The sequence below is a fragment of the Mercenaria mercenaria genome, chromosome 8 (assembly GCF_021730395.1).
Source record: "Mercenaria mercenaria strain notata chromosome 8, MADL_Memer_1, whole genome shotgun sequence".
Classification (NCBI taxonomy): domain Eukaryota; kingdom Metazoa; phylum Mollusca; class Bivalvia; order Venerida; family Veneridae; genus Mercenaria; species Mercenaria mercenaria.
In genome coordinates this window covers 21,769,296-21,833,228 of record NC_069368.1, presented here as the reverse complement: position 1 = coordinate 21,833,228, position 63,933 = coordinate 21,769,296, and the positions used below count along the sequence as shown (strand labels likewise).

The 63,933-nt window shown below is 35.0% G+C and overlaps 1 pseudogene; it reads left to right on the top strand.

Moving 5' to 3' along the window:
- Positions 1–35,117: 35,117 nt before the first annotated feature.
- On the top strand, positions 35,118–46,475 carry LOC123565469 (long-chain fatty acid transport protein 2-like; annotated as a pseudogene).
- The last annotated feature ends 17,458 nt before the right edge of the window (positions 46,476–63,933 follow it).

Sequence of the window (63,933 nt, the reverse complement as noted above, 5' to 3'; positions counted from 1 at the left end):
TATAAAAAATAACATAAAAGGCTGCATTTCACGGAAGAGCATTATCGCCACTTATGTGTTTTGTTATGAAGTATGTTACTCATAATTTCGAGTAAATTCCAAGTTACATAGCTAGCTAACTCTATATTTCGAACAGTTTGAGATACCTTACTCGGACGTTTGTGTTACTAATTCGAGATTTCGAATTAAGTAACTCAAAAATTATTGAATTTTCTAATAATAATGCTCAAACTTTCGGCTAAGTATCTGGAATTTCATCTACACTGTTCTATGATTAAGCTGAATTGCGACAATGGACGTTGCAAGTTTGATCTCTGGCTACCGCAAAGAGAACGCTAAATGTCAATTATTAAGTCGCCATATGGTGACTTTCCGGTATTTTGATAATCTTTTTCTTTTTCGGAAGTCATATGGTTGATCGACCGACAGTGAAAAATATCTCTTTTGAGTTTATTATCAAGACAGATTGTTTTCAATATGGCGCGTTTTTATCAGTGTACTCGATTATAATCTAACACAATTTTATCTTTCAGGTCAGTAAAGTCGTTGCTTATATAGTCCTGCCTATCCCTCATATTACGATAAAATGTCGGGGTTTTTCTCAAATGCATTATAGTATACATATGAAACCAAGATACAGGGCTGTAGCAAGCGGGTATTTATTTGAGGGGACATTGTTTTCGAAAACATGTCAGATAATATTTAATTGAAAAAAAAGCATTAATGAACTTCTTTTAATCGTAAGAGATAAACTCATGTTTACTGTTTTAGAGTGCTTCAACACATATTAATATGCTTTTAGTTTGGTGCTGCTTTACAATAATTGTGCGCATACATTGCGTCCCAATTTTTTCATATTATTGCCTTTAAAGATTTATATATTTATAAATCAAAATCAATTCCTTTTGATTTAAACATAATGTATGTGCAACTCTTCCACCTGACAGTGAATAGGCTCTTAAAATAATTCACATTTTCAGATAAGTTTTTTGACAGCTTCTGGTTTCAGAAGTAAGTTTAATTCTATCTATCATAGCTGCGCAATCAGAATAAACCAAACAGAGGTAATAAAAAGTAAAACTAGTTCTATCATTTCTTCTCTAAATTATTTATAATATTTTTGAAATTTTTGAAATTGGTGATCCTATTCCAAATTTCGAGAAACGTTAGACTTGCTGAACTGAATTTTCGACTATTCAGTATCTCGAAATTTATTTGTTGATAAAAATATCAATTAATTACTTAAAAATTCCACTTGCGCATAATCGAATTTTGCCTTACTATCTCCAAATGTTGACTTATTAAGCTTTTACTTACTAAGAAAGAACTATATGGAAATAAAACTTACCGAAATACGGTGACTGATTTGTGCCATTTCGTTATTTCATTCTGTCGCGGCAACACAACAACAAACGTTGTTATGGCGCCCCGCTGAACTTCATTCCATAAAATGTCACTCAGCCGAACGTCATTATGGTGCCTCGATAAACGTCGCCTCGCCAAATCACGGTGCACAATCACGTGACTTGTGACGTTTCAACTGGGGTATCACGCCAAGCAGAATTCGTAAACAAAACGTTGTTTTTGAGGGTAAAGTTTTTAAAGATATAACTTTGTGAAATGACACCTAGCTGGTGCAAGTCCTTATATCAATGCGTACCTCCGGTGATATAACATATGTCCGTGTCTGCTTTAGTTTTGCTGGTAACCTGGACAAACCACAATGCTTCCACAGCAAGCGTATTTTCAAATGGTTTGAAAACCAAACCCAAGCGACTGTTTCTTGATAAACGACCAACTAGTTGTCACCGCTGCGTTCTCTTTGATATCTAAGATCATTTTGATAGAATTTTCGCTCAGAAAATGGTGTATTTCTGGATAGATCGCCGAACTCGAAAAATGTCCGTTCTAAAGTCCAAAAGCTCTCACAGAAAGCACTATTTTAAATCGCGATTTTCTGGTTCCTCTCGTTGAATGCAATGCCGCAATTAACGCAGGTAACGTTTTTCCCTACCAATGCAATACCTTGTAAGGTTTACTGCACGTGGATAGTGATATTTTCAAGAAAATGTGGGTAACTCAAAAACATGCTCCCACAGCCAGTTACTTTAGATCAATGCTGTCACATTAAGCATAAATCTTAAGCTGACAGTTTAACCACTTCCTACTGTTAATTTTGCCAAGAAGATAAAGCAAAATTATTCTTATGGAATCGTGCCACCGATTATTTACTGTATCTCGCACTTGTATAAGCTGTCGATAAAATCCGTGGAGACCGATTGATTCTTCCATTTTCCCGCCATGTATCCAACTTGCACGTGGCGTTTATAATGCATTGATCAAGAACTCATGAATATTCCATATGTTTCCGTTATTAATTTTCGGTGTGTGAACCTAAATAACGATGATCATTGAAAAACCAATAAAATGCATTTATTAATTAACATCATAATTAATATCACATGTATTGATCCATCTCGTTGTTATAGGATCGAGTCCTTTGTGTTACCATATCATTTTCTTTTTTATATGTTAACTTAACAGGCACGCTTATCATGATTATCGTTAATTTTCTAGGAAAACTATTCTACTACTCAACATTCGTCTTTATGCATAATAGTTCCGCAAAACCGTTTTACGAAATGTCGATATTTCGGACAATGATTTCATTTACTTCAATGTAATGGTTGTTTCGCATACGCACCAAAACTGAACAGGGAAAAGAAATAGAATGCGATGCAGCTAACGAGAGTTCCAGAAATGAAAACAAAGCTGAAACAAAAACGTGCTTGAATTGAGAACACATTCTCTGTATAAACATCCCTTTTTCCTAAAACTAGTCGATTTTTTCTTTGCTCATACAAATACAATGTAGCAAAACAATTGCACAGAATCTTCGTGATTCGCATGTTTATAAATCACATGTACCCATTTTATTATCCGGCGGCGACGTAGTGCCTTTATATGATTGAATACCATAGCAGTAACATTAATATCATCGCCATCCAAAGACAGTCCTGAATATATATATTTGTGAAAGCACTAGCCTCTTTCGAAACGTTTTTATAAGAAAATATATAAGTCGCTAGGAAACCCGGTATCATAATGATCCCCGACAGTCTTCGTTTATAAAACAGCTAACTTACTGACTGCAGTTTTTACACTCTTTTTCTGTGCAAAGCTGTGACACGAAATTGCTAGCCCAACATGTATTTAAGCTGTTGCGCACGTATTTTGTCTGGGTTTTTTTTCTGTGGTATTGTTTGGTTAGATTGCCAAAATCAATAAGGATTAATAAGGATATTTATCAGTGCAATGTTAAACTCTAAAATTCGAGAATATCATTTTTCTCTCGAATATTTATGTGAAGAAAACATTATATTTCCATGATTGATTGATTTGCGAGGTAAATTTACCTTCTGTTAGTTTCAAATCAAATTTCGTCGCCTGATTTAAGTTAATGATAGGTAGCCCTGCAACTTTTTTTGCTTTAAACTATTATTGACAAAGCCAGCTATTTTACGATGTAGTAAAAAAATTGTGACTTGCGAAATATTTGATATCGTTTCCGAAGCATTATCCATCTTATTAATTTCTGTTATTCGTTAAGTAGTGTGTGGCCAAAATGATCACAGTGTGTAAATTTCGCATTTTAGCCATTTAATAAAAATGTAATAAAACATGCTTATTAAAACATGTACCTCGTGATATCATTATTCTGAAAACTCGTAATTAATTTTTGATAAATCACGTCCAATGAAATGACAAGCCTTGTCGGCGTCGGGACATGATGCATGTATGCTTTAAAATAATGCCGTTGGCTCAACAGGACACTTCCAAAACCGTATTTCTGTAGAAATTGTACTAAATCAATATAGATCTTCTATACATTTTTGTCAACTGACCGGCAGATTTTCCTAATATTTGGTTGAACGTGGGCTTAAGTTGTAAAGAGCCAGCCTAAACGAATGAAAACACGACTTAAATATGCGTAAATATCTTGTACGCCATAAAGGATTTCCAAATGGAACGGGAAGCAGACGATCATTTTGGCGGGAAAACAGCACGTGCCTTCCATGATGCTCCTTTTGTGTTGACCGCATGTTAACAGCAAATTTAGTATTTGCGTTATACCTTTTGATTATTCAAGTGTTGTCTCGATACAACTAAATTCATGTGAAATCCAATTGGGAAAGGACTATATGTCAAATAAGAATCATTTTGCTTTATCTTCTTGGCAAAATTAACAGTAGAAAGTTGTTAAACTGTCAGCTAAGGACTTTTGCTTGATGTGACAGCATTGATCTAAAGTAACTGGCTTTGAGAGCTTGTTTTGAGTTACCCACATTTTCTTGAAATATCACTATCCACGGGCAGTAAACTTTACAAAGTATTGCGTTGGTATAGGGAAAAACGTTACCTGCGTTAATTGTGTCATTGCATTCAACGAAAGGAACCAGAAAATCGCGATTTAAAACAGTGCTTTCTGTGAGAGCTTTTGGACTTTAGAACGGACATTTTTCGAGTTCGGCGATCTATCAAGAAATACACCATTTTCTGAGCGAAAAGTCTATCAAAATGATCTTAGATATCAAAGAGAACGCAGCGGTGACAACTAGTTGGTCGTTTATCAAGGAACAGTCGCTTGAGTTTGGTTTTCAAACCATTTGAAAATACGCTTGCTGTGGAAGCATTGCGGTTTGTCCAGGTTACCAGCAAAACTAAAGCAGACACGGACATATGTTATATCACCGGAGGTACGCATTTATATAAGGACTTGCACCAGCTAGGTGTCATTTTACAAAAATATATCTTTAAAAACTTTACCTTCAAAAACAACGTTTTGTTTACAAATTCTGCTTGGCGTGATACCCCAGTTGAAACGTCACAAGTCACGTGATTGTGCACCGTGCAAATGTTGCCCCGACAAACGTCGGTATGGTGCCCCGCCGAAAGTCTACCCGACAAACGTCGTTCTTTCGCTTTCCGGAATGACATCACAGTATCAATTAAATTGGAGGTAAAAGGTTGTAAAATTTTGATATTGATGGAATATTTGTAAGTCCCTTATGAAGTGTAACAGAGAATATTGATATCCCCCATCGCCCTCCCTACTCTTGGAATATAGATAGTGGGCAATACGCGCTCATCTGTCCATCCGCCTATGTAATCTCTATCCAGATTATAAATGTGTTGAACATTGGAAAAATACCTTATCCTGTCCTCAGTAACACTTTGGTGAGCGGATTGGGCAAAGATCCTGACAGATGTTATCCGTGTAGTAACTTTAACACTCGTAGAGAAACCTATTTTTACTTCCTCAATGATTCGGGTAGTGCTATGCAAAACACAGGCCCTAATGTCAGGCTGGGCGACGTTTAGTATGGCAACGTTTGACAGTTAGACATTTGGGGCACTATAACAACGTTTTCGGGCGACATTCAGCTGGGCACATTTGGCGTGAAAACGTTCGGCAAGGGATGTTTGTTTGGGCGACTTTCGGCGGGGTGACATTTACTAGACGATGTTCTACGGGGTTGACGTTTGGCCGGACGCCTTAACGACGTTGTCGTTATGTCTCTGTGACAAAACAAAATAACGGAATGATAGAAATCAGCTATCATACAAAAAATAGTAGCCGATAATACAGTGATATGTGAAACAGCATTCTACTTTCCTTTTTTTGTAATGAAATTACATTCGATTATATCAAAATGATGTGACGATTACGGAAGTGATATGGTCCATGTGTAACACGAATATTTAACATAGATTGAAGCTCATTATAGTCTTACAAATGTCGGTCTGTCGGTCGGTCATGTGACTTCCGAAAACAAAAAAAAAAACAACAACAACAGACAACCATATGGCTTCCAAAACACCTACGATCAAAATACCGGCAGGTCACCATATGGCTACATAATAACTGACATTTAGCGTTCTCTTTGCGGAAGTAAGAGATCGAACATGCAATGCAAATTACTGCAATCCAATTTTACTTACAGAAGTAGATGAAAGTTCCAGAAACAAAGTCGAAAGTTTGAGTGTTAGATATTAGACAAGAGTTGTCGGAGGACAGCAACGCTCGACTATTCAACAGCCTTGTCGATTGAATGAATACGAAAGTCGAAAAAGGGGCATAATTTATTAAAAAAAGAAAAATAGGGTTATGGAACCTTCATAGTGCTTATCAGCTCATGACAGTGAACAAGTGTGTGAAGTTTCAATCCCTTCCCATAAGTGGGTACTGTGATACCAGCTTACATAATAATTTAACCAAGAACTCCTAAATTGAAAAAGGGGCATAATTTTGTAAAATGCAAAGTTGAGTTATTCGCCCTTTGCACTGCATGTCATATCATGACAGTGAACAAGTGTGTGAAGTTTCAATCCTTTTCCATTAGTGGATACTGAGATACCAGCTTACATACAAAAACTTAACCAAATATTTCTATGTTGAAAAAGGGGCGTAATTTTGTAAAAAAGCAAAATAGAGTTATGGGACCTACTTTGTGCATGTCAGATTATGACAGTGAACAAGTGTGTGAAGTTTCAATCCATTCCCATTAGTGAGTACTGAGATACCAGCTTACATACAAAACCTGAACCAAAAATTTCTAAGTCAAAAAAGGGGCATAATTTTGTAAAAAAGCAAAATAGAGTTATGGAACCTGTGCAATGTAAGTCAGTTTATCACAGTGAATAAGTGTGTGAAGTTTCAATCCATTCCCACAAGTGGTTGCTGAGATACCAGCTTACATACAAAAACTTAACCAAATCAGGACGCGGACGCGGACGCCGACGCATGGGCGAGTTCAATAGCTCTACTATTCTATGAATAGTCGAGCTAAAAATCCAATTTTTGAGTTACTTAATCCGAAATGTTGAACTAGTAATACAAACTTCCGGGTAAGGTATCTCAAAGTGTTCGAAATATAGAGTTACTTAGCTATGTAACTTGAAATTAACTCGAAATTAAAGTTATAATACTGGCCAGCTAAGATTACGTAGCGAAAGTTATAGGAAGGTCATTTTTCTACAGCAACGCATAAAACAACCGTTCACGAAGAAATTGGCTGGATAAATTTACTTGTAAATTGATAGATTCCACCGATGGAGACGGATATAAAAAAATGTTACTTTCGGTTTCAGTGACACAACCGCCATCATTCGGATACGTCCGTGACTACGCTAAAGGAAGTGGTTAATCGTACGGTCCCGTATGAATAGTGAAATAAACCGCAGGTGGTTATTCGTACGGCAGTTTTGTATTACATTGTACTGAAGTCATTCAACTGATATGTTTTCAACCGATTTCTTTAATTTTCAGTCGCACATAAACAGGAAATGATTTCGAATATAGAAAAAGGCTAATTTTATGTCTGCATGCAATATTGTTGTCATCGTATGACACATATGCAGTAAGTGTGAAAAATAAAAATGTCATCTATAGAAGTTCACATCGTCGTTTGAATATCATGTAATATGCTTACTTTTTCTTTCATATTTCGGTTGATAAGACTGGAACTAATTATTGACAAATTTAAGTCTTCTCTCTCTCACTCGCTCTCTCTCCCTCTCTCTCTCGCTCTCTCTCTCTCCCCCTCTCTCTCTCTTTCTCTCTCCCACTGAAAACTAGAGACGCTGCTAAATATCTGAGCGTCACACTAAGTAAATACATGTATCTCATTTGGTCAGAATATGTTGATAACATCACATTAAAAGCAAAGAATTCACTTAGATTCATCAGAAGGGGAATAAACAAAAAACAAATAAAAAACAGCTTACAACACAATGTCCGCCCACACCTTAAACACTGCTCCTCTATTAAATTGGGACTAACATTTACATGTCTTCGCTTGGTACCAGCAGTGTTCCACAAGATTGGAGGACGGCTTTCGTTGTCTCTGTATACATAAAGGGCTCACGAAGCAAAGCCAGCAATCACAAACCTATTCTCTTACTTGCAATTGCTTCCAACTGATGGGGCATGTTTTAGTATCAAATATTATTAATCATCTAGATAATAAAATTTGCTTAATTTCTTCCAACATGGCTTCCGCTCAAAGCACAGTTGTGAATCTCAATTTTTATTAAATTTTAGTCAAGAATTTTTGATTACCTTGAAGCTAGTAAATAGAGAGACCTAATAGTAATGGACTTTATCAAATCGTTTGACAAAGTCGATCACAATCGTCTGGTCTACAAGCTATTTCAATTAGGTATACAAATGTATATAGAAAAACATCCATGTGGGTTAAATATTTCCTTTAAATACAATACGAACACAAAAGGTCTTCAATTAGATATGCCACATTTGGTATCAAGGGTACCGTAAGGGTATGTCCTTAGGCCTTGCCTTTTCTTAACACGTTCATAAATTAGAGCTTTGGAAAAAGACCCGGTCAAAAGAGTTGAATTCCGATAATGCGAAGTGATTAGGGTATATAAAAAGAAATAAAAAAAATACATTGCCTTTCGCTATAAGCTACATAGCCATGACTTTAAAACTATAAAAATGCTTAATATTTAGGCGAACCAGCAGTGTTAGATCACAAAAAAGACAATCAAGACCCTAAAATACATGAAAAGAAATGATCAAACAAATGATAAATGTACAAATTTAAGAAACTCCGTATAAAACATGTTCAACCATAATTGGAATACTGCTCAACTGTTTGGCATTCAACAATCTCTAACATATGGAATTGAAAGAGTACGAAAGGCTGCCGCCAGATATGTTCAAATCAAGTATGTCTGTAGATGAAGCATCACAGAAATGTTAACTGTACTGGCAAACGTTAGAAACAAGGAGAAATTTCACATCCTTACATCCTTGATTCTTTTATATAAAATCCGTCATTCCATTTTTTTTGTAGATCACCAGTACCGGCTAGACTCTCAGGACCTTCACTTTTATATTCCCTCCTCTCGCACCCATTATCACAAGAACTCATTTTCCCCCCAAGAACCATTAGACTCTGAAACAACCTACCACATCATGTTAAATCTAGTGCTACTCTTAATGAGTTCAGGAGTGGCCTAGATTGTTCAAACCTAAAATATCTGCTTTATCATCTTTTAACCTGTAACTTGTAATATAATAGTGCTGATTATAATATGGCACACTAATTTGTGTTTTCACTGAAGGCTTAATCATCAGTGTCGACCAGACAGTCGCCTCCCAGTCACAGTCAGTCATTGACAATGGGGACTATCTAGTTCTGGCTAACATAACTTAACTGACACTTTTTATTTTCTGATGGTCGCATTCATTTAGTTATGGCGAAACCCCATTTGTTTAACTAACCAGTATCAAACCGCAACATCTCGCACAGTCTCTCGTGAGAAACTCATGATGTCATGCAACAGTTCAGAGCACCTGGTTATTCTTGAAAATCAGTATCAAAATTTTACCTATGTATGAATTTAATATAATCACATAAAATCTATAAAACAACATACAATTTCTCAGAAAATGTCAATAAATAACGATTCTCTACAGCCTATTGGGTTTTCAAAATGAAGAGTACCCTGATCAGGTGACAACTGCAATGACGGACAAAATATTGCAGACAGGGGTACCAATTTGAAACTTGTGTTCAAATTATGTTGCATGGATTATTTATGCCAGATCAAAAGGAAAATTGATTAGAAATATTGTATAGTTAAAGGTGAGTCCATTGCATTTGATAAAATTATAGCATGACAGACTTCTGGAACGATTCCTGGTTAGGTGTCAGTACGGGATTTATTTAAGCTCAGAGATCCGTAACAGCATATTATATTAACATCTTTGAGCTGAACTTTTAGCTAGGGACTACTGTGCAGATGTAGACAAATTGATTGTGAAACGTACGGGACCGTAATACGAGCCACGCTAAATGATTGTTTGTACGGGACCGTAATACGAGCCACGCTAATCTATTTTAAGAAACAAAACAACAACATATCTAGCACATTCGTGTCGCATTTTCTGGTAAACTGCCTTTCCTTTTATTTAACAACAGGCTTAATTTTATAACATTAACGCATTGTTTGTAGAAATGGCATCGAAAAGCAAAATATTTGTAAATTTCTGCATTTATCCGCCGTCTTTACACAAAATCCTATCACGGCCGATCAGCCATTGTTGTTTTCGACGTTTTTAAATTTTTGTCACGTGACACTGTCTTTGTTGGTTTACGGAATTTGGCGAAGCCTGGCGAGTGAATTAGTGACCAGCTGGTCATTAAATATTTCATGGTTTTATATCCATTCGTATCTCAACAATATTTGGCCATCCAAGTCTAACTAACGGGCGAATTTGTTCATTAGACTGTCTTCTACAAATCTTCAAAGTTATTTGCTTTATTTTAACGGTTTAACGATTTTTAACAGTATTATAACTTTAATAGTTACATACTTATCAAAATAACACATAACTTGCACTAATGCTCTTCCGTATAATAAACTTTTCTTACATTCTATTGTCAAATTACGCTTATGTATTTTACACTTATGTTTAAAATAATTTTCCCTTTTTTTTTTTAAAATTTTTTAAAAATTTGGGTTCCCAAAAGGGTTTGTATTTAAAACGACACCTTTTGGATATTAACATTACTAAAATTTATTATACGTTTTAAAAACCTAAACCCAAAAACGTTTAAACACTAAGCATGATATATCCTGAAAAAAATTTTTAACCCCCAGTTTGGGTTAAAAAAAAAGAAAAAGGGTGGGGATTCCTTAATTCTTACACCTTGTTTTTTTCCACTTGAAATATTTAAATTTACCCCCGGGGCCCTTTCCCAGGTAAAACCCCTTAAACCCCCCCCCCCCCCCCCCCCCCCCCGGGTATGAAACTGTAATCATCCCCACTCAAGCTGAGGGGGCGTGAACTGGAATGTCTTAAACAAGGGATTTCATTAGCGGGTAAGGGGAAAGGGGAGAAACCCGGAAAAATCCGTATAATTTTAAAGGGACTTGTACAAAAAGGGTTTTCCTGTAATATTTTTAGAAAATTATAACTTGTTTCGCTTTGGTTCCCAAACCCCAAATGGGGAGGGCCCACAAAACTTCACTTGGAGAAGAAAATTTAAGACAAGGGTTTGGGGAAAGGCCGGATTTGGCTTAGGATATTTTTAAAAAAAGGGGGACTGTCCCAATTTTGTGCCGACGCGCCAAAAAACCCCCAAATGACATCTTAAAATAACTTTAAAACATAAAAAAAAATTATTCAACTGGGGACTTTGGGTCTGTGTCTCTGAGAATTTAAAAAAACTGCCCATTTAAAAATTAAGAAAGAACCCAATTTTCCTTTAGATCAATTTAAACGTAACTCGCTTTCGAAGGGGAAAAAAATTGTTTGTCCCCCCCCCAAAAAAAGGGGTTTGGGGGGGGGGGTCATCTATGACAAACTTTTATAACAAACCATGCGCAATACCGCCAGCCCCTTTTTGGGAAAAACCCCCAAATAAAGCAGGGGGAACTGGAGATCCTTGGGTATAGCAAATTTTTCATAAACCCCCCCCGGGGATATGATCAAAGCCCATCGCAGCCGAAATTGACTTTTCAGGACACTGAATGTGATTAAAAAAACCAAAAAAATTTTCATAATCCATTCATTTGAAAATTTTAGTTTTGGACAATGTATTTTCAAAGGTAAAATTGACTGAGTACATTTTCTGCTTTTCCCAAAGGCTTTTTCTTTTTCTTTTTTAACAAAAGACTGGCAAGTGAATTCTGAACGGGTTTTCCCTTGAAACACCAAAGTTTAAAAAAAAAATTTGGTGTGGATACTAGAAACTAAAAAATTTTTTGGGTTTTGTTTTTAATATTTTCCCCTTTTTAAAAAAGGGTCCCTGTCTCCATAACAAATTCTAAAAAAAAAATTCAGTCTTCGGAGTTCTTTTACAAGTTTTAAACCCAAACTACTAAAAAACTTTTTGTCAGGACTTTTTTAATATATTTATTTTAAAAATTTTCCTTAAATACGTAAAAAAAGTTTTCACCCTGTTTTAGATTAGATATTTTTCTAACTTTGGGCGATTCTTTTTAAACTAAAAGTACTGTAATCACTAACATTTTTGATAAATTGGGTAAAGTGTTTCCCTTTGTATCTTTCCTTGTCAGAAATTCTTCTGATTTTTTGTCCGTACTAAAACTCCTGACACAGTTATATAAATAACGCACATAAAACCATCAATCATTTTTTTTAACTTTGGGAAACCCCTTTAAAGTTTCCCCTTTTCGTTTTAAAAAAAATGAAAAAAAAAAAAGGAGGGATCTAAAAATTTAAAAAATTCTTTACAGCGGGACAAGATTGGGTTATTGTTTTGGCTCTCGTTGTTTTTTTTTTGAAAGGGAAAGGTTTTACACTTTTACTCTAGCGCTCGTGAGATCCGTTTTGGGGCAAAATCCTCTGGGGCCGAATATAGAAACCCCAGTTTGGGGCTACTATTTTAAAAAAACCCCTCTTATTTTCTTACCTCAACACGTATAGAAAAAGATTAAAAGGGTATTAAAAATGAGAAACTTATGGACAAAGTTCGTTGATGTTGGGAGAATGAACGGTGTTTTTTTATGCTTTTTGAGATTGTTTGAGGAATAACCCCCATAAGAAATTTAGATATTTCCCTCATTAAACTGTTGTAAATAGCTAACTTTAATTGAAATGTTTTTTTGTTTTAAATTAATTTTTTCCTGATAGTTAAATTTCATTAAATCAATGTTTAAATTAATGAAACGGTGCGAAAAATACAGAAACGAGATTTTCCACTGGGACCACCATGGAATTAGAACAGGCAGATCCCAAATATTTAAATTAATATATGATTGCTGGCTCCCGGGAATGGTGGGAACTGATTAACCGTAAAAAAAAAGGCAGGACGCCTTTAAAAAACTTAAAGGGGTTAGTAAAATGATTTTGAAAAACTGTTTAAATTGTGGGAAAAATCTTTTTGTACTTATATTTAAATAAAAATGTATTTTCAGTAAATCGTTTGGGGATTTAAAAAAATAAAAATTTAATTTGATGAAACAAAAGTTTTTACAAAAAAAATTTTACTAAAATCGATGTGATTTTTGGGGTTTCATTGTAAACCCCAAATTTATAAATGAATTTCGTTGAGGCAAATCTTTGAAAATTTTTGCCAAAAATTATATTCCCGGGGTGGTATATGTATATAACGGGTCTACCTATTTTTTATTAAAAAAGGGGACTTTAAAAATTTAAAATTTTTTTAAACCCAATTTTTTCCCTTATTTAAAAAAATTTGGTTATTAGATTTAGTAACGGCATCAAAAAAAATCATTTTTGCCCCCAATAATTTTGGTTTGCATTGAGAACGTACTAAAAAGGAACTTCTAAACAAATAAATTTTTTTTGGGCACCAAAGGGTTTTAAAATTATTATTTGCCGGGAAAAAAACCAAAAAAATTCTATCCATGTTGGCGAATTTTTATTCTTTTAAATTTTTTAAATAAATTGTCTCCCTTATTTTTTGTGTTTTTTTTAAACCCTAAAGAATGAAGATTTCATCAAAACCCATAAAAATTATGGAAGAGTTCCTTAGGATATCAGAAAAAAAATGGAAATTTACAAAAAATTTAACAAAAGGGTCTATTTCAAGGGGATTTTTTGTGGGACCCTCAAAAAAAAAATTGTTTGCCTTGAATCTCTTATGTCTGAACAACCCGGGAGGTAAATGCTTTTTAAAACCGTTAAAGTTTTACTGTAGCGCGTATGAAGAATTAAAAAGGAAAAATTTTCTCCCACTCATGTCTAAACAAACGAGGTAAATGCTCTGTAACTTTTAACAATTTTTCTGTATCATAAAAGGGAACGATCTAAAAAAGAAAGGGCCCGGGCCACGAAATACTCATGTCTTAACTAACGGGGGTTTCGCTTTGTAACTTTTAATGGTTTCTGTAGAAACAAAAGATCTAAAAGGGAAATTTCTCAAAACCCGAATTTTCCCGTTTCTAAAAACAGATGGGGTAAAAGCTTTGCTTCAGGACGGTTGTTCTGTAGTTTCTTTTAAAAAATATTTGAAAATTGATATAAAAAATTTTTATCTTTCGGGGGGAGGTTGAAAATGAGAATTTTTTTTTCGGACCTTAAAATTTAGTAAAGTCGGCCTTTTTATTTTATATGTAAAAAGGGTTCTGGGCCCTTTTTGGGAAATTCAATTTTTAAATTTTTAAAAATTTTATCATTTCCCCTTTTATAAAAACCTGTTTTTTAAATTATCTTTTAAAACGGTTTCAACAGTTTTTTTTTTGGGGAAAAGAAAGAAAAGACTCAAGTTTGACATTTCTGCCCCAAAAAGAAAAATTCGGGGGACAAAGGTCCAAATTGGGTTAAATTAAAAAATTATGAATGATTTGATTAAAATTTTGGGGTTTTCTGTTTTTTACAACATGTCAGTATTATACTACCCCTGATGGGATAACTAAAGTTAAATAGGGAAATTAACCATTAAAGGGATATTATGTTCCCTTTTTACCCCTTCTTTTCCCACAATTTTCTCCTTTTTTCTCTTTAAAAACGAAAAACAAAATGATTTTTTTCAAAATTATTGTAAAAAAACCCCCGGGAGGTAAAATGAACTTTTGAACTTAGTCTTAAAAATTTAAAAAAAAGAAAAAATTTACAGAATACTTCTTTTTGTAAATTTTACCCCTTTTTTTTCCCCAAAATTGTGAAAAATTTTCAAAATTTTTTGGGGAAAAAATACTTTTTATGGTGTAGTACTATATCATAAAAGGGCCATCTTTAATGTATAGGGCCCTTTACTTTTGGGGGTTTTTTTCCAGATTATTTAAAATTTGAAACAAAAAAAAAAAAAGTAACAATCCCTTTAAAAACCCCCGTTCAAAATTTTGGTTTTTTTTTAAGTTTTCTCCGTCAGGTTTTGAAAACTTGCAATGGGGCTTTTAAAACCCCAAAGGGGTTTGACAAAAAACTTTGGGGTCGATTGTATTTTTTTACATCAAACAGACAATTGAAGTACCCGTTTTTTAAAAATCACTAAATGACTTTCCCGCCCCCTATTTCTGTTCTAAAACATAATTCTTTAAAGAAGGTCAATAAGTGATTTTAAACCCTACATAAAGTTTTAAAAAATTTTAAAACTGTGGGTTAACATTTTGGAAACCCCCAAACTTTTCCAATTTAAATGGATTCCTTAATGGGTATTTTCCCCCAACTGCATGAAAAACCAAAAATTTGAATAAAAAAATAAAAATTATTTTGACTAAATTTCTAGATTTGTCAAAATAAAAGTTTAAATTATCTCCAAAAATTTTTTTTTATAGTTTTAATTTATCATTTTTAGCTTGAACAATTAAAAGAAAAATAAGCTATTGGACTCCCCCTTAGCGTCCCCCCCCCGGGCGTCCCTTTTTGGGGTTAAGGTTTTGTATTGAAAGGCTAATCTCAGAAAAACCAAGGTGGAATGGATAAACTTCACACACTTATTTACTATGATAATTTACCTAATTGCACGGGTTTCAAAACCTATTTGTTTTTTAAAAAATTTTTACCCCTTTTTCGACTGGGAAATTTTTGGGTTAAGGTTTTGGTATGTAACGGGGTATTTTAGAACCCACTTGGGGTTTGGTTTAAAAAACTTCAACACTTTTTCCCACTGGGTTGCCCGGCCCCTCTTTTGCACGGGTTTTTCATAACTTTTTTTTTAAAATTTTTCCCTTTTTTTTTAAAAATTTTTAATTTTTAATTTCCCCCTATTTCCAAAAAAAACCCCTTTTAAAAAAAAAAAATTTTTTTTAAAATTTTATTTTCCCCCCCCAAAATTTAAAAAAAATTTTTAAAATTTTTTTAAAAACTTCAAAAACCATTTTTACGGTCATGATCTACATGCAGGGGTGGGTCCATAACTTTTATTTTGGGCCTTTTTCCCAAAAATTATCCCCCCTTTTTAGTAACAATCATCAGAGGGTTTAAAATTTTCAAAATCACTCTCTTTCCGTGTCCGTCCGCCCTTTTAAAAATTTTTGTTATCGCATCCCCCCAAAACTACTGGGGTTTTAAAACCAAATTTTGCAAAGTGATGTTTTGGGTTCCCCTATTTTAAAAGCCCCCCAAAAATTTCAGTTTTGGTTTTCAAAAATTTTTGATTGATTTAAAGGGCCCTTTGTTTTTTTTTATAATTTACTTTGTTTTTATTTGGGGAAAAATGTGGCCCCCCCCCCGGGGTTTCCAATGGTTTTTGTAATTTTAAAAGGAAAAATTTTTAAAAAAACCTTTCTTCCAAAACCACGGGGCCAGGTTTTTGAATTTTGAATCTAACATCATCAGTGGTCTTCTACTAAAAAAGTTAAAATTTAAATCCCCCTAGGGCCAAATATGGCCCGGAAACTGGGGGTCACATGGTTTATTTAGACTTATATAGGGAAAAAACTTGGAAAAACCCCTTATCCAAATCTACAGGGCCCCTAACCCTTTAAATTTTTTTCCGTATGTGCACCCTTCCTGTGGTTTTTCCTACTAATGTTTTTAAAATTAAAACCCCTGGGGCCCCAAATTTCATATACACTTTATAAAAAAAGGGGGAAAAGTTTCCCTAAATCTTTTTTTCAAAAACCTTAAAAAATTAAATTCCCAAACATGTAAATTTTTTGAGGTAAAGATGAACTTTTACATGAGTCAAACCTTTGTTTTTGACCAAGTGACCTTCTTTCACATTTCTGGTAGCTACAGCCTTAAAATTTTTGGCCCATGAAATTAGTTTGTGAAACCAAAAAAATCTTTAAACCTTGACATTGACCAAAGTGACCTATTTTTCCATTTTTGAAGGTAAAAGGCTTAAAATTTAAAAAAAAACCAATGCATAGTTTGTGTCCCAAAATGAATTTTGCCTTGTTTTTTGACCTAGTGACCTATTTTCACTTTTTCCCCAAGCTAAAAGGTTTTCAAATTACCATTTTGCTTTAGTTTTTTCCCCCAAAAAAAAGTCTTTGCCTTAAACAAAACCGGGGCCCCCACTTTCACTTTTTCCTCGAGCTACACCCTTTAAAAATTTGGGCCCTTTTTTTGATAGTTTTGCCCCCCCCCCTAAAAAACTTTGACCTTGACATTGCCTTGTGCCCTCCTTCCTTTCTTAAAAGGTACAGGTTTAAAAATTTGGGCCCACATGCATAATTTTGTGTTCCGAAATAAAATTTTGCCTTGATTTTGCCTATGACCAACTTTCACTTTCTCAACAAAGGGTTTCTTTTTGGGAAACCACGTGCATATTTTTTGGTTCTAAATTAAAATTTGACAGGGATTTTTATCTATTTTTCCTACTTTCACTTTTCCAAAGGGTGGGGCCCCCAAATTTGAAGCATATGCATAGTTTTGTTTTCCGGGAAATAAAATTTTTGGGCCCTTTTAAAATTTGGATCTTGTAAACCAAATTTCCATTCTCAAAAAAACGTTTTCAAAATTTGGCCCCACATGAAAGGTCCACAGCAAAGTGATGTGTACTGAAGGGAATTTGCCCTTTGGTTTTTGGCCCTTTGAGCTAGTCTTAAAATTTGGGATAAAAAAAAATTTCTCAATGGGGGGCGAAAAGATCGCTTTTGTGACTCTTTTTTCCTGTACAATTGAATTCGTTTATCTCAAATTTTAAGGGATCTATTGTTTTCTAAGTAAAAAAACCCCAAAATTTTTGGGGGACAAAAAATGCCCCTTTCATGTAAATGTTTTTTAAGGTCAGGACAAAAATGAAAATGGGTTTTAAATTTTCAAAGATATGAGTTGTAACTTTTTTAAATTTGGAAACCTGATACATGTATAATGGTAGGGGGTTTGTTTTTCCCTTTTTTGGGCCCAACATCGTCATATGGGGGAAACTTTTTAAAATCACACTCCCGTCCGGGGTTTCCGGTTTCGTCTGCCCGTTAAAAATTTCCCTCTTATCCCCTCTAAATTTCCCCTAGAATTTCGGGGGGTTTTTGCCCAAACTTTTTCAGAATGTGTTTTTAACCCTTGTTGGGGCCCCCCCTAGAATCAGATTTGGTTTCAACAAATTTTTGATTTTTTTATTTTAATTGAACAAGATTAAAAAGGGGGGAAAGTTTTTTGCCAAAACCCACAGGGGCTACGTTTTAAAATTTGGCCTCGGGTTCACCACAGGGTTGGGGAACTAAATAAATTTTGACCTTGATTTTGCCTTGAGCATTGTTAAATTTTTGGGGAACATTAAAAAGGGTCAAGGGGGGGGCCCCAAGAACCCACTCTTGATCTGGGGGTTTCGTTTTAAAATTTTTGGGTTTAAAGGGTTTTGTATGTAAGCTGGTATCTCAGTACCCCTAATGGGAAGGGTTTGAATTTTTCACACACGGTTTACTTTTCATATCGGGAAACGCACTGTGTAGGTCCCATAACCTATTTTCCCATTTTTTAAAAAGTTATCCCCCTTTTTTCACTAAAACTAAATTCATAAAGGATTTTTCGCTGAATGGGCTAAAGATTTTAAATAAAAAATTTAAAGGGATTGCTACCCAAAGGGAAAAACCTGATCATTTCCCCTTATTTCCTTTTTCCCCACAGAACCCTCTTTTTCAAAATTTCCCACGCGGGGTTTTCATGTACTTGCTAACCCTTTTGGTGTATCGGTTGCTTTGTGATGCTAGGGGGCGCGGTGTAAGTTAAACACCCCCCCAGGGAAAATTAAGTTAAATTTGAATTCATCATCATAACATTGGTGTGGCATTGCTATCGGTGTTGAGCATTTTTACCTTTTTCCAATTTTACCCATTAAACCTTTTTGCACCCAAACCCCCATGCCCGAGAAACGGGATGGGGCTTTAGCGAAGGGTGGGACAAATGAAACATTTTCTAAAATAAAGCGTTTTTAATGAAAATTACTTTATAGCAATTTCTTTTCATTTGGGCTAATTATGTTGATATAGAACTGGGGAGCCAACAATGTAAAAAAAAAATTTTCTTTTTTGGGGTTCCGCAGTTTCTTGGACGCCGGGCCCTAAAATCAAAACCCAGGTTTTGGGAATCCTTCAAAACGAAACAGCTATCAAATTCTTTTGGCTGAGCTTTTAAATTTGGCTCTTTTGGTTTCACATAACATGAAAATTTTTCCGGGTTTTATCAACCCAAAAGGAAAGGGAAAACTCAAACCGGGTTTTAAATTTTCCCCGCCCCAAAGGTGACCTTGGGGTTCATAAAAAAGCTAGAAGCAGTTATTTCTAAAACCTGACTTCAGGATTTTACATGTATCGGCGGGTTTTAAATTTTTCTAAAGAATTAACAGTCTTTAAATCTCTCACCCTTTTTTTAACAGACACCCCAAAGCACGACGTTCTAATTTTTAAAAATTTTAGGGGGGGGCCAAAAAATTCAAAAGTGTCCCCCTGCCCCCTTTTACACTATGAACGAACGGAAGGGGGTGTCACCAAATTAAAAATTTTGGGTTAAATATTCCAAGCGGGTTAACGAGTTTTTCCCAAATTTTTTAAATTTAAATTTGCATAAAATCCCTACAAATCAGTTTAAAAGCAAAATATTTTTTTTTAAATTTAAAAAACAAATTTCCTAAATACAAAATGGGGGGTATTTTTGGGGTTCCCCATTTAAATGCCCCAGCTAAGTGAAAAAATTTTCCCACGAGCTCCAATAATTAAAAGGGGAAAAAAATTTTTAGAAAAAATCTTTGCAAATAAAAATTAGTCAAACCCTTAAAAAAAAAGAAAAAATCTCAATTTCTAAACTACTACCTTTTCGAACCCATGGAAAGAAAAGGGGGGGGGGTTTTCCGGGGAAACAGTTTCATTTCCCGGCCTTTTTCCTTGATTACGGCATATCAGAAAATTTTCTACGCCCTCTTTTTAAAAAACTAAAGTTAATAAAACATGTTTATTTTTAAATGGGTGAAAAATTTTTTGTATTTTTTTGGGAAACTTAAACCCTTGCGGGGCCCGTTCACACGAAAGCTTCGGGGTTTTTAAAAAAATTTTAAATAATTGTCAGAAATTTTACATTAAACGGGCCCAAAGTTTCCCCAAGATTTAATTTTGGGCGGGGTAATTTTTCATTTTTTTTATCCTGTATTCGATACTTAAAAACTCGTTTCCCTAATAAAAAACACCTGAATTTGCAGTTGGAACGATTATTTAAAAACAAAATATTTTTCCTCTTTGGGGAAACCCTTTTTCCCATCTTTGCAGACGAAGATTCCGTTTTTCTGTGAATTTCTCCGGAAAAAACGCTTCGTTTTTAATTTTCAGGTAAATAGTTTAATTTTTTTAACATTTCCCAAGTTTCATTCAAAAGGGTTACTCGAAAAATTTTGGGAAAGGGGCGCCCTTAAATTATTTAAAAACTGAAAGAAAAAAGGTGTAAAATTCAAAAAGGGAAAAACTTTTCCCCAAAAATTACATTTTTTTAAGGGATTTAATGATTTAAAAAATTTGTCTGTTGTGTTTTTAGCAACTTTTAGGGGAGTAAACGTATTTTTACAGATTTAATTATGGACAAATAATTAACACACCTTTTTTAACCCTACGCCCCTTCCAGGGTTTAAAGCATTTAAATTTTGGGGAATTAAATTAGAATGACGTCAACGTGTAAAAAACATCGCAAAAATTTTCCTTTGGCTCATCCCCGGGGCATTTATGTTTTGTTATATCTTTTTCAGTTCTGAAATGTTTTATAAAATTTAGCAATAAAATTTTATGGGGTGGGCACACCTTCTCGGGTCTATTTAACCAAAAATATATCGACGTGGCGCCCAAATTTTCTGTGTTTTAAGGAAAGGGTCCCATATTTTTTTCTCATATTAAAATTAACATTTATCCTTTTTAATACTTTTTGGAAAGCTACTTTTCCCTCTTGAAAGACTATCGACGGGGATAAAATAGGGGAAAAGTGATAATTATTTACTTACTTTTTAAAGGGACTTTAAAGATGTCGTAAAAACCCAAATTATACGCTGAAATTTTACGTTTTTTTGGGTTTTTTCCCCTGTTTTAGTTGTTTTTTTATCTTTTACAGATTTCCCAAAAAGGGGTTGATAAAGTTTAAATTAGAAAAAAATTATTTACCCCCATGCTGCATTTCCCGGGCTTAAAACAAGAGGGTAATATGTTTTGACTTTAAAGATGGTACATAAAAAAACCGCAAAATGCCGATTCAATAAAAATGAAACAAAAAACCAGAGGGGGCTGATTTTCATAAATTTGCCCAAATTATTTTTCCCAAAAGACGGCAAAAAAATCAAATCCATCTTACGTCCGGAGAAGCGGGGCCCGGAAAAGTAGTTTCGTAAAATTTGATAAACTACGGGGTTTTGGCCCAACGACAAGGGAAAAAAGGTTTTTGATGATGATTTCCCAATTGGTTTTAAAGGGAAAGAAGAAATTTTTTTCTTTTCTTTTCTTCCTCTCCGCATTTTTACGGGTAAAAATGAAAATCAAAGAAATTTTGGGGAAAAGTACGAGCACTCTGTCAAAAAGGGAAGCTTCTTGATTAAATCTAAAAAATGTTCTTTGGGTCCTTGATGGCTTAAATGAATGGGCTTCTCCGGACGTCCCCGTTCCTCCGGAACGCGGCGCAGCCCAAAATCCCGCCCAAAACCACATCCCGACCCGGGAAAATTTCCGTTAGAAAAAACCGTTAATGAAATACGAAAAAAAGATTATCCAAAAGGGTTTTTGAAAAAAACTTTAAAATAAAAATGTTTGAAAAACCGGTTCCCAAATTTTAAAAACGAATTTTTGAGAGAGCAGATTTTTAAGGTTTGTCAAAGGGCTTTTAAAAAATCAAGGGAACAAGTCAAAACAAAAAGTTTTTATGCGCAGCAGTTTTTTTTTGGCCTGGGTTTGACGAAAACTTCAAAGTGATACCTCAAGATGGCGATTTTACACTGAAATGCGGGAAACCTGTTCTTTGTTTGGCAATGAAAAAACACCCCCGGGCGACCTCTATTCCAAAAATTATGAAAAAATTAGAAGACCTAAAAAATGAAAAAAACTTCCTGAAAATGATAATACTAAAGTCGGTAATTCACACAGTTACATCTTTCAGGACGTATCACGCTTGCTTATAAACATTTTTTAAATAAACGAAAGATACGTTTTTGTCATTTGACAGTTCTCCCTTTAAACGACGAAAATATAAAAAGAAGAAAATTCATGTTTTTTAAACGGGAAATTTCTTGGGGGGAAGATAAATTTTATAGTTTTTCTGCAAGAAAAAGTAAAAAGGTCGGTTTTTGGGCTTTTTGTTAAAAAAAGTCTTTTCCCAAGAATATTTGGCTGCTGTTTATTGCTGCCTTTATAAAGAACACTCTCCCGTGGGGCTTTCAAAACCCCCCCCCCCCCCCCCCCCCCCCCCCCAAAAAAAAAAAAAAAATTTGTCTGACCCACTGTGCATTCTTACAGAGATTTTTCAGAAAGGTGCCCGCTTTAGATGAAATATTGGGAACAAGAAAAATGTATTTATTTTTGCAGGGCGGTCTAAAAGGCAAAAGAATAGCTGTTTCGTTTCAAATTTTAAAATTACGTTGGGGGCAAAAGGGACCCCCAACGTGCCCTACAGTACAGACGAAAAATTCTATAATGGGAATGAATATCTTATATCAAATATCCAGAAAAGGTTTTTTTAAATTTAAATTGGGGATAAAGTGCAAGCAGGGGGGAAAACTCGTATACAGTTTTAACCCTTTACAGGGACTTTTAAATTAAATCAAAAACCCAAATGACGACTTTATGAAAAGTTTTGTTTTGGGCAACCTTTTTCTCCTGACAGTGCCCTTTCTTTAGTATTTCACAAAAAAAAAAGGGGAATATATCGAAAGAGAGAAATTTAAAATTTTTTTTTTTTGCAGAAAGGGCCAAGCGCTTAACCCCTTTGGACTTTTTAAAATAAAAATTGGGAGAAAAGAATAAATTTTATGTTTTGTGATGAAATTTTAAAAAAAAAAAATTTTTTTTAAACAAAAAACCCATTTGTCATGGGAAATTTCAAAACTGATACGTAAAAATTAGCCCGGGCCGTCGGCCTTTTTTGAGCCCCCATCTTTTTGGGTTTAAAAGATAGAATATGCCACATGCCGCATGATGACTTTATCCACTGGTATTTTTCTGCAGGAAATTTGTCACCCTTGAGCAGTTATCAATTTGCAATACAGACTGTGAGGGGCTTTTTTCCAGGCTTTGGTTTTCGATTGTTCAGTGAGTTCAGTACAGTCAGGAGTGCAGTACAGTGTTCGACGATTGCTTTAAACCTTTAAATTTTGATTTATCCAAACACAAAAAATTACCGTACCTGGATACAAGGGAATCGGTCCAGTGCCCTCGGTTAACTCTTTAAAAACCTGGGAAATTTTTTTAAAAAATTATCTTTGAAAAAACCACAAACTAGGGAAAAGTATTAGTTTAATCTTGGGAAAGGTTTTCAAATTAAAAAAACCAAATAAAGGGGTTAAAAAAAATTCCTTCAACATACTGAAACAGCCCAAATATTCTTTGTTCCATTTTTGAAACCAGTTTCCGTGAACTTTTTTTTACGAAATTTTACATTTACTGACAATAAAATAAAATTTTCCCCTCTGGATGAAGAGTATGAAGAGTTTTAAACTCTTACATTTGTCACAATGATTTGGACAAAAAGGCGCGGGTTTGTTGATAGTTTTCCTCAAATTTACCGAAAACCTGTGGAGGTGGAACTTTGGGCATGTGGAAAAACAGGGAGAGGGAAGGGGAAGGGAAAACCCCTTTTATAGATGGGAGGGGGAGGAGAAGACCCATCGCCGGCAGTATGTTAAGACGGGGCGTTTTTTAAATTTGGGGAATATGAATGGGAAGAAAATTGGTTGGAATTTTTTCAGTAAAGAAATATTATTCCCCAGTTTAAAAAGAAAATTGTTTTTTTATTTTTTTTCTTTTTTTTATAATGTACTGATGTTTAAAATTCAGAAAAAGTGAAACAAAGTTTTGAAAGCCCTATAAAATGAAACCCATCTTTTGTGAAATTTTTGGGACATAGGGTTTGTGAAAAATTCTTTTTTTAGGTTTTCCCTTTACATTTAAATTCTTGTTTTTTCTTTGCCGGTTTTTAAAATTATAATATGAAATAAAACATTTCACGGAAAAAAATTACAAATCTTTTTATATAATACCAAACTTGATACGTTGTTTAATAAGCTTATGATAGGGGATTGAAAATATTCAATTGTTTTTTGGGAGTTTTTTTTTTTCAAAAAGAAAGTGATATAAAAAATTTTAGAGCCGAAATAACTTTTAGTGTTGTTAAAATGGTGCCCTTTTTTTCTTGTACTTATAGCGGAAAAAAGGGTAAAGTAAAAAATTTGTAGAATACGGGTAAAATAAACCTTTATTAACATTTGGTTTTAATTCACATCCCTTTTTTCCCAAAAATTTTTTTGGTTCACAGAGGGTTTTTATTTACAGTTTGGTCTTTGTTCACATGTGGTCTTTTTTCAAAACGTGATTTTAATTTCCCCGGTGGCTTTATTAAAGGGTGGTCTTTATTCACACATGTTTTTTCCCTTTACGGTGTTTTTAAATTTCCAGATGGTCTCTTTTCCCAGGCTTTTTTCATAGGTTTTTTCCTTCAACGGGGGCCCCTTATTCCCGGAATTCGGGCTCACTTCCCCTTCTTATTTTAAAAGGGGGGAAAATCCCTCGGGAAAATGTTGAATTGGAAAATTTAAGCGTTTATCTTTAATCCGGGGTTTAAACATATTGTTTTTTCCCAACAAGTTGACTGTGGGCAAGGGTTTTAAGTAAAAGAAAAAAAAGGAAAGCATTTGCTTTCCCTTTTTTTAAAAAAATTACTAAATTTTAAAATTGGGTTTGGGAAAAATGCTTATTTAACATTTACAAATTTTTTTTACTTAATAAGGAAAGGGACTTAAGCTTGGGGACGGAAACAGTCCTTCTTCATAAAAATTTATTTAAAACCTGCTTTCCACCAAAGGTGCTTCTTAATGCAGGGGGTAAGTTTGGGGCAAATTTGATTTAGCACACCCATTTTTGGAATTTAAGCAAGCTGGCTCCCTTTTTAATGCAAATGGCTCCTTAAAAAACAGTTGGCACTGGGGACGGGTTTAAATCGTTCAGGAAATATGGGAAAGTAATAAAAACATGGGAAAATGGGTTTTCCCTGAAAATTGTTTTTATTTTTTTATTTTGTACACATTGTGTCGGATAATTTTTTTTTGGGCTACTTTTAGGGGCTAAAAATTTGTTAAGGTTTTTAAACCCGGGGTTCCATTTCTAACATACCCTCGCTTTTTTTAAAATTCACGGCAAAAACATACCCCTCACCCGGGTAAAAAATTTTCAGTCGACTTTCCAAGCCCCGGGACAATATATTTTAAGGGGGGGGAAATTTGCTACTTTAAGAGCGTGGGGCCCCCCCAAAAATTGATTTGTCGTTCGTCGGAACAACCGCATAAAAGGATTTCATTCCGAGAAAAAGAAAATAAAATTTAAACCCCCCCGCACGTACGTAAAAATTTTCCCCAATTTTTTTTTTTTTGATTTCGCGGTCCGAAAAGATAACGGGAAAAAAGGTTTTTTTCGCTGGGTTTTAAGCTTCAAAGTTATATTAACGGAATTCATGCGGTTGTAATACAGTAGCTGGTGGCCCCAAAATCAAAAAAGTCGGAATTATGATATTTTTCATCATTTTTTTTAAACCCCGGGGCCGTGCAAAGCCAACTTGGCCTTCATGTCCGGGAGGTATTAGTAGGCCCCGTTTTAAAAGTTGTTTTTAATACAGAAAACAGTGTAAATTTTTTGTAAGACTTCCCGGGGATTCAATTAAAAATATTTGGATTAATCATTAAAAAAAGAAAAATTGTTCAGATAAAAATTTTTTAAACTATTGTTATCATTGTTTTTGTTCAATATGTTAGTTTTAGAGCCCAAAACAAAGTTTTTTCCCCTTTTTTAAAAACAAAAATTTTTCACAGAAACCTGAGATCCCTCACATTAAAATTTTAAATTTTCTCGGGGGCCCCAATTTATTTTTTAACGTTAAATTCTTTAGTAAAGGGGTCAGTTATTAATTTAAAATGCAATATATTCAATTAAAAAAAAAGGGTTTTTTTTTTCAAATAAATTTTACTGGGCCGGGGGCAAATTTTAGGGGTAGATTTTAAAGTTTTTTCGTTGTATTTAATTTTGGGAAGCCCAATTTTCCCCGTTTTTTATAATTTATTGGCTGTGAAAAATTTATTTAAAGAAACTGAAAAAAAAGGGCCTTTTAACTCAAAATTTCTTGGTCAAATTTTAAAGCACCCAAAAAATAACACTTTAAGATGGGCCCTATTGGGGTCAATTTTTTTTCCGTCTGTTACCATTTTTGAAATGAAATGAACCTCTACCACAAAAACTTTAAACTACCCCTAAAGTTTAAGGAAAAATTATTCCAATTTGGGGTTCGAGCAATTTTCGAACATTTGTGGGGCCCAACTCCGTTGGTCTCATTGGGCAATGATTCATTACTTTCCCCTCCCTTCCCCTTTTGGCCTTTTAAAGGGGAAAAAAGTTGCTCATGTGTCGAAGCCATCTAACTGGGTTTTTAGAAAATATGTTATTCCACTTGGGGGCCCTTTTGGCCCCAAAAATTTTTCCCCATCCCTGCCGTTAAATGAGCACGCCCTCAGGGGGTTAATGTTGAACAATCCCCAAAAAAAAAAAAAGACCTTTATCCCTTAGTTAAAAATTTTAAATACAAAATAAAAAAAAACTGATTTAGTAAATTTTTTGGGAAGAATTTTTTTGCAAAAAACCCCTTTTATGTATTCCCTTTAAAAAAAAAAAAAAGCTATCTAAATTTTTAGTCACACTGTTTAAAAGTTTGATTTCTATGTTATTCTTTAAAAAAATGTTTAATTCTGATAATCATAAAAGGTTTATGGCCCCCCTTTTAGGGTCCAAGCGGGAAAAAATACCCCTCGCTCCATGTAAAATTACCCCCTCTGGAAAAAAAAAAACAAAATTTAGAAAAAAAAAAAAATTTCGCCCCAGCCCCCGCTCCCAAATTTTTTTTGAAAATTTTTCCCAAGAACTATTTAAAAAAATTTTGGGAAAGGGCCCAATTTGGTTAAAAATGCACTGGCAAGGATTTGTTAAAGTGGAATTATATTCATTTTTTAAGTAAAAAAAACAGCATAAATAGAAAAGTGTTTTTAAAAGGGGGGAGGAAAATTTTAGCTTTTAACCCAATAATTTCCAACTTTCCCTTTAAACCCTTTCAAAATTTTTTAACTTCTTTAAAAATGGGCTTTTCTTTTTTTGGGCTGCATGCCGGGGGGGTTTTCCCTTTCCCCTTTAAATTCAAAAAATCCTTTCTTATGGGAAGGGAGATCATTTCCTACAAGACTGAAGGAAAAAGAACTGTTATTTTATAAGTCCCTTTTTTCTTCATTCTAAAACATTTACTTCCCAAAAAAATATGCGGGATTTTTGTTAACTTTAAAATATTTAAAAAGCACAAAAAAACCCAAAACTTGTTTTTTTAAAATATTTTGCCCAAAAAAATATGTTCTGTAAGATTCGCATAATGGCCCCTTTAAAGTAGTGAAACTATAGACATTAGGTATTTTCCCCCAAAGCTGTACATCTTTTTCCCTTTTATGTACACTTTTATATGGGATGATTTTTTTGCCCCCGTTGACATCTTAAACATCCATTGATAAAGAATTTTTGTCATTCTCCCGGGGGAACAGGAAACCCCAACCGTTTTTCAAAAACACGAGAACATAGCCTCATCCGACATTTTAAAAACATGGCGAACATTGATTCATCACTTGGGAATTTTTTTGCATTATGGGGTTTTTTCAAGGAAAATTTTTTTAATAAGTAAATCTCACTACAAATGAAAGTCCCAAAAAAAATTTTTTCATTTGACATGCTCTCCCCTTTTAAAAATTTAGGTTTGGTGACGGAAACGTTTAAACGAACAAATAAGGGAATAATTTAAAAAATTTAAAAATTTAAATTTTATTTACAATTTATTCCCCCTATAATGTAAAGTATTTTTGGAAAAAATATATTTCCAATATTTTTTGATTTTCCCTATTTAAAACAAAATTTTAAAGTTATACGATATGTACCTTGTATTCATGAAATTTTAATTCTTTAAGGGGCATATGACTTGGGGTCATGAGAAAAAAACCCAAAATAAATGCGTTTGCGCCCGTATCGATCCTGACCAGACGGGGCGGATGCCATGTTGTTTCCCTTTTAAAGCGTATTGGAATTAAGAAACCCCCTTAGCGAACCCGTATGGATCCTGCCCCCCTTTTAAACGCCCCCCCGGGCGCAAACGCACTATGTTGGTTTTTCATGGCGCGGCTTGTATTTTTATCCTTCCAGTTTAGTTTTATGGGCAAAATATTGAACCGGGAAAATGATAAATTTTTGGGATTATTTGTATTTTTTTCAAAGTTCCCTTGTTTTTTTTCATTTAAAAGAGTAATTATTTTGAAAATTTTTTGAATTTTTGAAAGAGGACATATTAATTTTTCAAAAAGAAAAAGGTATAAAAGAAAAATTGGGCCCTCATACGCGAGATCAATCCAAAGGTACATGTATATTCATTTACAAAAAAAGGTTTTTTTTCAAATACAGAAATTTTTTTAACTCCCGTCTGAAAAGGGTCTACAGATCGTATACTCGTTTTTAGCAAACTCATTTATTTTTTCAAAGTATTTAAAGTAAAAACACGTTTGATTTGAAAATGGATCCAATGGAATGTAATTATTTAATTTAAATACAAAAAATCATTTTCTGTTCAGAATTGTAAGCCCCGTGTTTTCAAGGGAAAAAATTTAAAAACATTTTCTTTTACTCAGAATTTTATAATTTAAAATATATTGTTAAAAATTGGGGACGTAAAATTTTTATTTATTCTATCTTGCGTTTCCTGAGGGAAACACCCCAAATGAAATTTTTTTGTTATAAAACTGTTAATTTTTTCAATGTGTTGTGATTCAGAAAACAAAGGAAATAATTGAAACCTTTTAAAAAAACTACAGAGAACAGAAATAAATTCTGGTTTGGGTTTTATGTTTTTCAAAATTTTTGTGAAATTTTTTATTTTTAAAAAGGGCTTGCCTTTCCAAACGTTTTTGTTTTGGGAAAAATAACGCCCAAAAAAATGGTTTTCACCCTTATAAAAGGGCCAATTCATATATTATTAAAAATTGTCATTGTTAAAGGCATTGAGAACAAACTTCTCCCCGAACTAATTACATTTTAGTTTAGGGAGACCCACACGAAAATTTAAAAATTTATGCATGTTCTGTTATCCCAGGCTGTGGGCATGTTTAAAAAAATGGTTTATAAAGCAATATAATAGATGCTAAACCACATTTTACTGTCTAGTGCCAAAGCAGCTGGGCCCAGTACTTTGACCCGAAAGCATCTTTTTTGCAAGTGCTAAAAGGAAAAAAAATTTAAAAGTTACCTAAAATAAAAGTTTATTGCCCAAAGCGTTTGTTGGGTCACGTTATGTAGTGACGGGTTTTAAATCCAAAGGGGATTGTGTGCTTCATGCTTTTGTGAGCTTAACTTTTATATTTCACAACACAGCCCGGTACTTTTTGGCCCCCGGACAGTAATGCCATAAGTCCGCAAAAAAAGCCCCGTGGCAGGGGGGGTTTGGGATAGGGCAGCATTGGGAAAAAGCGTAGGGGTTTTCTCAAGATTAGTACTGCAAAGTGCTCATGTGCTTAGGAAAATTTTTTAAAATTTTTCTATAATGATAAGATAACTCAAATGCGAAGCAAGGCTCAAAAGGCGGACCCCGTTTCTATCCTATTAAAAACTTGCCCCTTTTGTAAAGTGTCCGCGGTTTTTTACGCGTGTTTCCAAATTCAGGCTAGCAAACAGATGCCCACCAATCCCCGAAACACAAAGAGCCCCGAGCATTAACGCGGGGGAAAATCGTCAGGGACTTTTTCATGTGCTAAGCTGCCCCACCCTAGCAATGGGTTTTTTATCTTTTTTAAAAAAAACAATGTCTTAAATACAAAAACAGGGGCACGCAATTTAACGGTTTTGTATTAGTTTTGTTCGTAATTTACAAAAAAAACCCCAAAGTAGGGGCCCCCGGGGAAACCCAACGTTAAGGGCGCGATTTTTAGTCCCCTTCTTTTCCAACCGCCGTGAATTTTAAACCTTAAATTGGGGGTTTTAGAAAGTTTTTTTTGTGGGGGAAGCCCTCCCAGCTGGGTTTTGGAAAGGGCCCGTTGTTTTCCCTCCGTTGCCCCAAACATTTCCTTGAATTTAAAAGTTGAGGCCTTGGAAGGGGGACTTGGGGGCTTTCCCCCACCATTAAAAGCTGGAAAATGCCATTTGACCGGGAAAAAATTTCGGGGGAGGGGTTTAAAACCCACAAAAAACAAATGAAAACCCCTTGTATAAAAAAACTGACAAGCACTTGGTCCCTTTCTTTTACAGGGAAACAAAAAAAAGCCCCAGTCTGTGATATTTAAAATCGCAGTAAACCCAAAAAATAGCCCGATGACTTTAGCATGTGCATTCCCTTTGGGCCCTTTGGGAAGTTTTTGCAAACGCTTAATGCCCAAAAAAACACTTCAATAAAGCGGAAAAAAAGCGAAATTGTACCCCAGTAACGTTTATGGGCCCCCGAGCCCTCCTTTCTTAAATTGTTTTTTCTGTTACCAAGGGTTTAAAAAACCAGAACCCGTCCCAAATTTTTTAAAAGAGTCTTTCCCTTTTCCCCCAAACTGTAAACAACTCCTTTGACTGCTTTGTGTTTTAAAACCCTTTTCTTTATGAAAAACATGATGAAAATAACCCTTTTAAAAAAGGTTCCCGTATAAATGACGACTTTAAAAACCCAACCACGACCTAGTGACCTACTTTTTTTTCCCCAAAAAACTTCAGAAAACTTTTTTATAATACAGGTTAAAATACAGCTATACTACAATTTTTTAGGTTGGGCAATTTTGGCCCTTCCAGGAAAAAAAAAGTTTTTACAAATTTATCTCAAACTTATTCAGTAAATCTCTTTTCAGCAAGTTTTAAAGAATTTTAGAAAAATAACTGTTTACACTTAGAAAAAAAATGTGAAATTTAAATTTTAAAATAAATTCATTTTATTTATGTACAATTACTACAATTTAAATTTAATAAAATGTCAAGACATTTAAAAACATTGTCTCGGGTTTTTATAAAGTCACTGTCAATTTAAAAATAAAATTTTGTAAAACTCCTATTTTCATGCAAAAAATATATAATTAAACCCCTTGGGAAAAAAAAAAAGAATAAAGTAAATTTTTTGTGGCCCCTTTAAAGGAAACTTTAAAGGGAAACCCTTTTTTCGTCCACAACAATTTTTCCCCATTTCGCAGTAAAAAGTCTTTTAAAAAAATATAAAAAAAAACTGACATTCAAACAAACAAAAATAATGATGGAAATTCTAGTAAAGTATTTGTTTTTGGGAACATTTGTTGAATGCCTTTTAATTGAATGGGCTTGGCACCTATTGGCTAAAAATAAATTAAACATTATTTCACGAACAAACATTAATTTTCTTTTTTTTTTAATTTTTGGTTAGAGGCGAAAATTTTTATTTTTGTTTTTTCCCTGGCAACCCGACAAGGAAAAAAAAAAAACTAAAAAACGTAAAAGTTATACCCTACACTTGGTTTTACCAAAAAAAACCAGGTCATGTAAGGGGGTTTTATTAAACCCACAATTGAGTATTTCTCAAAACCCCAAAAAGCACAAATTTGGTAAGGGGTTCCAAAGTTATTAAAGTGCAATAGGGGGTTTTTTTATTAAAACGTTTATTTTTAAAAATGAAATGGCCCGGAAAAATTTTTTCGATAAATTTAACCTTTTATCTAGATATTTTGCGTTATTAGTAAAGTTTGAGCATTTCAAATTGTATTGGGCCGTTTTTAAAAAACCCAAAAAAAACAAAAAATTTTTCACTTTTTACAGAAAATCTAGTTCCGACAAAAAACAACAATTTGTGTCCACGTAATACTAAACGCCGGATGATTCAAAATACCTGTAACTCGATTTTACCTACGGGCTTCTTTCTTTCGATAAGGTCTATAAACACCTTATAGACCACTTAATTAAGAGTTTATCATAGACCTATCCTACTTCTACTGTTCACACGATTTTTTTACGACAAAAAATCCCATGTGTCTGTAGTGGGATTCGAACCCGGGTGCTCAGGTGCTAGTCCAATGCTCTGACCACTGAGCCAAATAGTCGACAAACTTTTACATTTCTCAGAGATTAAATCTAAACTTACAGGTTGTGCGTAAACGACCGTAACAATGCAGTAGAACCATGAGAAAGTCGTGCATGTCATTTATTGTGCGCACGTGATTGACTCCGTAACACTCCGGGAGAACTACGTTCCAACGTAAGCCAAGTCTCAACGATGTCGTGTTGCAACATACCACCGACAGACGAAACGGTATTACCGAGTCGCTCCATATATCTAAAACATGACAACAATATCTTATTTTCAACAAAAAGTTACAAACGGCATGGTAAGGAAATCTTTCTTGTCTTTCTTGAAATCTTTTCATGGTCTGTCTAGGTGAAATATAAATCAAGCACGGATATACTATGAAAGTAAAGTTTAACAAGAAAGATTTCTTTACCATGCCGTTTGTAACTTTTTGTTGAAAATTAGATATTGTTGTCATGTTCTAGATATATGGAGCGACACGGTAACATAATTGTTGAGATACCGTTTCGTGTGTCGGTGATATTTTGCAGGGACCATAACTCCAGAAACATTGATCGGACACGTACGTTCAAGAAATGTACATAGGTCCATTCCATGTTGATCATGTATACCAAGTTTCATTTCAGGAGGAGTGGTATATATTATTTCTTTATGTAATTGTCCAAAAAAAGGCCTTAACACTAGGAAATCAAAACATTTTTGAAATAAAGTTCCAAAAAGTATGCACATTCCCACTTCGTATTGAATATTTACACCAAGTTTAATTTCAGTTGAATGGAAATAGTAGGGAAGTTGAGTACACAATGTTCTAACACAGTTTTTTTTTTCAAATTTCAATTAAAGGCCATACTAATAACTCATAGACTGATGATCGGAAATGAAAGTCTCGACAATATGTGCATGTCCACGTCATGTTGATGGTGTGTTAGGTTTGATGGAAACTGTAGGAAAAACTGAGTACACAATTTTCTTATGTAGTTGTAATAGTTCAAAGTCGAAAAAGGGCCATAAATTCCAGAAAATTATTCGGACTTGAAAGTCTGGATAATACACCAATGTCCATTTTATATTGATGATGTATACCAATAAAATTTCATTTCAGTTGTGAAAAAGTGTGACAGAGGGACAGGTGGATAGTTCAAACATTATATGTCTCCCAGCTCTCCGACAGAGATCCGATTTCTCAAAGTAACGATTAGACACTGTGTATGAGGAGTTGTGTCCTATTAGAAACGTTGTTAACCTTTAGCCTGCTGGTGGCAAGTTATTTTGCCTTTGCGACCAGTGCAGACCAAGATAAGCCTGCACATCCGTGCAGTCTGATCATGGTCTGCACTGTTCGCTATTCAGTCAGTAAATTTGAGTGAACACCCCCTGGAATGATAAATGGTATTGCCCAAATTGAATGATGGACCAGTCCATTTTAGAAATTCAGAAGGCTAAAGATTAAAGGACTTCCATCTGCTTTCGTCAGAGTGCGTCGTTGTCAATTCCTATAACTTATCACCAACCATCCTAAAATATGAACTTGCACATTAATTTATCTTGCATACAGGTGAAAGGTAACTTAATTAAATTCATAGGACCGTTTATATTTGCTCATATATACAAACCATTTGGGACAACCTGCCACGTGGATAGGTCGATATAAACATGTTCATTATTTAATATGTTTGAACAAATTACATATATAAAGATATTTACAGTCAAATACCGTTACCTCGATATTCAAGGGACTGCAAAAATTGCATCGGCGTATCCGAAGTTCGACGTAATGATATAGTCTATCTAGGACTACAGTTTCTATCTGTATAGGACGTCAGTATTGTCATTACATCTCATGCTTCTTTTAGATGGTTTTTGAAAGGGGAAAGAAATAATATAAAACGTAAATACGATATTACTTTTATTGACAAATAAAACACCGTAATTCAAAAGTACATAAATACTACTTTGAATGTTTACCGGGCCCTTCCCCATGAACAGCATGCTCGGTAGAGTTGCTAGGTATCCCACCGGGTTGGATACCGGGTCCTTCCCTAAACGAGTTTGAATGCAGCGGTAATAATCCTGGTTGAGTAGTCGTCGTGCACCGTAAATACGCATATTGTTACTCAATCAAAAATGGCAGATGTTTTACTACTCCGTAAAATAGAAAAAAAAATTCGTGCAAATTAAGTCGGACAACAATAGATTGATGTTCACACCTTGGTAATAACATCGATATTTTTTTCGACGAAACCAGGTGTAAAAACAGTACAGGTAAGTTGACGGGACTGAAAAATCACATCGAACTAAACAAAATACCGTACTAATAATATCAGATAATGATAAATAATGCCACTAAAATATACAGAGAAAAGTCGGGACCGACCAATACACATCGTGCTAACCGAGTATCGAGGTAACGGTATTTGACTGTATATCTTATTTACTGACAGGTCATTGCTTAAACGACAAATGTATTCACTAGCACCAGCTATGAAATAGTTATTGTGTGTATATTTACCTAGTCAACTGACATTTTTTCCTAATTGAACAGTACATTCTTTTTTTGTCGTCTGCTTCGTCTGGAGTAATATCATTAATATATGAGGTAAGACGTTTTGTTTTATGCAATTTAACTGACTTTCTCGTGTAAGTAGATTTTTACTTTTAGCGCAATTAAGAATTTTCTAATTTTTGTCCCAGACGTAAATTCATAAGTTTAAAAACTATTACATTTGAAAGTACGGGTAATGTATGGAAGCCGTCAGACTTCTACCTTCAATACTCCAGACATTTAACATCAATATCTTTCATCTTCATTTACTTGTAACTTTTAACTGCCATTTTTATTACTTGTAAAAAACGCTTGCTTTGGTAGATCCATTCAATTTCTGCTGATATTCAGATGGCATCTAAACGGAACAAGATCTTGCTTGGAGCAGCTAGCACTGTTGGAGCTGGAATTGTATCATGGCGAGCGTTTTTCCCGTGGATAAGCTACGATCTGACTTTGAGGAAACATGGAGGAAAGTTTCGCAAAGTGGCTCAGAAAGATATTGAAGAAGGGCGCTGTCTTATAAATATGTTTGAAGAAGCAGTTGCAAAGTACCCTAAGAAGCCATTTGTAATCTTCGAGGACAGAGTGTATAGTTATGAGTTTATGAATGACCAGGCAAACAGAGTGGCAAATATAGCGGCAAAATGGGGGCTGAAACTTGGGGAATGTGTTGCTATAATGATAGAAAATGAACCGTCTTTCATCTGGACATTTCTTGGTAAGTGCTTTACAATATTTAGACAGAAAAAAGCTAAGGAAGAACCGAATAAATTAATTCACTTTTCGTTTAGGTTTCAACAAACGTCTTGGTGATTTGTTTCAAACATTTAGATTTCTGACAATAATGGTAGGAACGAATTTCGTCTTAAGTGTTAAAATAACCTGATTATTAAAAATTTGAATTTGAATTTTGTACCTAACCCTAGTGAATTGTAGCTGTTACACGTGACTGTATTTCAGGTGTACAGAAACTGGTTATAACTGTTGCACGTGACTGTATTTCAGGTGTAAAGAAACTGGTTATAACTGTTGCACGTGACTGTATTTCAGGTGTACAGAAACTGGTTATAACTGTTGCACGTGACTGTATTTCAGGTGTACAGAAACTGGTTATGACTGTTGCACGTGACTGTATTTCAGGTGTACAGAAACTGGTTATAACTATTGCACGTGACTGTATTTCAGGTTTACAGAAACTGGGTATAGCTGTGGAACGTGACTGTTTTTAAGATTTACAGAAACTGAATATATTTGTTGCACGCTACTGTATTTTAGGTTTACAGAATCTGGATATAGCTGTTGCACGTGACCGTATTACAGGTTTACAGAAACTATGTATAGCTGTGGGACGTGACAGTATTTCAGGTTTACAGAAACTGGGTATAGCTCTTGCACGTGACCGTATTAGAAGTTTACAGAAACTATGTATAACCGTGGGACGTGACTGTATTTCAGGTTTACAGAAACTGGGTATAGCTGTTGCACGTGACCATATTTCGGTTTACAGAAACTGGGTATAGCTGTTGCACTTGACCGTATTTCAGGTTTACAGAAGCTGAGTATAGCTGTTGCAAGTGACTGTATTTCAGGTTTATAGAAACTAAGTATGGCTGTGGCACGTGACTGTATGGTATGGCTGTGGCACGTGACTGTATTTCAGGTTTACAGAAACTGGGTATAACTGTGGCACGTGACTGTATTTCAGGTTTACAGAAACTGGGTATAGCTGTGGCACTTGACAGTATTTCAGGTTTACAGATACTGGATATAGCTGTGGCACATGACTGTCATGATTTCAGGTTTACGGAAAGTACGTATAGCTTAGGCACGTGATTGTATTTCAGGTCTACAGAAACTTGGTATAGCTGTTGCATTCATTAACTACAATATTAACGGTCAGCCATTGGTACATACAATACGGGCATGTGAGGCGAAGGTTCTGATCGTTGGCTCTGGTAATATCCTGCTTCAAGTTTTCAGTACATTTTGATGGCTTTTAAAATTTGGAATATAACGTTCTAAATTCTTCTCAGGTGTTGTGTTACTTCCAGCCAAGTGAATTTTTTATTTTATGTTTTATACTGAACAATTTATTCTTATTTTTTCAAAGAAGGTAGTAGAATATTTCTGTCAATGTTCTTGTGTTTCGAAATAAGAAATTTGCCTTTATATAGCATATACTCTTATTCCCTATGGTTAATTTCCCGGAAGACATCAAACATTTTAACCTTTATCCTGCTAAACTTCTAAAATGGACTGGTCTATCACCAAATTTGGGAAGTACCATTTGTTACTTAAAGGCTTGTTCACTGAAAATTTCCTGACTGAATAGCGAACTGTGCAGACCATGATCAGCCTGCACGGTTGTGCAATCTGATCTTGGTCTGCACTGGTTGAAAAGACAGACACTTGCCAGCAGCAGGCTAAATGTTAAAGCATACTTAGACCTACAGTGTTTTTACAATGTTTTAAGTTTTACAGAGACTTTCTCATTGTTTCCTTGTTGTTATTTTCAATCTTACAGTTATTTGAAAACTACCGTGTTTGTTTTAATACTTTCAACACGGGTAGGCCTACTACCGGGGGAAAATGTGCAACACACAGCTATTAGAAACACAATGAAATTAATTTTTGAAAGTTTTGAAAGGAGTTTGATTAATTTTACACAATTTATCTTCAGTATGAAACAAAGCATATATTTCCAATCATAACAACATTCCACAGGAAGTCTTTTCCTATATGTTCTTAACAAAATTATGCTGCCTTAAACAATTAAACATATATGTGTTTATACATTTATCAAAGTTTTGTTTTAATCGTTTAGTTATTTATAAAGCCTTTTACTGATATATTTATTTATTTCATAGCTGATCAGCTAGTGCACTCAGTAGAGGAAGTGAGACAGGATATTGGAGAGGTAGCCGTGTTTGTCCAAGGCCGGAACCGTGGTACCGGCTATGAATCCTGGGATAGTTTAATGCTCGCTACGCTTCCGGTACCCGTGTGTCCTAGTGTGAGACAAGGAATGGGATTCAATACGCCATGTTGTTAATATTACTTCGGGAACCACAGGTATGTTGCTCACGAGAATTATGTGCTATTTTGTATTTATAAATATTTCCAACGTCAGTAGACTCTATACCGATTATTTAACATAGCTAATTTTACTCTTCACCCTGTTTAAGTTCAGGTTTTAAGTAACTACTAATATGTACACAAACCATTTAATGAACAATCGCTTGTAAGAAGTGAATGATAACTTGACTAAACTGTGTATGGGCCCTAATGTGTGAATTCTTCGGAAGACTGTTTAGTGAGAGGACAGTGCAAGATACAGAAGACGCTCCGATTCAAGAAGCCTCACACACAAGACCCTTATTCCAATTTTAGTTGGAGGAGCTTGGACTCGAACTCACGACACCTTGTGTCGTAGTCAGTGTTACCAAGTCCGCTCTGAAACTAAACTGTAAAAGAAACAAGTGGCATAATTAAGGTCCATTTCCTTCATTCGTTTTTATCACACATTTTCCCTCGTTGTAGCACTGTATTAATATCCACGTGTGACAAATCAGATTTTTTACTTTACTTCTTTTCCATATAATTGATATCCGTAAAATATATGTAAAGCATGCATTCACTAGGTTTACCAAAGCCTGCAATCATCACACAAGCCAAGGCTATTGGAATTGGCAAGTTCTTCCAATACTTTGATTTTGGACCAACAGACGTCGTGTATACAAGTACACCTTTATATCACAGCGTGGCGGGGGGACTCGGGCTCATAAACACATTAGATCAGGGTAAGAATTACAGTCTTATCGTCAGGCTATTGCCTGTAGGGACACGAAATAATCGTTTAAAACTTGAAAATAAAACTTGATCGATGTATTTTTGCACTGTCAAACTGCTACAGTAATATTTTGAACTAGAGTTGTCAGGGACTTATCCAGATCAGACAGAATTGAATGTATATCTTTTTTGTTGTGTTTAACGTCACACCGACACAATTATATGTCATATGGCGAATTTCCAGCTTTTGATGGTGGAGGAAGACCCCAGGTGCACCTCCAGGCATTGTGTTTAAGCTCGGGCGAGCACCTGGATAAAACCACCGACCTTCTCTAAGATAACTGGATGGAGTATCTTTACAGACAGTACTCTGTATTTACTCTGTATTTCCAAGTATTTATATACATGTAGTGTATCCACGTATGTAAAGTGTTTCCAGGTGTTTACAATATTTCTAAGTATTTACACAATCCTTGCAAAATTTCTGTTCATTTGAAGTTTATTATACTTTTTAGGAGTTGGATTCTCTACAGAAGCAGTGTTCTCCGTTATTATTGGCAGACAATATTATGTTGGAAGTCAATTGTCATTGAATTGTCAAATACTTTAAGGGTACAAGTCAAAACATTTTTGTACTGTTACAGTACCAAAGCTCTGGTCAGGTTAACACATATCACAGTAGCTTTTCCTGAAATTTGCGTTTAAAACTAGCGTAAACCCGACATCAGAGAAAACATGCAATGTATACGGGGAAAAAAACGTTATAATATAAGATATTGTACTGACCCTATGCAATAACTAGACGACAATAAATTTGTTAAAGGCCACTAACAGATACTGGATATGTGGAACTCAGAGGTTTAACAAATGTCCAATGTATCATGCTGTATCTTATATTATACAAATTCTATATATATATATATGCCTGTCTCGGAAAGAGTAACCCAGTCACGTGATTTGTAGGTGCTACAATGGTTTTGAAACGGAAATTTTCTGCTCATCAGTACTTCGAAGATGTTAGAAAATACAATGTGACAGTGATACAGTATATCGGAGAGCTCTGTCGATACCTTCTATCCGTTCCTGAGGTAATGTTAACAGCTCGTAGTGCCTTTGTTTGTAAAGTGGCTGCCACAATTTTTGTTATGAATATGTCTGTTTCTTGTTAAATCCTATTTCTTTTATACATTGCCAAAGGTTTGATTATTATACACCCCCCTTATGTCTCTAACTGTATGAGGTCATGTGCAATATTGAAAGTAGTGCTTTTCTAACCATGTCATTTTGATTAGCATCTAAATGGACAGATGCTTTATCTGTTTTAACATATTAATTAAAAGTTAGAAGGCTGAATTAACTTTGAAATGGTTTCACTGTAACAAACCATACTACTAGACAGCAAGAATATAGGGAAATGACCGCTATTACAACAATAACATAGGACAATTACCGCTATTACAATAAAACCATAGGGCAATGACCACTATTACAACAAGAACATAGATAACTGGTCACTATTACGACAAGAACACAGGGCAACGACTACTTTTACAACAAAAACATGGGGCAATGACCGCAGAACAACAAGAGCACAGGACAACGATCACTTTAAAACAAAAACATGGGACAATACCACAATTACAGCAGGAACATAGGACAAACTGGAACATAGGACAACGGCCACTATTACAACAAAAACACAGGGCAACGACCACTATCACAAGAACACAGGGCAACGATCACTATTACACAAAAAACGTTGGACAATGACCGCTTAACAACAAGAACATACATGTAGGACAAGGACAACTATTACAACAAGAACATAGGACAAGGACCACTATTAGTTTTCTGAACATCAGAATATAGGCACATTATTATTGTAACTTAACTTGATATATTATACTAGATTTATATAACACCCGTTTCATGATAAACACGTTCAAATGTGCTTTGCATACAAAGACAACCACTCAATTCATCCTCTACCAGCGCAGCTGTTTGTGAATTGACAGACTGGTTCTTTAACATGCCTAGTGTAAAGCTCAATACACGCGATAAATAAGAAATATACATTTGTAAAGCTCTGCATAAAAAGAGCAATACTTCTGTACCAACGACTGCTTTCAGAGTAACATGGATGGTAAGCATAAAGTGAGAGTCGCTGTTGGAAATGGGTTAAGGGCAGACATATGGGAGAACTTCAAACAGAGATACAATATTCCTAAAATCTGTGAATTCTTTGCGGCAACTGAAGGAACAGCCAGCTTTATCAACCTTAGCAACAGAACTGGGTCCTGTGGCCGATATTCCCCTTTACTGGTATGTTGTATTATATACACACTGTAACTTTTATCTAATCAAGACTCACATGAAGGTAATGGGCCCTTTATATCAATCGGCAATTTCCGTGAGATATCGTATTATCCGCATGCGTTTTCGGTCATAATAACCGGAGAATGACAACTTCAATCTGTTATTCAATGGCCAAACTAGATTACCAGACATCTTAGAAAATCGTCATCCACTAAAAGAAATATAGATAATATGACTGAAACTTTCAAAAGTTAGAAATAAATCTCATTGTTATGTGTTATCCGACCTTCTTTGTTACATGAATCCTTGAAAAATGAAACAGGTCAAAGTGATTGTCTTTTGAAACCAGTGATCACATAATTTATTTGTTTTCTAGAAATACCATGCAGTATCAAAGTTTTAATCAGTTACGTCAATTAATGTAATGCTTTTGTTAAAAAGGGTATATTTTGAATAAAATATTTGTATCCGTGGCCAGCCTTTTATTTGCTACGCACCTTCTACCAGTATCATTATCAAAACAGGTAAGAGCAGAGAAGTGTGAAAGTCTGTTTCCTTGTTCGGGTGGCCCAGAGTATAGTTTTGTTTTCTAAACTTACGTGTTTCATCAAATCGTAGTCAGTAGCATATGTAGTATTGTTTAGTGTAATTTAACTGCAACAGTTACTGTTCCCCAAGCTTACAGACCAACCGTTCTTGCTTAATGACAAACTAGTATATGTTTGTAGTTTGATATGGTATGTACAAAATGTATCTCATTCAGAGATAACTTCACACATGAAACAGCTTCTGACCTTACAGACATTTTAAAGGATGCCGAATTTGGAATGATAAATGTCTCGATTTTCAGTACAAGCTGGACGTTTACAAGAAGTTACTCGTTAAAGTGGATATCGATACGGGGGAAGTTTTTAGAGATAAGAATGGACATTGTATACCTGTCAACGTTGGTACGTTATTCAAACTATCTTTTTTTTTTTAAATATATTTACGTACAATTTAATGTGATCAAACAAATTTATATTGGGAATACCTATCTTTTATTTTGATGAATATGCTATTTGTTACAAGTTCATCACAGTCACGTATACCATGATATATTTCAATTACATTTTCATTTCAAATTTCGTAAATGAAAAGGCCAGTTTCACGTGCTAATTTTTGGTCAGTGGGTGAAGGGGCAAGGCCACAGTGACATTGCGGTTGCATTTAACCAGTGGATGGCCCGCACTGTTTTATTACCAATTGTAAAAAGGCCCGCACGGTTTTATTACCAACTGTAAAAAGTCACTGTCACAAAAATCATAAGACTGAAAACGATTTTGTGGTCAATAATTGGAGGACAATTTTACCTATACCAATGGCCAGTGATCAGTCGGTCGATGCCACCTGGATCTTGAAATAATATGAAACGAATGCAGAGTATGAAAATGAAACTTGGTTGATTAAGGACCATAAAGAGATTTTTTTGTTACGTCAAACAAATATGGTTGCTTTGGTAACAAATAGTTCAACGGTAACTTGAAAAGGATGTAAGGTTATTAATGACACATGGTATGGTGATACAAGACTCTAAGAATATCCTGCACGCCCTTTTAACATTTCTGCTACATTTAAAATTTTGGGTGATATATCAACATACACTTACCCCGGTGGCGGAATATTGTTGAAATGTATATTATGATACCTCAGATTGCACAGTAGCAAAAATGTATGTGTAAATGTTGTTCAACTTTTGTTGGAAGGTGAACCAGGCCTTCTTCTCGGGGCTATTACTCAAGTATACAAGGACCATCAGTTCTACAAAGGAGGCCGGGAAATGAATGAGAAGAAGTTGGTTAGAAATGTTCTAGAAGAAGGGGACTGTTACTTCAATTTTGGAGATATGCTGTCAATGGATTCGGATTACTTTCTGTATTTTAAGGACAGAATTGGAGATACTTTCAGGTAAATATACTATTTCCTAATGTTTTTTGTTCTGTTTTTGTGAACAGCAATAAGCTGTTTAGTTCAGTTCATTCTGAATTCTTTAAGTGTAGGCTTTCAGTGTTTCGAGCTTTCAAAAGATTTTTTTTAAATCTGCAATAGCTTGAAGTGTTGCTGTTCCCGAGTCAGCACACTAGGCATTTGTGATGGACCTTATAAGGTAAACGTCATAACTGCTGTTGAGGTGCTGGTAGTTTTAAGTACAGCTTATTCAAAACCATGACAGTGTGCAGTTGAAGCCGTGGTAATCCGCTAAGCACAATTGCGATAGCTTATTAGTCCTCTACCGGTGCAAGACCGGAGGGGACTTTAGGAGTGCCCTCCGTCCGTCCGTCCGTCTGTCCGTCCGTCCGTCCGCAAATCTGGATTCTGCAATTACTCAAAAAGTATTGAAGCTAGGTTCATAAAACTGGGTATGTATATAGAGGGCAATGTGTAGATAATGCATGTTCATGACTTATGCTTGTAAGTCAAAAGTCTAGGTCACTAATGAAGGTCAAGTAAAAATTGTCTCTGCTCCATAACTTTTATATGCATGGATGCATTATCTTAGTGGTACACACAAACGTTCCCCATGATGAGACAATATGTCAACACATGATCTATGATTGTCGGTTAAAGGTCAAGGTCACTGTTTATGGTCAGGTGAAAATTTATTTCTGCCCCATAACTTTTAATTGCATTGAAGGATTTTTTTTATTTATACTACACAGAAATGTTTCCCATGATTAGACATTTGTCGTGCACATGACCCATGGTTGTCGGTCAAAAGCCAAGGTCACTATTGAAGGTCAAGTAAATTTCTTTCCTCTCCATAACTTTTATGTGCATTGATGGATTATCTTAATACTGGACACGAATGTTTCCCATGATGAGACAATGTGTCGTGTACACGATCTAAGCTTGTAGGTCAAGGTCATTATTGGAATTTAAGTAAAAATAGTTTTTGTCTTGGCTACAAAATGCCTTGAAGCATTTTTAGTCTTAACACTTTTGCCAACAACCACAAGGGACAAATTTATACCAGTAGGGGACTTCTGTATTGCCAATGCATTACTCGGTCACTTGTTAATATACCTCTGTAATATTTTGTTCTTTCTACAAAAATATTTATCATCATTTTGTAATTATACTGAATTTTAATATGGCATTGTCAAAAATGTTCGGTTTTGATTACATTAACCCTTAACATGCTGGACACGATTGATTCTGCCTTTGCGACCAGTGCAGATCATGATCAGCCTGCACATCCGTTAACAGTTAATGGTACTGTCCAAATTGAAAGGTGGACAAGTTCATTATAGAAATTTAGCAGGGTGAGGGTTAAATAAAACGAATATTCAACTGTATACCCTTGGATGTGTCAAGCTGTAAGTGTGTTACAAAAGATGTATATCTATATTCTATAATGTATAATGTATTGAAATACCAAAGGTGTTATAATTTATAACATATCAGCAGTAGAATCTGAATTACTGGTAACAGAATTACTCAACACAAATATACATGGTCCTAGCTTCATATTTAGTTGAATAGTCTTAACTGTTTTTCGAAACTATTTCTTTTCAATTAAGTTTAGATTTATTTTACCATATTTTGTCAACTTTTCAGATGGAGGGGTGAAAATGTTGCAACATTTGAAGTTTCAAATGTGTTGGCAAAACTCGATGTCATTCATGATGCTAATGTCTACGGAGTGGAAATTCCAGGTAAAATATTTCTGTAGTATTTTGTCAATAGAGTAAAATATTTCTGTAGCATTTTGTCAATAGAATAAAATACTAGACAGTATTCTATAGCATTTTGTCAATAGAGTAAAATATTTCTGTAGCATTTTGTCAAAAGAATAAAATATTCTATAGCATTTTGTCAGTAGAGTAAAATATTTCTGTAGCATTTTGTCAATAGAGTAAAATATGTCTATAGCATTTTGTCAATAGAGTAAAATATTTCTGTAGCATTTTGTTAATAGAGTAAAATATTTCAGTAGCATTTTGTCAATAGAATAAAATATTCAATAGCATTTTGTCAATAGAGTAAAACATTTCTGTAGCATTTTGTCAATAGAGTAAAATATGTCTATAGCATTTTGTAAATAGAGTAAAATATTTCTGTAGCATTTTGTCAATAGAGTAAAATATTTCTTTAGCATTTTGTCAATAGAATAAAACATTTTATTACATACTCGTTTCTATTCCCCGTTAAGTTACACTGGTACCGGTAACGTCAATATTTTTCCATATACTGACGCCTGAATTTCATATCGGGTGCGTGATGTAATTCAGTGTGTGCTGTTGCACTATTTTCTTCTATTTAGTTCAGTACTGTCAATCCTATTCAGGCTATTGAACAAATTTATGGTACTTACATTATATTTATACGTGTAGATGAGTATGTAATAAAAAGGTTATTATCTTTGCATCGGGAAATATGCACTCGTTCTTCAGCGGAAGAATATTGCGCTCCTAAAGTCGCGCAATATTTTCGCTGAAGAACTCGTGCATATTTCCCGATACAAAGCTAATAACCTATAACTATAGTATTTTGTAAATAGAGTAAAATATTTCTGTAGCATTTTGTCAATAGAGTAAAATATGTCTATAGCATTTTGTCAATAGAGTAAAATATTTCTGTAGCATTTTGTCAATAGAATAAAATATTCTATTGCATTTTGTCAATAGAGTAAAATATTTCTGTAGCATTTCGTCAGTAGAATAAAATATTTCTGTAGCATTTTGTCAATAGAGTTAAATATTCTATAGCATTTTGTCAATAGAGTAAAAAAATTCTGTGGCATTTTTATAATTAGTGTAAAATATTTCTATAGCATTTTTTCAGTAGAGTAAAATATTTCCTTAGCATTTTTGTAATTAGTGTAAAATATTTCTATAGCATTTTGTCCATAGAGTAAAATATTTCCATAGAGTGGAAATTCCAAGTAAAACGCGAAATCATTTATGAAGTTTTAGTCTACAATGCTTTTTGTTCCAGTTTCACTACAATCAATGTGAACACACACTTCCATATCCCGTAAAGAGTTTACAAAAAATAACTTTAGATGCAAGGAGACACATTGAGATAAACGAATGTATGGCGGGACATTTCTCAGAAAAGAAACATGATAAAGTCAGAATCTACCTTATGCACATGCAGTATGGTTATTTTTCAGGTACAGAAGGACGAGCGGGTATGGCAGCCATTCATTTAAACAATAACTTGGCAATCTCGCTAAAGATACTAAAAGATATCTTCGATCAAGCAACAGGAAATTTACCACGCTATGCCAGACCTGTATTTTTAAGGTTTCCGAAAGAACAGGCTGTTACAACAACATTGAAACAACAGAAAACACAACTGAGAAAAGAAGGCTTTCACCCACAAGATATAGACGACCCATTGTTCTACTATGACGAACAAAATAAAATATATTCCCCTCTTACTGTTGAAACTTACGGCCAGTTTCTTACAAAGTCGAGGCTGTAGTAAAATATTCATGTTGGCACATAATTGTCAAAGACTGCAACTTCGTCTTTTATTATTTTTAATTCAGAAAATGATATGAAAAAGCTTGTCATAAATAAATATTCGATATTTAGGGAATGTTCATCTTCTTCAGTTGAATCCATGCTGTTCTATATCAAATCTCTACTGTGAGACTAAACGCTTTTGGGACTTTCTATTTACTTTTTTTATGGACTAAACGGATGTTTGTAAAAATAAATACTAGAACTTCTCGAATCTCATTGTTTTTATTTCTTTATTTGCTATCAGTAATCTATGAAACTACTGTCTGAATTTCGAAACCCTTCGTGGTATATAGTGTTTGGTTAACTCTAACTGTTAACTGCCAAGCCTATCTTTTTCACATGAAGAGTTTAACTCTGCTCTGAAGCAGGGTTGACTGGTTCCCAGCTATTAATGGTTGTGCAGCATGAGCGGGATTGTTTGTATGTATGCTTATTCATAGTCGTCACCGGTAACCCATATGAGCGACTCCTCCAGACGACTGTTAGTAATGTTAGTGGGAGGATAGTGCATGATACAGAAGATGCTCCAATTCCAGAAGCTTCCCTGGTTCTTTAGCGTACCTGCTGTAAAGCACCCATAGACAATATGAATTTTGGCTGTAAAGGCCAGGGTCATGGTGATTTATAATTCTATTTTTAGAACATTCGAAACGGCCGCCATGAAAATTAAAACTTAGTTTTTATTGCATTCTTGAAACATGTTTATGTGTAAATTTATTCATGCCTACTCCTAGGGTCAAGTGATGCATTTGCATACAGTTATGTCATGATACATATTGGTCTGTCTGTACATCCGTTAAAGTTAAAATGTTACGTTTACTGGTTTCTTTTTATAGATGTTACATGATCATAATTATGCACACGCTCGCTTCATCTTTTGCATGAACAACTAGTTATCTCTAAACAATTTTTAGGTTGAAACTACTATCGTATTCTGGAGACTGCAAGAATATCAATATAACAGTTTTCACTGAAGCAGATTAATCCGCCGTTCTATTTTTTTGAGAAATTCCAGAGAAGAGTTGAGCGGATATACTTAGCACTTCATCATGTGACATTTTCAGCCTGCCGATTCCGTTGTTTCTATGATAAAAACGCGTAAAACCCCGGTTTCAGGACACTAAATTTTGAGGCAAAAATGGCCCAGAATGCACACCTTGCGCGACCAGTACCGTATTATCTGACTGACCTAAAACATATGTATATTTTAAAGCATGTGACCAGACGAAAATAATGGTGGGAAGAAAAGTGTTCATAACCGTTTACTTTTTCCACAAATTTGAGCTGAATCTGGATGGATGGATGACTTTCCATTTCGTCTGACTTCCGTTACCTTAGGTAAGATTTTGGATCCGGCCGTCTACACGGAGCTAGGAAAATCATTTCAAGCATATATTTATTTTACACAATAATTACTCGTACGCAGAAATTTTTAGTTCTATAAACATCATAAATAACCAGCTGAATACAAGTTAAAGCATAGCAAAAGTTCCTTCTAGGGCACATCTATATAAATATATATGATCATCTTGTAAAAGTTTGGTTGCAATGTCTGTTTTAAATATTGGTCATCTGTGTGTCGAACCCAAGGATTGGACGCAAGAACAAGACCATTCCACCTTCTTGACATATTTTCGCTTTAATTTTTTTTCTGTTTAACATCCTAATGTAGTGATTTGATGCGCGAACAGTCTACGTCCTCGAACACAACAAACTTAGTGGTCATTGATCAAGTAATTCATGGCTATAATTTAGTAGTATCTGTCCTAAATCCCGTGAGTGTAACATCAGGGCATTCGATGCGTGAATTTGTTGCGCACAATGAGAGGGTCGCAATGGGGTTTGTTTTCACATATTGACCATGCATTCGAAGGTAACGACGTGTGTTAACAGTAGGTATAAATTGGTGGTGCCTCACCGATATTTTTGCTCATACCGATATTTTTGCTCATACCAGATTTGCAAATAATGATAGTGATATTGGATGACCTCAATTCGGATAGTGTCATTTTGCGCCAAAATTGAATATGATATCGAGAAAGATGCCTTGTTATATATATGTTGTATGTCATTTTCTCGACCGAAATTTTGTATGTTGCGCTAAAATTTCGGTTGGAAAAAATATGGCAAGGTATTTGTAATCTACGAGGATATGACAGAGTAAACAATAGAAGTTTGTTACGGGGAATGTCACGGAATACATTTTGGACTCCTAGGCTATGGAACAGTCGCTTGTTTTAGAATAAATTTGGATCACTATGGTAGGTTAATTTTGTATAATGTACTAGATAATATTTGATAAAGTAGCAAGTCAATAATTTGTCTCAACATTGTCATCACAAAAGGTTACGAGACACTAAATTTGTGTTAGAACCAAGGGCTCCTGGGTTACTAGCCGTTGCTGTCCGTATTCTGCGAGTATATCAGAAACAGTCGCACACCAGTGTAATGGACTCCGGAGGTTCCATAAATGCCAAAACTAGTCTATTTCAAAGGTTTTAGAGTTTAAACTTAATTTTGAGAACAAAAAATCACGAACAACTCTGACTGATAAATATTTTATTTCCAACAATTATTTTCACCTTCTTATTATTCGGTTGTAATCATCTCAATGTGCACTGTATTTAATTTAACTTTATATGTCAGTCAATATATTTGAAAGTGCACTTTTTGTGTAAACAGTTACAGTTACAATATGATATCCTGTTCACAATTGATCGCTCCATGCTTTTAGAATTTTACCAAACAGAAATCTCCTCTTAAGGATTGCGTACTTTAGTGCCTCATCACTCTCATAACCTTCTGTTTCAATAAGCTGATTTATGGTGCCCTTTATAGCTTTATAAAGGGCATCTTTTTTCATGGCGTTGAACCAAAGTAGCTTCTTGCCAAATGCATTCATAAGGGCTTTTCTGTATGTACTTTTCATGTCCTGGAAAACTGTTTCTTTTGCATCATTTTCGCTGATTTCTAAATCTTCTTTTAAAAATGACACTATCCGAATTGAGGTCATCCAATATCACTATCAATATTTGCAAATCTAACGTTTGTTCACGGTCAGGTGTTCACTTGTCTTTTGACAAAAGTTATTTCCTATTGATTTAAATCGCACAAAACGTTCCGTTAAGTCCTATCATTTACCAGTTTTACACACGAAAATTTAGGTTTGGCAAAATGCGGAAGTAAAGAGCCTCGTTTTGAAAATGTAAACAGGTTACATACTACCAAATTAGTTCCTTCTTTATTTCATATAAAATGTAATATCAAGACCCTATTTTCAATACATAAGAGCATTTCAATGATAAGTTTAGCGTGGAAATGTGTCTTTTCAAAGGCAATAAACGAAAGATCCGCTTCTCCAGTGATTGGTGGAAACTTGCAGAAATTGAAATTGTTGAAAAGAATAACTCTTCGTACATTGTCACATTGCTCTCCCCGTAAGGTTATCTTCTACATACAACAAACTCGTATAAGCAAATATTACCATGTGCAAAAACATCGACATGGGCTTTTTTGCCCATGTCGATGTTTTTGGTATGAGCAAAAACATCGGTATGGGCAAAAATATCGGTATGGGCAAAAATATCGGTATGAGCAAAAATGTCGGTGAGGCACCACCAATTTATACCTACTGTTAACCTTTGTGACAAATAAGATGTTTGGCATGTTTCAACAACGCCACTTTTCCATCCTCGGGTTTAGTAATATGTAATCCGCGGAGCGCGTTCAGCCAGAGAGTCGCCTCAATTAGGAAAGAATAATTTTAACGTCAGAGGTTATTTCTAAGGTCACGGAGTTTGATTGGCCAGCTTGTAATGACAACAGTTTTCGAGGTCAGTTGCTCAGTCAAGTGTGACTTACCAATTCTAAGTGTTCCTTCAAAGGAAGGAATAATAAATGCCTTTAACTTACATCTACCTATTTTATTTAAAACAACGTACCCGGGCCAGATACGAAACTGGTCCCTGCCAATTTTACCTTCTTTCTTGATTATTTTACACGCACCTTTATTTATTCATACATGTGTAAGACAACATCAACTCTCAAAATTTCAGCTAAACATTCCAGCAATAATAAGTGAAATTCACGTTTTACTATTTACCAAGTTGTTGTACAATTTTGGGTGGATAGCGATTTATTAAAGACATACGCTATATAGGTGATTAGTCGCCCAAAACGGAATAGTTCGATATATGTTCTTCTTTAAAAATGTAATAAGTTCTTCTTTTACGTATGTCTGTCCCATAATATACTGTTGCAATATTTTAATCTGCTAGATGTAGGGTATTCCTCTTCAATTTGCATAAAAAACATGGGTCTAATATTTCTAGTATCTATATTCTCTTTGTGAATATTTGTGTTTTTAATGAAACAAACACTGTATTTCTCATTGGTATCATAGTAAATTTTAATTAAGCTGATGAAGGATTGCCTTGCCCAGCCCGTCAGTGTGTTTCAAGACACTTGATGAGTTTACTCAGAGCAGAATTTCTAGTATATAATGTAACATTGATGCAAATGGTTTGAATGTTATACTGTTTCACGGAAGTGACTTGAACTATTACAGCGGAGTGGTTTACTGCACATCAAATGCGGGTTTCAACCTTTCTGTGCTTTCAGCGCTTTGATTTCTTTAGTTGCAACTGAAAGCTTTGACCACACAGGACATATTTCCTGATCAAATCATCAAACAAAGGTCTTCTGCTTCGATACTATTCATGTTTATCCTTGTCCCATATCAAGCCAGAGCCTTCTGGTGCTAGAAAAGTTTTGTTAGGATAAGTCACTCGTCAAGAAGCTATAGGTAAAGGGAGCGGTTGTCTAGCGGTTAAGGTGTCGGCCGCTCAACTGGGGGTCGAGGGTTCGAGTCCCACTTAGATCACGACTAAGCCCAGTTCTGGATTGTCAAGGAAATGGACTCTAGAGTGGTTCAGATAATCTTCAAGCTTTTATCACAATCGAGCTGAAAATAAATTAGTATAAACTAAGACGCTATAGTTATTCATACAGACAAAAGATCGAATTGAGGTATGTGCATGCATTTTGTTAATATAATGAGATCTTTCTTATTTATTTTCATTCTAAAAAAACTCCTATTTTACGTAGCCGTTCCCATCTATATGATGATCAAAGTCCCTATGTGCGTACGTGCGTGCGTGCGTGCGCACGTGTTTGAACGTGTGGTAGTTTCTTTTGGTTAACAACCCTTTCTATTCACATATGATTGGCCAATATTGGGAAAAAAAGCACTTGCTTATACATTTTTTAATTTAACTTTAAGAAAAGTGCCAGTCTGCGTGGTTTATTACGAACACTGGAAACACACAGAGCAGTATGTACTTAGTCATTTGTTCGAAAATATAATGAGTTTCGAGGTTATAAAGCACAGTTTGCGGGGTGACACTCCGGAGAAAATCTTGTTTGGAAAGAATTCGGCACAAAGGATGAGGCGAGGCAAGGCGAGGCGGGGTTTGTCTTATAAGTTCAGCCGGTCCAATCCCAAACTTACAGGGTTGTGATAGGAAAGACTAAAGAATAGAGAAGTTGACCATTTGCTGTACCATCCTGATATTATACATGTGACCTTTGGCTGTGTGTCACCGCCGACACAGGTCAAAGGTATCGTCATATGAGATACAGCAACTGAGCTCGATGCGTAACTGACCAAAGTCTAACAGTATTCGAGATGAATCGGGATTTGTATGAACTTTCTCCACAAATGATGTAACATGAAAAAAACTACTTGATCATTTAGAAAGGAACAAAACAGCCGTGGGGTGCAATGACCCGGTAACTCTAATGAACTCCTACAAAACATGTATGACACAATCTTACACATTTTCATTCACCCTTTGTGAATTAATCAACACGTTTTTCCCGGGGCACTGTTCATGCTCAGTTCACTTTGCACGTGACTTTCATGACTACATATTGTTATTGTTAGCGATAACGTGGGTTTTCAGCGGGGCACTTCAAAAATGGTATGTATTTTTTTTCTTCCTCTGTTTTCTTTTCTATTTTCTTTCTATTTCTGTCGTTCTTTCTTTTCTCGCTTATAAATGATTTGTTTTGTGTTTTCCAACCATTTTATGTGCGATTGCTGTAAACGCAAGAAACTATTTCTAGTGAAATGGAGCATTCTTTGTACTGATAATAAAGAATAATGCCAAAGAATATTCATAGCTTCAATGTATTTTACTGGGAGTGAAAAAGCCAGTCTGTTCAGGAGACTTTTTTATACACAAATTCATTCCGTATATGGACCGATATTATAATAATGGCTGCCCAGTTGGAAATATTACCTGTACCTCAACCTCAACCTCAATAGTAGTACTTGGCAACATTCCAGTGTGGACATCTACGCCAAGGGTGACTTTACAGTTGTGTAGTGTGAAGTGCTCCGGAAAATAAAAGCTATATACATTTGATATCGGTGTTGTAATGTCAGAATCTAGTGTATTGTTTCACACTACACTTTAAAAAAACGATCTGGTGATCAACTTGTTTTTACACTATACAGTTTCCAGTTTCCTTACACTGTGAATGGTACAAGCTGCACGGAAGATTTAAATGACTCCAGGCTTGAAGAAATAACACAGGAGTCCGGTAGAAGATTCCAACTAATCACTGTCCTTGGGAAAAATGAGTATTGATAAGTATTTATTCTTGTCTGATAGGGAATAAATTTTAAACTATGGCTTTGGCGTGTTGATTTGACGTTTGCTCTAACTGGATGGTAAGAGTTCGGGACAGCCACGAGGAAGTTCACAACTTTGTACATTAGTGTAACATCTGCCCAAATACGTCTTTGTTGTAAGCTATGTCATTGCAATCTTTTTATTAACTCCGTCACACTGGTTGGATTGTGTGGATTAAAAGGTTTATTCATTACCCATCGAGCAGCATTTCTTTGGATTTGCTCAATCTGTTTAATCAGTGTTTTTTGATGCGGATTCCAGATTGTCGATGAATATTCCATTTTAGGTCTAACATGTACATGTTGGTATTGCCTGAAATGAACGGTTGCTATGGAATCAATCAAATTATGTATTGTGCAAGGTATTTTTTTACTGGGAACATGTTTAAGTCTCATTTATTTGACAGTGCCAACAACCTGGCACCCTAAAGGGGACGCATTGTGTGGCTTACAGACTTCCGGTCTGCTATCAAAATAAAAAATAAATTTGAATACTGTCTATTGACTTAAAATCAAGTTTGATAATTTTCTGTGACTCTTATCCCTTTACACCTTATGTGCCACGATAGGCAAGTAACCCCAAATTAATTTATTTAAGGGCCATCTATTAAGGTTACACTTATCTTGGAAATGAAATCGGTAAGGCCCGAAAATCTGTTGTAAGTTAAGTTTTACACAGATCCTGGGTCGTTGATTGTCGAAGTATCATAAAAATGATGTTGCCACGAAAACATATTTGTACCAAACAACTATGTGACCTTTGTGATTATTAACTACCTGTGATATTTCTGCGATTACCATGGCATATATATTCACGAATAAATCTTATCTTATCTTATCTTAACAAAAGTTTTAAATGCTTTGATAGCTGTAATTGCAAGTGAGAGATTTCCGTCGAACAAAATAATGTTTTTATTTTCCAGGTTGCCATGATGACATATATCGAAGACCATTGACGGAGTTATATTCAGATTTGGAGCATATACTGGCATGCAAGTAGTCCCCGGACAGCAGTAGTCACCGGACACACTCCCGCAACGCTCTAATTTCGCGATTCGTCTACATATTTTTGTGCCTAATCATACAGACGTTTGTTTTGGAGAAGTTTATCAAGTTTATTTTTTCACAGGTAATCATATGAATATAATAATCGTGGAAATCCTTCCGCATGGTTACTTGTTTACATTTTCACTGGCGGGGCTTCCGTTTTTATTGCGCATGCGCAAGTAAGGCCCGTCTGGAGGGATTTAAAATTAAGGCTACATGTCTTTACTTCACGACTAGCAGACGATACATACACGTTCAACAAAAAAAAACTTATTTTCTTTGTGACAACAATACTAATATGCCAAAATATTTCATAATTTGTTCGATTAGTCAGTTATTGCAAGTGATTTAAGCATGATTATTCTATTTTTGTTGTCGCAATTTTCCGTGTGGCTGGGACATAAAATTTGACTCAAACGTTCGATCTTTTTACAGTTATATAAAATATCATTTGTCTTTTTCTTAATTCCAGCTCATATGGGCAGTTCCCAATAAATATATTCAAGACAAAATGGTGTCCGGGCATTACTATCGAGCATGTTAAAATTTGACGTTCTACAGACCCCTTTTCGGGCCTCGCTTACTCCCCGCGAACGTGACGTCATTTCACAGGAAAACCCCTAAACTGGTAATACCGGAGCTAAGATATTTATATATGTTAATCGTTTTTATTTTTGATATTGTTTAAGCGTTTGAGGACGAAATATATGCGATTTCTGTCCGGGGACTACTTGCATGCCAGTATAGGCATATAAATGACATGTATGGAAGACGATACATACAGTCTCATGATACAGAACATTGACTGACGTGTTTTCAGATTTGGAGCATATTGGGCGTGTATGTTTTCTTTTTCATTTGAAATGTCTAAAGGCAACACAATGTTATATGTTTGTTTGTGTTTTTATACATGTCTTTCTGTATTTCATACACTTAACATGATGGACACGGAAATGTACATCTGTATCAACATAATGATAGAAATAGATGGTCAACGGTCAGTAACTTCTCTGTAATAATGTTCATGGATCGCCTCTATCGATTTTGAGTCTTATGTCTCATACATCATTTTATTACATGTGTCATACAAGTGATTTTGCTGTGGATTTTTTTTTCCATTTCTTGCATTTAAGGTTTTGTGTCATTGTGGCAACGATCAGAACCATACAATGATACTTACAGATCGTAGATGGACGTGTTTTCAGATTTGGAGCATATCGGGTGTGTATGTTTTCTTTCCCCTTTCTGTCATGTATATATAAAGACAACATTAGTGTTAACATTTGTTTGCTCTCTTACACACTCCTGTATGCATTTTAGCTAGACTTTCGAAAGATAGTGAGAGCTATTCTACTCATCCGGGCGTCGGCGTCACACCTTGGTTAAAATTTTATGTGCAAGATCATATCTCAGTAATCATTGCATGTATTAAGATAAGATAAGATAAGATAAGATAAGATAAATTTTATTTTAAGTCGGCAAGACATATAACAGTACAACATAAGCTCTGACTGAGCTTTTTAACCGACTACGTATTGGATTTAAACTTTACACAACACTTTGCAGTCATCAAACCTATTGAAATTTAAGTTAGATAACTCTTGGTTGAAGTTAATACACATTATGATCCGTTTTATGATTCTTCATACAGTGCTTCCCAGTCGCAATAACTAAGTTGGATAACTCTTGGTTGAATTTATATGGTCATTTTTTATTTAGAAAATTGGGTTGCATGCAAATGACCCAAGCTGTTTCTCAGTAACATCTATATTTATTTGATTGAAAATTCACACACTGCTTCTCAGTTATCAAGCCTACTACAGTAACCAAGTTAGATTACTCCTGCTTGAATGAAATTCAAAATATCACCATTTTTCTACTTAGACAATTCGGTTTAGTTTTGCATACAACTATCAATCCGTATTTCAGTAAAAACTGTATTATTGGATTGAAACTTCACATAATGCTAGAGTTATACAATTCTTGGTTGAATTTAATTTAAATTATGGCCCTTTTTCGGCTTCCATCTCATAAAAAAGCCCATACCAAAGTAAAAGAACTCTTCGTTGAAATTAATTCAAATTATGTCCCTTATTTCATTTAAGTTTTGCATGCTAGTTGTTGCCATAATGAAATTTTAATTTGTAACTAATTATAATGAAATGACGCAGGTATGTAAGTCTTGCCAAGTTACAGTCATTGTTCGACTTCAGTTGTTGAATAGTCGAGCATGCTGTCTTATGGACATGTGCAGCTCTTGTATATAGTCAATTTGATCATCATGGAATCTTCTAGATGGATAACCGACGTTCAGTAGCTTGGCTGTAATATTGTTCATGGATTTTGAATCATTAGTCTCATGCAAGTGATGGTGTCATGAAAACATGTTTTGTAAAATAGTTTTAATGGCAAGTGAGACATTTATGTTTAACAAAATCATATTTACGGTGTCTAATTAAGTGTACCTGAGGCGACAGTATTATCACGAAAGCCCTAACAGGACATCGTACATATTTTTTTTCATGCATTTTAGGTTGTGATTCAGTTGTTCTTTCACACGCCTTCGTGTGTCTGAAACGCTCAACAGGGTTGCCATGGAAACATATATCTACATCTAGGCAATGAAATAAATGGATGAACGACATGCAGATCTGCAAAGTTATACAGCAGATTTTAGGGCATTAAAGGTGTGTATATTTGCATTTCCTTTCTTAAGGTAGCAGCATGATATGTTTGTTTCTGTTTTTTGCACATATCTATACACACAACAGGGTTACCACGGAAACGTACATCTATATCTTGGCAATGATATAAATGGATGATCGACGTTCAGAATCTACAGAGTTATACAGCAGATTTGGAACATATAGGGTGTGTATATTTATTTCATCTTTCTTGTGGCAACACTTTGATATATTTCTTTTTCTTTTTACACATTCCTTTTTGTGTTTATACACTCAACAGGGTTACTATGGAAACGTACCACTACATCTAGGCAATGGTATAAACGGATGATTGGCATTCAGATGTACAATGTTATACAGCCGATTTTGTATCATATATAGGATGTGTTTACTAGTTCTTTCTTGTGGCAACACTTTGATATATTTGTTTCTCTTATAACAAATGCCTTTCTGTGTCTATACACTCAACAGGGTTACCATGGAAACTTACATCTGCATCTAGGCAGTGGTATTAATGAACGACATACTCCCAAGTCTACAAACAACGGAGAGAGAAACCCTGCAACCGATTACGTGGTAAACGCTTAGCTTTAAACAGTCAAAGCCTTTCTGAGACCTGTAAATCAATCCAGGCAAACTTAAATTTAAACAAAAATATTGATAATATGTGCGCTTATTAAGAATCAGATCTACATACCTTGTATATTTTTCTTTCGTAATACTTTATGTTCGATGTTTGATGTTTTGTGGCTACTTCGTGGTGTTTGGGGTGGTGTTTTTGTGTTGTGTGTTTGTGGTGGCGTTTGTTTTGTTTTAATGTTTGTGTTGGTGTTTGTTGTGTCGTGGTGTTTGTGGTGGTGTTTGTAGTGTTTTAATGCTTGTGGTGGCGTTTGTTGTGTTAAAGTGTTTTTTGCGGTGTTTTAGTGTTTGTGGTAGTGGTGGTGTTTGTGGCGGTGTTTTAGTGCGTGTGGTGGTGTTTGCGGTAGTGTGTGTTGCGTTTTAATGTTTGTGGTGATGTTTGTGGTCCTTTCGGTTTGTGTTGTTTTCTCAAAACTGGTTTTTGTTGGTACGAATTGTTTGTCGCATTGGATTATTTGTCTTTTGTTCTGTTACAATGTGTTTTTCTTTCTGCTATGAGCAATATATTATTATTAGATTATTAGAATAAGTTAAATATTGCGGTGTGCTTTAATAATTTTACTTAATTTTACGACATCTGGGTAAGCGCGCGCTATGTTCCATTTTATGGCTGGTTTTTTTTTTTTATTCTTTTTCTTTTATATATCTGTATTTACTACTAGAACATTGGGGATACTTGACGCAGAAATGCAGATCAAACAAAACGTGCGTTTCTCTTTATCATGAACAGGTATGTATATTACTACGTATGTTATACTATTTTGTATGCATTTCTCTGCAGATTTTTCCAAAATGGCGGCTGATATTGACTAAAAGAACGTGTGACGATATCATGTTGTAGATATCACAGTTGTTTAATGGATGGCAAAGCTGAGGTGCCTGATATTGACTACAAGCACTCGCACGGATGTGATGTTGTAGATTTCACAATGGTTTAGTGGACGGTGCAGCTATGGCGGCTGATGTTGACTAAACAAGCACGTGCAAGGATGCTATGTTGTAGATTTCACAATGATTTGGTCAAGGAGGCAGCTTGGTAATTTTTCTCGGGCGCAGTGAGTATTTTTTGTCTGTACAATTAGTTTATTCCGTTGGCTAGCTTTATATTAGACGTGGAATTTTAAACAAGCTATGCACATTCATTTTCATTTTAATAGATTTTCTACAAATTTGGTATTTTCTGATTATCATGTCTTAATTCTTTTTTACTTTAAGCCCATTATTGTTAATTGTTTAATAATGACTACCAGTTATCAGTAAGCAGTACATTATTTAAAACCTTTAGAAAGCAAAAGTCGATTTTAGGAATAAAAGTTTCTTTCATTTTAAAAGAAAGTTGAAAATCCCAGTCGAGGCTACTGGTCTGACAGTGTAGTTGCGTACCGGAAGAAGAAGAAGAAGAAGACTCAAGAAGAAAACCCCAGTTTTCCGTACGTGATTTTTGTGTAAGTAAGTATTAGTGAGAAACCCAGGAAAACAATGTGGCTATTTATTATTGTATCAACAGGAGGAAAATTTTATTTGATGGAAGTACAGTTGTCGTAGGACTATCTTGCTGGTACCATGAAGCTTCCGATAACCAGAGGTGCACTGGTAACCTACTGATGCCGGTTATCAGAAGGACCCCTTATGTCAACATTATAGTAATCGACTATTTTCAACAAGGTAGGCTACTAAATTATTTAAGAATTTACGCAATGCGAGTTCGAGAAAGAATTTGTCATAACACTTATGGCTTCTGAATTAGCCGTGTATTTGTTGGAGAGCTAAATTTTACTGGTTAAGGAACTGAATTCGGTTATCTTGCGTCGAAATATTACAACTACATCCTCAAACATTCACGGTGCACTCAAGTCCTATAATTCAAATGAAACTAAGTAAACAATATCAGCTTAAAATATATATGTGCATATTAGTTTGGAGTTCGGAGTCCGATAGTTTTGGAGTTTTGCCACTTTTTAAATTTTTTAGTATTATTCTATCGAACATTTTCAGGAGTCATGTGTCATACAATGTTGACATCATTCTCTTCTTCTATCGACAATTACTGACGACTGTAATTTTAACTTTACATATTTACCCTGTTCCATTGTTTGGTTTGTTTACTTTTTTGTGCCCCCAATATAGATTTGGTCTTGTCCGTGCGTGCGTGCGTCCGTCCGTACTTCCGAAGTTCGTGAGGAGCCTAGCTCAAAAAGTATTTGATATAAATTGACGAAACCTTGCATGAGTCTTTATTATGATATGGACTTGCGTACCTCCTATTTTTCGTCTGGCTGCTCCCCCTATTTCCGGAGTTATGGCCCCTGAAATAGTAAAAAATGCACGTTTTCACCTTGTGACGCGCCTAGCTCAAAGTTATTCGATATAGATTGATGAAACCTTGCTCGAGTCTTAATCTTGATATGAACATGCGCACCACCTATTTTTGATCTGGCTCCGTCCCCTATTTCCAGAGTCATGGCCTCTGAAATAGTAAAATATACACATTTTCACCTTGTGACGCGCCTAGCTCAAAGTTATTCGATATAGATTGATGAAACCTTGCTCGAGTCTTAATCTTGATATGAACATGCGCACCACCTATTTTTCATCTGGCTCCGTCCCCTATTTCCAGAGTCATGGCCTCTGAAATAGTAAAATATACACATTTTCACCTTGTGACGCGCCTAGCTCAAAAAGTATTTAATATAAATTGATTAAACCTTGCATGAGTCTTTTTCATGATATGAACTTTCGCATCTTCTATTTTTCATCTGGCTCCACCCCTATTTCTAGAGTTATGGCTCCTGAAATAGTAAGAAATGCACAGTTTCACCTTGTGATGCGCCTAGCTCAAAAATATTTAATATAAATTGAAACCTTGCGCGAATCTTAATCATGGTATGAACTTGCGCACCTCCTATTTTCGTCTGCTTCTGCCTCCTATTTCCAGAGTTACGGCCCCTGAAATAGTAAAAAATGCACATTTTTACCTTATGACACGCCTAGCTCAAAAAGTGTTTGATATAAATTGATGAAAACTTGCATGAGTCTTTATCATGATATGAACATGCGCACCTCTTATTTTTTGGCTGACATTTTCACACTTGGCATTCTTCCTGAGAATCTTAGCGCATATTACAAAGTTATGACCCTTGAAATAGCCAAAATAGTAGATTTTTTGTTTGTGATGCTCATAGCTCAAAAAGTATACGGTCTAGAATAATGAATCCTTTTTATAAAAGACTGCAAACATTTGAATTATTGCCCCTTATTTGTGACAAATGCACCTGTAGGGGCACACCCTGTGTCCTACAGACACATTCTAGTTTTAAAAACATTGATTCAGGTAATCTAGAGAAATTCTGCATTTGTAATTATAAATCTTTTGCCCATGCCTAGAGATAAAACGCACATGTTTTGCACAAGGCATGGTTTAGCGCCAGTACTTATAATTCATACTTTTAATATGACCGAAACATTGCGAAATGATACTAATTTCATACTACATTTTACTCGGACTGTATCTCAGACTCCCTGTTTAAAACCTCAATATTTTTTTTCTAAAGCTTAAACTTCAAGTGTTTTAGTTTTTGCATCTTCTATGACATTTAATGTTAAAAACTGAATTTGATTTCTAAATTACTGCAAATCACTACATGTTCATTGTAAAAACGCCTCGTTTAATTCATGTGGAAAATGACAGTACTTGAAAATGCAGCTGTCTGATTGGTCAGTTAGAATTCCTAACATATGACTACTGGTAAGCCATTCCAAAGTAAGTAATTCAATTTGTATATAATCAATGTTATAACCATTAAATTTCCTGATTATTGCTCAAGTCATTAAGTGGAAATATTGACATCCAACCTTCAGTAAACCCTTGAAGTAAAAGAATTCAGCGGCCTAGAGAGGGGCTCGAACCCACAGCAGGAATGTGTAAATGATTCGAAGTCAGCGACCGCAACAACATACATTGTAGTCAAGAGTTGCTTGGAGAATTACTGTAAAAAGACTTGTCTGACAATCGATTGCCAATAAATCTTAGCATATTTTTATTGAATTTCATGGATTTCGCTTGATTAATGTAGCATCAGGTCTATAAAGTATGATTTGTTTCAGGTTTTTAAAGGCAAGAAGACAGTGTTTAACATTATTGAAAGACATAGAAAAGGAATCGATTGCTGAAAACAAATATCGTGCCGTCCTCCGACAGCCCGACACATGTCAGGTAATACCTTTGATATTTTTTCTATCTCTAAGTAATTTATGATTTATTTCGTTTCATTTTTAGCTCCACTATTCGGAGAATAGGGGTGCTATTCTACTCCCCCTGGCGTCGGCGTCAGCTTTCTTGGTTATAATTTTTCGGCAACCTTTGTTTTTCTGTCATCTTTGTTACTATTGTTTATATCTTACTGTAACTTCACATTAACATTGTTCATCAGCATACAAACAAAGTATGTGCAGGGGCTGGGCCCATACCCAAGGTCAAGGTCACCAAGGTGTTATACTTAGACTATTTTTAAGGTTAAAGTTTTTCGGCAGCCTTTGTTTTTCTGTCATATCTTTGTTACTATTGCTTATATCTTGCTGTAAGTTCACATAAACATTTTCCAGCATACATACAAAGTATGTGCATGGGCTGGGTCCATTATACCCAAGGTCAAGGTCACCAAGGTGTTATACTTAGGTTATTTTTAAGGTTAAAGTGTTCCGGCAACCTTTGTTTTTCTGTCATATCTTTGTTACTATTGCTTATGTCTTACTGTAACTTCACATAAACATTGTCAAGCATACAAAGTATGTGCAGTGGCTGGGCCCATTATACCCAAGGTCAAGGCCACCAAGTTGTAATACTTGGAATTATTTTCATGTTAATTTTTTCGAAAGCTTCGTTTATACACATATCTTTAGTACTTTAAAAGATAATGACTTGAAATTAAAAATATTTCTTTATAATCATCATCTGCATGTGTGGTTACAATCCCCATAACTCTAATTGTATTTTTGACAGAATTATGCCCCTTTCATACTTAAAGTTTTTTTGGCAATCTTCGCTTTCTGGATATAACTTTATATCTTGGTGTTTCTTCCTTTTAAAGTAGATGTCTCTTATTGAGACTTCAATTCATTTTACTGTCAAATCGCCGAATAGTGGAGAGCGCTGTCTTACAGACAGCTCTTGTTATTACTTTTCGTCAAATTATTTGTCGTTGTTAATATGCTGCCTTTCGTCAAATATTTCCATTCCCAATTTTTTCCTTTTTCGCCTGCGAAGGGAGAGATATATTTTTACTGATTATTCTGAAAAGAAAACAAATGGAAGATTTAATTTAATCTTATGTAACCTTACATCTTTAAGTATTTCGTGTCTTCATTATTATTCCCCGCTTAAGGCGGAGGGATATAGTTTTGGCGTTGTCCATCCGGAGCCGTATCTAGAAAGTGGTTGGGAATATTTAAATAAAACTTCATATACATGTTCACCACTATGGGAAATGCGGCCCGTCAAGTTTCAGTCAGATTGCCCAAGTAACACCAGAGTTATGGCTCTTAGAAGTTTCTAGTGTTAACTTTATAGGGCACTATAAATAAGGCAAGTTCTGCTTCATAACTTGTGGCATATTTGACCTAGAACTCTGAAATTTAAATTGAGTTTAGATCACCATAATGTGGTAGTGCACACAAAATTCGTTATGATCTCTTTAGTAACTTCAGAGTTATTGCCCTTTGATTGTTTAAAAATCCACATATTTGTACATAATAAACTAATCAATTGGTAAAATTTCATTAAACTTTTTTCATTTTTTTCCATGAATATTTATTATCAACATGTGAAGTTGTGTACCCACACCCGGTCACCCCCACTGCCCTGGGTCACACCCCCTCCCCCTCCGACTAATGAAATTATTTGATTCTTAGTAACATCCTTAATTTTTTGCTGGATATATTTCTTTGCCATTCCTCACCACAAACCCATTCGGCGGGGGATACCAATTCATCGAATTTGCTTGTTTATTCTCATTTTCAGAGTGATTTTAAATGAATAAGTAACAAATATCTGCAGAATGAAGAACCAAGTATGATGAAGCCACAGCAGACCTGGCACAAGCATATAAGCATGGCACCACCACAGCCGCCCTGACACCAGCATAGTTAAACAATTAGATGTATATAAATATACCCCATGTACAAAGTAAATGGGGCTATATTGGAGTCACGTATGTCCGCCGGTCCGTTCGTTCGTCCCACCATTGTTTCCGCTGGGAAGATTTTCATAACAACTGGCATGAATATTAACCTCATCAAGACGATGTGCAGAGTCCACAGTCCAGGTCATTAGGCCCAAAATCAAGGTTACATTTGGAGGTCAAAGGTCAAATAGCTCAGCTTTGTGCCCGCTCCATATTTTCTAAATTGCTTGGAAGATATTTAGCTTGACTATTCGAAGAATAAAAAGGGGTTTTAGCTCGACTATTCAAATAACAGGTAGA